The 72,089-nt window shown below is 39.5% G+C and overlaps 1 protein-coding gene and 1 long non-coding RNA gene across 2 annotated transcripts; both read right to left on the reverse strand.

Annotated features, from left to right (window-relative positions):
• Positions 1 to 2,139: 2,139 nt before the first annotated feature.
• Positions 2,140 to 3,976, reverse strand: LOC124858743. The gene is made up of 2 exons (XR_007035917.1): positions 3,863 to 3,976; positions 2,140 to 3,731 (listed from the first exon to the last, which is right to left on the reverse strand). It is a non-coding gene; the product is annotated as an uncharacterized LOC124858743 (long non-coding RNA).
• Positions 3,977 to 5,043: 1,067 nt separating this feature from the next.
• On the reverse strand, positions 5,044 to 45,256 carry LOC124859374 (inhibitory synaptic factor 2A-like). Its single transcript, XM_047352129.1, has 4 exons — positions 44,864 to 45,256; positions 32,886 to 34,050; positions 24,366 to 24,437; positions 5,044 to 5,505 (listed from the first exon to the last, which is right to left on the reverse strand). The coding sequence occupies exons 2-4, from the start codon at positions 34,043 to 34,045 to the stop codon at positions 5,322 to 5,324; spliced, it is 1,416 nt and encodes a 471-aa protein (XP_047208085.1). The 5' UTR covers positions 34,046 to 34,050; positions 44,864 to 45,256; the 3' UTR covers positions 5,044 to 5,321.
• Positions 45,257 to 72,089: the final 26,833 nt, after the last annotated feature.

Genomic DNA, 72,089 nt, shown 5'->3' on the forward strand with positions numbered 1-72,089 from the left:
TATCCTGTCAACTGATTATCTGCACTGAGCTGCTGATCTATGCAGGTCTTCCAGGGTTACGACAGACCTCTTACTTTTCTTGCCCTTCCTATTAGTTGTGTTGGGTTGTGACAAACATGAAATAAGACTTTCTCTCAACCTTTCCACAAAGGCCAGATTTTATGCAGTGCACAGCTTACTTTTGTTTACATTCTCACACCAAACTGAATATGAATATAAATATATATGTTGAACATAAATGTACACAGGCCTTTCAGATTTTTATTTAAAGATTTAGAAAACCATTTGTCATTTTCCTTCTACTTAACACCTGTGCCCTACACATAATAATCATTTAAGTTCCTGTTTGTCATGTGATAAAATGTGAAAACATTCAAAGGAGAATGAAAACTTTTCCAAGGCACTAAGAAATACAGTACAAAGCATTTCAATTATGTGCACCAAAACCCAATTACAATTCTTACAGCCCATCATCATTAGAGGTCAATTAGTGCTATTTCATCAAAGTTTGTGGTGTAAAATATGCACAGCATATACTCTGGTGTCAGTGCCATGATGCACTTTTAATGGCTGCATGGGGCACGTGGAGCAAATGCTGTCATGTAAGCGGACAGAGGCTGCCCATTTAGGACAGCTGGTCATGGCAAGTCACATGACTTTTGTCCTTGTGATGCTCTGAATCCCATGTGTGAGGCCAATGTTTTTCTTTGTCATTTCCACTTACCTTTTTTAGTGAAGATTTGAATGTGTTTACAAGATCACACCTTTCACAAAATACAGTTTAGGCTCAATAATTTGGAAAATCATTAGCTAAAAGAAAGCCAATTTATTACAATGCAAGGCTACAGGAAGAAGTACCAGTATGTTATACATTTGAAATCAGACTGTTATTAATTAGATCTCATGCTTGAAGGTAGTGCATAAATACTAATCCAGAGAACAAGTGAGCTACATGAATATGTCTCTCTGGTAGGCTTTGTTGCTGCTAACAGACTGAGGTGATATTCCCTGCAATGAGACACTTATGTGGTCAATATATCCACAGGCTTTTCTTGAGGCTTGTTCGGAGTCATATTGCTACATGTATACCATTATGTTCAGTTTTGAAGCTGCATGAATTGGCCTTCATGTGTTACTGAAAATGCATTTTGGCTGTTAACAGCTCTCTAAGGGGGCTCTCCTGCGTTTGTTTTACCTTAAACTATCTGCCTTCCTTTTCATTGCTGTCTTAAAGGGAATGCCCCTTGTTTTACAGATGTAAGTGAATTAAGCCTTGACCTGAGAAGTAAGAAGTGCCTTTCTTGCTTCACTAGGCTGATAATCCATTAAAATATTGTGACTGGTCAAATCTGGGTGTATCCTGATAGGGAGTCTATATTTTGTCTGAGAAACCAGTACTGTACATACTTTGAATTCCCTAAGCCAAACATGACTCCCTGGAACTACATCCTGAATCAGAAGGAATCACGACTCTGATTCATGGTAAAGGACAAGCTTGCATTCAGTGGCACACTGCTACACTTTCCAGATTAAATATTTTGCTATTTTGAAACAGTAGAAACATCTATTATATAGCACTTGATCACTAAATTGCACTTTCTCATGGTACAGCTCTTTGCTATAGTGCTGGTTAATCAATGAATGAGCTCTGTGTTGCAGGTAGTAACACACATGGCCACCAGTTGTGTAATCCTGTACTATATTACTTCAATGTCAAATCTTTCTGGAAGGATTCAGGACATACCTGTCTTCAAAATAAAAGCATCAAATGGCTAAACCAAGGCTGTATCAGGGTGAATTATTTTAGTGAAAGTCATTTTTGAAAGATAATTTACAGCCCTATTAAATGAGGTGTGTTAGAAATGTAGAAACTTGACATGACTAGTCGCCATGATGGTAGCTCCTACATAAATGTACCCATTTCCAATTGCAGGGCCCTCCACATTTATTCTTACCTCCAGTACAGAGGTGAAAACAATCTTAGAAATATATATTTTTAATTGCAGCAACATAATCTAACATTGAAAGGTTTAGACAAACCCAGAAGAGTCAGACATACACAACCGTTGTTTTTCTTTACAAAATCAAAATTGCCATAATTGGAGGAACATTTATTAATCGTTATAAAATAAATGTAACTAAAGATTTACTAATTTATTTATTTAACATTTTAAAATGAGCAAGTTTACAGATTGTACAATTAAGTATTACATAAATTCCTGTTTTCTTCTGACATAAATATAAAATGACGCCACTGTCTCTTAACCACTGTTCAAAATGGGAAAAGCAAGAGTACATCATTTAGCAATACAGATGTGTGTTAATCTTCACAAATCAGAAACTAATTTAAAAAGAAACAACTTCTCACCTAGACTTGCCAATATGTGCATTCTTCTGAAAATATGAAAGTTTAACTGGAATCATCTTAAACAAGTCTAGATGAAGACTCAAGTATATTTTGTCTGTACAGACAGTGAGGAGTGCATTTGAAAGTAAGGGAGGTAAAACGAATTCTGCATAACATAGAAAACTGCTGCAACCTTTCGGGGGATATTATGCTACTGCAAAAAAGGTGATTTATTTAAGGCCTTTTGCACATTTTTATCTGGTGTGCAAATAAATGTGGTTGTCTCATGATAGGAGACTTTCTGAAATTTCTTGTACATCTAAAAAACACACTCAGAAGCTACAGTTGCAAAATTAGTGTAAAGCATCACTAAATACCTGCTTTGTAACAAGTTCCGCATCACTGGTACATCATGAGAGTTTCATTTTTTTCATGTATGTGACCAAAGCTGGTGGCTACAAAGTGTTTTACTCATGGATTGCTATTATATTTCTTTAGCTCTGTATATAGCCCTTCTGCTTTTGCTGCAAGTTCAGTGCACAGTTGTATTGGGTGCTTCCTGAATAAGCAGAGATGCTTAATGTGGCTTGCAGCAGAATGACAAGGTAGATCAATGATACAAAACATCTCTGGAAGCATTAAATGGACATTAAACAAGACTTCACCGCAACATGTCAGGTGAAGGTGAGGCAAGGCAAACTCTTAACAGACTCAGAGAAAAATGTCAAAATATTCTTTACTTTGAAATAAAAAGTTTTAAATAAAATAAAACAATTGTTTATTTATTTTTTTTTATAGAAAACACTGCAGAAATAGTAAAACATCATCCATGTTGATAAAAAATCAAATCAAATTGAGAATATTTGTTTTATAGTTTAAAATATTATACCTGCTTTTTCATGAGTATGAGGCTCTAAGATTTCACAGTACTTTGTTATAAAAATGGTAATAGTTTTTAAAAAATATAAATCAGGAATATTTTGAGTCATATTATTAATGACAACAACAATAAGTGAGGCTGGTTGGCTAGTTGGCTGCACATTAAGCTACGGTAGAGGCATTGGAGACACAAAAAAAGATGCATGGACGTAGTTTAGAACATATGAAGGTGTCCATATATTAACTACGTTAAGCAGAGGTTCAGCCAGGGAGAAAAAGTGAGCAGCATATTGACAAATATCGCAGAAAGGGAGAGGATAGTACAAGGTTACAATAACAGTGCTGACATACTTGTGAATATTCTATTGATGCAGTCTTTCATGTTTCTCTTCTTATTCAAATATTTGTGCTTTACTGAAAGTGGAGCTGATGTCCATTCAAATACCACAGCTTCCTTTAAACAAGAACCTCCGCATGGCTCCTCTTTGATGCCAAACAATATGATCTAAGGGGAAAAAGGAAAAGTGCATGGCATAGATTGGAAGATCCAAAAGAAGTATTTCATTAAAACATTTTTTTTTAAGATGAAGAAATTCAATTTTTACAGTAAAGAATGAAAAACGTGTCACTGCTTACCTAGAGTTTGAAGCTGCCAACCCTGTCCAGCCAATGTGCCAAAAAAGGGCCTTGCGAAAGTACTCGGCCCCCTTGAACTGGTCAATCTCTTGCCACATTTCAGGCTTCAGACATAAAGATAAAAAATTCTAATTTCTTTGTAAAGAATCAACAACAAGTGGGACACAATCGTGAAGTGGAATGAAATTTATTGGATGTGTCAAACTTTTTTAACAAATAAAAAACTGAAAAGTGGGGCATGCAATATTATTCAGCCCTTTACTTTCAGTGCAGCAAACTCACTCCAGAAGTTCAGTGAGGATCTCTGAATGATCCAATGTTGTCCCAAAGGACTGATGATGATAAATAGAATCCACCTGTGTGTAATCAAGTCTCCGTATAAATGCACCTGCTCTGTGATAGTCTCAGGGTTCTGTTCAAAGCGCAGAGAGCATCATGAAGACCAAGGAACACACCATGTGGACATGAAGAAGGTGCTCTGGTCAGATGAAACCAAAATTGAACTGTTTGGCCACATTACAAAACGATATGTTTGGCGTAAAAGCAACAAAGCTCATCACCCTGAACACACCATCCCCACTGTCAAAAATGGTGGTGGCAGCATCATGGTTTGGGCCTGCTTTTTGTCAGCAGGGACAGGGAAGATGGTAAAAATTGATGGGAAGATGGATGGGGCCAAATACAGGATCATTCTGGAAGAAAACCTGTTGGAGTCTGCAAGAGACCTGAGACTGGGACAGAAATTTATCTTCCAACAAGACAATGATCCAAAACATGAAGCCAAATCTACAATGGAATGGTTCACAAATAAACGTATCCAGGTGTTGGAATGGCCAAGTCAAAGTCCGGACCTGGATCCAATCGAGAATCTGTGGAAAGAGCTGAAGACTGCTGTTCACGAACGCTCTCCATCCAACCTCACTGAGCTCCAGCTGTTTTGCAAGGAAGAATGGGCAAGAATTTCAGTCTCTTGATGTGCAAAACTGATAGACACACCCCAAGCGACTTGCAGCCATAATTGCAGCAAAGGGTGGCGCTACAAAGTATTAACGCAAGGGGGCCGAATAATATTGCACGCCCCACTTTTCAGTTTTTTATTTGTTAAAAACGTTTGACACATCCAATACATTTCATTCCACTTCACGATTGTGTCCCAGTTGTTGTTGATCCTTCACAAAAAAATTAGAATTTTATAACTTTATGTTTGAAGCCTGAAATGTGGCAAGAGGTTGAAAAGTTCAAGGGGGCCGAATACTTTCGCAAGGCACTGTATGTCTCTGCTGCCCCCCAGCTGACCAAACAGTCTTAGTTCAAAGCCTCATATCAACTGTTGTCCGACAGCATCCATTCAAACTGGTTGTTGGTCCCCCAGCTGCATATTCCTCTAACTGCTCCGAGAATAACTGGGGTTGTTGATGTGCCCAAAAGGATGGCTTTTTTCAAAGGCTTCATGTTTTATTCACAGGAACCAAAGTTTCCACCGAGCGTGCTTCTTGGACTCTGACTTGGACTTGCGTTTTGGGGTGGAGGTGAACACTTCACTGGAATAAGGCAGAGCAGGGCACTGTCGGTTGTCCGTGGGGCAGAGTCTCTTTATCAAGGACTGTAGTTTATCCTCTTGCTGTTTAAAGTCCAGCTCAACACTGCAAAACAAGCATAAGAACTAGAATGTTAAAAATTCAATAATATTTAATTTGTTATTGTTGATTTTGTAACATAAGAAAAGTGAATTTAATGATTTTGAAAGTGAGTTCTTTGGTGCAGGTGAAAGTTTACAATTATAGTTGAAACCAGATCATTAAACAGACCCTAAAGACTCAATTTGTTTTTCTCAATGTCTGGCGTTAAATCAGGCCGAACCATTCCTGTTTTAGGTCAGTTAGGATGATCAAACCAATTTTCCTTTGCAAAATGCCAGAACAATGACATTTTAAAGATTTTTTTTTCTGATATAGAAGTTATAGATAGATGTTTTTTAAGCAGTTTGACTTGGGTCAAATGTTTTGTTTATCCTTCCACAAGCTTCTCACAATAGTTTGCTGGAATTTTGGCCCACTCCTCCTGGTGTAACTGAATCAGGTTTGGAAGCAGTTTTGCTCGCATATACTTTTTCAGCCTGGCCTCAAAATTTTCAGTGGGACTAAAATTAGGGTTTAGTGATGGTAACTACAACATTTTGACTATGTTGTCCTTAAGTCTCAATATAATGATTAGGATAATTGTCCATTCGGTAGACCAATTTGTACCGAAGCTTTAACTTCCTCTGTGATCTCTTGAGATGTTTCAAAGTTTCCACAAAATGTTTTTTATTTATTTATGATGCTATCTATTTTTATTTTAAGTGCAGCAGGACGCTCTCACCCCCATGCTTCACAGTTGGGATGGTGTTCTCAGGCTTGAAAGCTTCCCGTTTTTCCGATGATGGTTGTCATGGCCAAACACTTCAATTCTAATTTCATTAGACCATAGGACATGTCCAACAATTGGGTATCTGTCCCTGATTGCATTTTCAAACAGTAATCTACCTCTTTATGTTGCTTTTGGAGTCATGGCTTCTTCCATCCATCTTCAACCCATGTTGGCACGGGACTCACAAGATTTACTGTGGATAATGACACTCTCTCACCTGTTTTAAGCAGATCCTTCACAGAGACCTTTGATTATGTTCTGGGTTGATACGCATATTTTGCACAGATGTTTATTTCTAAGATACAGAATCCATCTCTTTCCTGAATGGTATAATGGCTGGACATTTCCATTCTGTTTATACATGTTTGAAATGGTGAAAAATTCTGGAAATTGTACAAAAGGACGAACTAAAATTATGGTGATCCACAATTCTCTGGCTGATTCCTAGATCTTTTCATGAAGTCAGACATCAGTGTATTTCAGGTGTGTAAACATCTTACTGAAGAAAGTAATAAAAAAAGTGATAAAAAAATATTCAAATATTATTCTTTGTTATTGTTGTGTTATTTTACAAGTAAAAATTTATTTGTTAATCCTGATTGACCTGAAACAGAAAATGTTTAGATTGATTTTAGGTGATATAAAATCAAAAAGCTTCTGGGGTACTTCTGACTGGATATTTGACCTCTTTTTTTTAGTCAAACTTTGCAAACGTTTTGGTTTCTTGAAATAGACCTAGTTTTTAAACAGTTTTTAAATGGACAATATAGTAGAGTTCAGGGCTGTCCTAATCTATTCCAATTCCAATGTTAGTTTAGATGTGTGTTTGGGATAGCTTTCCTGTTGAAGAACCAAATTTGTCAACCATCTGACACAAACTGCCTCACTCAGATGAAATAATATTGTTAGAATGAACAGGAGGCTTAATATAAACTGCCGTGAACTGGAAACTAATGAAACACCAGAATCACTGTCCAGTGGGAAGTGCATTTCACATCACCAATGAAAAAAGTAGTCTCTGCGCCAAAATTGACACTTTCAAGTAGGACCGAAATTCTGTTCAAACGATTTAATGTCAAAAAAGACAAAGATTTACTTACTTGACCTCAATGACAAGAAGTATGTTAGGGGGAGTAAAAGTGAGGATTTCAAACCTAAGACCCCTGTACCAACCTGCAAGCATGACATTGACAGCATCAGGCCATGGAAGCAATGTTTTGCCAGTGGTATTAATGCATTGCACTAAAGTAAGTGGAATAATGAAAGCAAGGGGCTAACCTATAATTTTTTTATTTCTTATCAAAGCAACAGATGGTTGAAGCTTGGGCATTCCAACAGGACGATTATTTCTAAAACACACAGAAAAACTGGTATTGGAATAGTTCAAGCAGGTTCACATTAGGCGTTTGGAGACCATTGAGCTTCACTACACAGAGATTTGTTGGATATGCTTCAAAACGTTTCTGCAAAAAAAAAAAAAAATTCAAATATACAGCAGAACCCCGTTTATGGCTACAAATAGCATGTGTTCATTGTGCATCTTTTTACCAAATATTGTGGGGTTGTATGTATATATCCATACAACAATGATACAATTTACATTAAATATGCTAATTGTATCATTTTACCTTAAAATAACTACATTAATTCCCATAATGAGTGTATGTAAACCTCTGACTGTCATTGCATGTGGGTTAGGTAACACTAATATTTGAATTATTTTAATGATTTTAATCCAGTCAGTCATTTTCTACCGCTTATTCCATTGTGGGTCACAGGGGAGCTGGTGCCTATCTCCAGCAGTCTATGGGCAAGAGGCAGGGTACACCCTGGACAGGTTGCCAGTCCATCGCAGGACAACACACAAACAACCATGCACACACCTAAGGGCAATTTAGAGTGACCAATTAACCTAACTGGCATGTCTTTGGACTGTGGGAGAACATGCAAACTCCATGCAGAAAGACCCCCAGCCAGGAATTGAACCCAGGACCTTCTTGCTGCAAGGCAACAGTGCTACCAACTGTGCCACCGTGCAGCCCTGGATTTGAATCCACTGATGTCTAAATGGAGGCAAATGGTTCACACAAACTGAGGCACCAGCAGAATATATTGGTTGCAGCCAATATCCACATTTCAGAGATTCTTCCGAAGTAATAGAGTTTCTCTGCATTCTCCAGCGCTGCAGTCAAAGGGCTTTTCCTGCATAGATTATATTTGAATTTCAAAAAAGAGCCAGGATTTTAGTTGCTCCTGACATCAGACCTCCACATCCGCATGTGTAATCCCAGTCAGGTCATCGTCTGAATTTGTTGCCGCGCCGTAGCTGAGCTATCTCTCCTACTTAATCTCTTAGGACTGGGAGAAACATGGGACTTAATCCCATCCAAATGAAACTATTGAGAAGCTGAGCAGTCCCTGATTAACTGGCTATATTTAAGTAAGGGAAAAATGCACCATTGTACTCCATTTCCTCTCTCTTTACTGCCATTGATTTTTTGGTATTTTGTTAGTTTACTTAATTTTGCTACATGCAATTTAAAATGCAATATAGAGAAGATAATGAAGAATTTGCCATCTGCTTTAGGGATCGAAAAAGTGATAACTGTAAATAATGTTTAATCAAATTTGTGCTTGGTGTATTTTAATTTATTGTCATTTTCTTGAATATTTTCCAAAACAAAATTAAGTAGCTATGAGGACCTAAAGAGCTCATCTCTGTCATTCTGAGAATTAAAGGAAGATGAACAAACTGCAGAATCACATATAGAAAAAGAAGACATCTGATAATGCAAGGTCAAACATGTAGTCCCCTTCTCATCTGCAGACAGAAAAATGGACATTAAGGTGCAAAGATTGCCCTGATAGAGCAACCGTTTTGATAGGCTGTGTAATTAGTTTGCTAAAGGATATGCTCGACTGAAAGTGATATAATGAAACTGAAAACTGTCCTCACCCTGACTATAAGTGTCAGTTAAGAGCAGAGCGCTATTAAAGCCTCCAGAGGAGAGACCTTATTAAGGGCTGGATTGGCAGGCTGAAATCTGCTTTATAGCGCGTTAGGAAAAATGAAAAAGTAAGGCAAAAACACATGAAGCACAATTTGTTGCTGCTTTAACCTCAACATCAATGCTGATCCAGATAAAGCATTTTTACGTCATTTGATTTTATCAAAATGAAATCCGTTCTGCTGTAATTTCATGTTCACTTCAAATGAAAACTAATACTTGTAGGTTTTCTGAGAAGTGAGCGCCCAGAAACGAGAAACTTACTTTTCAGAGTACATTCATGCCTTTATCTCGTTCTTTCCTGTAGCATGCCTTGCCTATCTCTATTTAATGCATATAGTATGCCCTGTTCCATATTCTCTTGCATTTGTACCTCGAAATGTTTCCTTTTGTAGTATAAACCGTGCAGATTTATAACAACATTTATATAATAATGACTTGACAGTAAGCAGTTTAGAATAACATCAGCACGGTACAATGCAAAATAAGCTCAACAATTATGGAGCAGTTAATCACTTGGCAAATCAGTGTGCTTGCTCCACACTGAGCACAAACTCCTGGGTGTGACTGGATGGCTCATTTGACATCAGGGAGCAGGTACTGACAAGAACCAAAGGCCCCATATCTAAGATCATCTCTGTGAACAGACAGATTGAAGCAGCTGGAGACTGGAAATGTTTCTAGGGCATTGGGAAAACCATATTAATCATTGCCTTATCTATGCAGTGTGAGTAGCTATTGCTGTGATCAGTGGTGAGCTGTTTGTTTGTCTGTGGTTGTATTGTACTGAGCACCATTCAACAATTGATGCTCCTGGGAGGGACTTTGCTGCTGGGAGTCTTTGTGAAACATCTCGTCAAGTATTTTGTATTCCCACTGCTTTAAATCTAAAGTGGTTTCCCCTCGCATTATCTTGTGCCTTTGCCATTCACAGTTCAAACTCCACATTTGATAAAAAATAAGAGGTTTCTATTAAGTGCACCAATGTAATGGTAGGTTATTTCAAATTAAACCACCAGAAAATGACAGTGATTTCTCTTACAGGTTGGCATATATCGGTTTACACAGTACATTGAATATAAAAACCTCTATTGTGTGTTAGACTGAGAGAAATAAACCTATTCTTATTAATGAGAGAATATCAAATATGCCCTCCCAGCAAACCGAAGTGTTGGGACATAGGGTAGTAGTGCTTATTAAGTCCTGATATGTGCGATGTCAAAAGACATTTACCTCACATTTAAAAGTTATTGCTGCATCCCAACTACATTAATGTATTTTAATGTAACTGCTTGTTCTCAGTCACAGCATAAACTGATCAGAATCCCTTATAATGCCTTGATCTGAGATTGGCTTTAGTGTGATATTTTTGGAGTTGTTTAGTCATAATCATTGGTTGGTCTCATTTAGTTTCTAATTTTGGATGTCTTTGAACAATATGGCAGAATAAAAAAAGAAAGAAACAAGAACACAGATTCTAAATGTCAGTTACTTAATCTAAAATTAATGTTACATCAAGCCCCATAGATAATATGATGCAGAGTTAGCGGCAATGCAACCACTCACTACTTTGTTTTAGGGGTGTATTGATAGATCCAGCTTACAAAAACAAGACACAAGATGACACAAGAACAAGACAGCAATTTAGCAACATTTTGGGAAAACTTAGAATACCTATGTACTGTCATCAGAAATGGACTAAATGTTTCATGAATCACAAGACCTGTTTTAGAGAATCTGTTGCGAATGTGGAAAATTTCAATAAAAGTTTGTTCATTTATGGCTGTTTACCTTGTTCTTTTATTTTAAGAACCCAATGCCAAAAATGCATAGAAAAAGCTCCTTTTTGATCTTTCACCAAAAAGAATAAAGATTTTGTGATGTATCTTGTGTTTTAAGGAATGATTAGCTAATCATGGTATTGTCTCACAGGGCTTATAAGATGGTTTTATCTAGTCTGTCTGTGATTGTTCTAACAAGTGCCCAAAGGTCTACCAGACAAGTAATTTAAAAGTGGTAGAGGAACTTCAACCCCTGAGTATTGAAACAAAAGGAAATTTGGGGTATATTAAATACTGTTCTTCATACAGGTTTTAATGATATACTCTGCTAACAAGATGAGACACTGCATCATATTGGGTTCGAAAGACAAGATTTTAACAATGTTTTCCAGAAAATTAAGAATCACATTTTTTTTTGTCTTCACAAATAAAGGGTTTTATGAATGACTAAACTGTTTGAAAGTATTTGTAATCACTTTACAATATTTTAAGTTTTAATTTTAGCATTGTTAGCAGCTAAAATTAAAACCCAAAATATTGAAAATCAATATCAGTTTTGACCAATCTAAGTACTGAATTTTTGTTTCTTAACTAGAGATAAACAAATACAATTAAGTGTCAATAAAAAAACATTGAAATACCATTTTACTTTAGGAAGCTCGAAGGCATATGCTTATTTAGTGACTAATGCTTAGCCATTTGTGATATTCTCTCTCAAATCATTTCTGTATTGTCTTTCATTTTGTCACAGTTCCTTTCTTACTAAACTTAGTTTTTGCTTCAGAGGTTCATATCTGAGCTAAAACTCTATTTCACCAATAGTTTTTGTGAATATGGACTACATTTTATGAAACGAAGTTCAAAATGTTGACAAAAAAACAATCCATCTAGCAGCTAAAAAGTGCTATAAAGATTATCTATTTACATCATAAGATAGCAGTAATTATGTTTTTAAAAATGGACCTATTCCTCTATTTTACTGAACATTGTCATCATAGTTACCCCAGTAATATATCTCCTATAGACTCATCCTATTTATCCTTATCTCACCTGCCAAATGCATGTCCTATTTGTTGCAGTGATAAATGAGATAGTACTCAATAACAAAGGTGGGCAGAGGCTGTCAGGTGAGAGCTGAAGCCTGGATGACCCAACAATTGACTGCCTTAGCTCTGCAGCTGCTGGATTCCTGAATTTATTGGACATTTTACAGGCACAACTTTTCTAGAATTTAGCACCATCCTCTAAAGGGGCTGACATACTTGATCACAGTAACAATATGCAGTCACTGTTTACTTAGAGCAGTAATTATCAACTTGCAGTTTTTGGCTGGTATTAATATGGCCCAGCTCACTAATAGCCAGTCCTCTTAATCAGTGTCACATAGTAGTTTGTGCAAGGTTTGGTGCCCTGTCAGCAGTTTAACCGAGTCAGTAAAGCAAACTTTAATAACAGGGCCACGGGTGATGGGATCACGCAGAAGCTTTATTAACAACGAAGCAAAGCAGAATAAACATTAGGTCTTTGCAGCTAGGTTATGCAGCACTATCTGCCGGATTTTGATACTCAGTCATTTGGCAGGGACAGATAGAACTGTGATGGATTACAAATCTGCTTGCAATATGCTCCATTTTGTTCAGTGACTGTAAAAGTCATTCAGTTAAACTGTAATAAACAACTATTTAATGATACATGGAACAGACAAAAAGATTGTCTCCTATTTGATCACTAGTCTGCACAGAACATCTGTACTTTTCTTACTATATATATATATATATGGATGTTAGTGCCAGACGGGCTGGTCTGAGTATTTCAGAAACTGCTGATTTACTATGATTTTCACGCACTACCATCTCTAGGGTTTACAGAGAATGGTTCGAAAAAGAGAAAATATCCATAAAATATATGAGCAGCAGTTCTGTGGGAGCAAATGCCTTGTTGATGCTAGAGGTCAGAGGAGAATGGCCAGACTGGTTCGAGCTGATAGAAAGGCAACAGTAACTCAAATAACCACTCATTACAACCAAGGCCTGCAGAAGAGCATCTCTGAGCGCAAAACACATCAAACCTTGAGGCAGATGGGCTACAGCAGCAGAAGACCACACTGGGTGCCACTCCTGTCAGCTCGGAACAGGAAACTGAGACTACAATTTGCACAGGCTCACCAAAATTGGACAATAAAAGATTGGAAAACGTTGTTTGGTCTGATAAGTCTCGATTTCTGCTGTGATATTCGGATGGTAGGGTCAAAATTTGGCGTCAACAACATAAAAGCATGGATCATACTGCCTTGTATCAAAGGTTCAGGGTGGTGGTGGTGATGTAATGGTGTGGGGGGATATTTTCTTGGCACACTTTGAGCCCCTTAGTACCAATTGAGCATCGTGTCAATGCCACAGCCTACCTGAGTATTGTTGCTGACCATGTCCATCCCTTTATGATCACAGTGTACCCATCTTCTGGTTATTTCCAGCAGGATAACGCACCATGTCATAAAGCACGAATGAGTTCACTGTACTCAAATGGCCTCCACAGTCACCAGATCTCAATCCAATAGAGCACCTTTGGGATGTGGTGGAACGAGAGATTTGCATCATGGATGTGCAGCCGACAAATCTGCAGCATCTGTGTTTTGCGATCATGTCAATATGGACCAAACTCTCTGAGGAATGTTTCCAGTACCTTGTTGAATCTATGCCACAAAGGATTAAGGCAGTTCTGAAGGCAAAAGGGGGTCCAACCCAGCAAGGTGTACCTAATAAAGTGGCTGGTGAGTATATATATATATATATATATATATATATATAGTACATACCAAAAGTTTGGAGTTTTCTTTATTTTCATGACTATGAATATTGTAGCTTCACACTGAAGGCATCAAAACTATGAATTAACACATGTGGAATTATATACTGAACAAAGAAGTGTGAAACAACTGAAAACTGTATGACCCCCTCTCTTTTCCAATGGTTATAATCAGTCTGACAGAGGGATATATCCCAATCCTTGTGGTTTTTAGTATAACAATGACCATCAGTGGGACCCTTTGTGGGGTTCCTTGAGACGACATTGTTGTAAATAAGCGCCGCTTAACTAAACAATCTGAACTGAAACTATCTGTGTAGTTATGCTGCTATAGGCTTAGGCTGCTGGGGGACATAAGGACCACTTTCACCCTATTCGCTACATTCTCACTCTACTCTCCAATTTTGCATTATTTGCTGTTCTTTCAGCTTTTAACTATGTTCTCTCTTTTCTCTTCCCGGAAGCTACACCTGGCCTGGCTCTGTGTCTACCTGTGACACCTCTCTGGAGAGGGGCATCGTCCGAGTTTCTGCCTGCAACAACTTAATGCTCATCCTCTACCGATGATCCACATGGCCCTGTCTTTTAGTGTTTAACCCTTTCTCTCTCCTAGACATGGCGATTGACTGAGCTTAACTGGAACTAACTTTATGTTCTCTCTTTCAGATGCTAACCTTGAAAACTGGCTCAGAGTTTATCTGCTCTTTCTTTCTAGGTGTAACGACTAAAGGAGCTACATCCATTAACTTTACTTTTCCTTCCCATAGAACGTACTCCTGGATCAGTGCTTCTTTGTTCTCTTTGTGTCTCTGCTCTGTTCTCTCAAACACCCAGTCGGTCGTGTCAGATGGCCGCTCACACTGAGCCTGGTTCTGCTGGAGGTTTCTTCCTGTTAAAAGGGAGTTTTTCCTCTCCGCTGTCGCAACATGCATGCTCGTATGAGGAATTGCTGCAAAGTCAACGCCAGTGACTGTCCACTGTCTCTACGTGCTCATCTGGGAGGAGTGAATGCTGCAAGTCACTGACTGGATGCAATCTGCTGGGTTTCCTTAGACAGAAAAACGTTTTATCCAATTTGAATAAATAACTAAGTCTGACTGCACTGTTCAATGGTTAGGATTAATTGGAATGTATGTACCTGACTGTTGTGAAGTGCCTTGAGACAACATGTGTTGTGAATTGGCGCTAAAGCTGAATTGAAAATATGTCTTATATTCTAGGTTCTTCAAGGTAGTACCTTTTGCTTTGATTACTGCTATGCACACTCTTGACATTCTGTTGATGAGCTTCAAGAGGTAGTCACCTGAAATGGTTTTCCAACAGTCTTGAAGGAGTTCCCAGAGATTCTTAGCACTTGTTGGCCCTTTTGGCTTCACTCTGCAGTCCAGCTCACCCCAAACCATCTCGATTGGGTTCAGGTCCGGTGACTGTGGAGGCCAGGTCATCTGGCGAAGCACCCCATCACTCTCCTTCTTGGTCAAATAGCCCTTACACAGCCTGGAGGTGTGTTTGGGGTCATTGTCCTGTTGAAAAATAAATGATGGTCCAACTAAACGCAAACCAGATGGAATAGCATGCCGCTGCAAGATGCTGTGGTAGCCATGCTGGTTCAGTACGCCTTCAATTTTGAATAAATCCCCAACAGTGTCACCAGCAAAGCACCCCCACACCATCACACCTCCTCCTCCATGCTTCACAGTGGGAACCAGGCATGTAGAGTCCATCCGTTCACCTTTTCTGCACCGCACAAAGACACGGTGGTTGGAACCAAAGATCTCAAACTTGGACTCATCAGACCAAAGCACAGATTTCCACTGGTCTAATGTCCATTCCTTGTGTTCTTTAGCCCAAACAAGTCTCTTCTGCTTGTTGCCTGTCCTCAGCAGTGTTTTCCTACCAGCTATTTTACCATGAAGGCCTGATTCACACAGTCTCCTCTTAACAGTTGTTCTAGAGATGTGTCTGCTGCTTGAACTCTGTGTGGCATGGACCTGTTCTCTAATCTGAGCTGCTGTTAACCAGCAATTTCTGAGGCTGGTGACTCGGATGAACTTATCGTCCGCAGCAGAGGTGACTCTTGGTCTTCCTTTCCTGGGGCGGTCCTCATTTGAGCCAGTTTCTTTGTAGCGCTTGATGGTTTTTGCGACTGCACTTGGGAACACTTTCAAAGTTTTCCCAATTGTTCGGACTGACTGACCTTCATTTCTAAAAGTAATGATGGCCACTCGTTTTTCTTTACTTAGCTGCTTTTTTCTTGCCATAATACAAATTCTAACAGTCTGTTCAGTAGGACTATCAGCTGTGTACTGTATCCACCTCCTGTACAACACAACTGATGGTCCCAACCCCATTTATAAGGCTTGAAATCCCACTTATTAAACCTGACAGGGCACACCTGTGAAGTGAAAACCATTTCAGGTGACTACCTCTTGAAGCTCATCAACAGAATGCCAAGAGTGTGTGGAGCAGTAATCAAAGCAAAAGGTGGCTACTTTGAAGAACCTAGAATATAAGACATATTTTCAGTTTCACACTTTTTTGTTCAGTATATAATTCCACATGTGTTAATTCATAGTTTTGATGCCTTCAGTGTGAAGCTACAATATTCATAGTCATGAAAATAAAGAAAACTCTTTGAATGAGAAGGTGTGTCCAAACTTTTGGTCTGTACTGTATATATATACTGTATATATGTATAAATGTCAGTTAAACACATTTGCTTCACTGAGAGTAAGCACTGACACACTTTGCTTTATCAGAATATATTATCAGTTAAACAAAAATAGAGAAACTCCAACACCTTACAAAAGACTCCTCTTTGTTGGTGTAACAAATCTCCACTATATGGCATCCACATTCCTTTGGTTATGCCATTTACTTTATCTGTAAAAAGATTCACCTTGTACAATAAAACTAAAAGAAAAATCATATGATACAAAAAATGCACCCTTTTTATCCAGGACTAAATACATTTTTCTGATTGTACTCCCATTGCCAGACTATTTAAATTCTAGTTCCTGAAAGCAACACTAATTGCTAAACTCCTAAAAACAAGTCAATAAAGAGACCTATTCAGTCAATAGGAACTTCTGTGTCACAGTGCACATCTTGATTAACTCTAACTCTGCTTTGCTGCAATAATTATTTGTCATAATTGCACATGTAATTAAATTAATTATATTATTTTATCTGAAAGCCACCAGAGTCAGCTGGAAATAAATCCCCATATTACAATGTTATCCTCCAGGAGAGTACTGATTATTTACCCATCCTTCGTAGTATTTTGTGCACACTCTGCTAGCATTCTGGTGGTATTTAATAAGTTCATAAACCTGAGAGGAGAGAAAACATTTATTACAATCCTACTTACAAACACACATGGATCACTTTGATTGCATTCTAACTTGGTCTTTGCTGTAGCATTTAACCTTCCTTTCACATTTAGAAAAACTGTATGACAGGAAATACCGGCAAGCTCACATTGCAGCAACTCAGTGTACTTAGGCATCTACATGTGGTGAAGACAACTTGTTCAAACTGATCATCAGAATGGGGAAGAAAGGGGATTTAGGTGACTTTAAAACATGCTGTGATTGTTGGTGCCAGGCGGGCTGGTCTGAGTACTTTTAGAAACCGCTAATATAGTGAAATTTCTATTTCCATATATTGTATATAACCATTTAGAGTGGCTCCAAAGTTTCTTTTCAACCTTGATGGTCCCAGAAGTCTACTGCTGACTCTGTGAGTCAGAAAAAGCACAGATGCAATAAGGCCGTTGCCTTGGAGAAGAAGAGGCTTTGTCTGTCATGGAGAAGAAATACCATGACAGACTTTTCTGGTATAACAATTGATTCCGATTTAATTTACTGCTCGAGAGGGAGCCAGCTATAAGGAGCACTATCTCAATTTCCTCTTCTATTTTCTAGCTAACTGAAGTGCTCGTGACTCAGACTAGGGCTTTGGTTTGGCAAAAAGAGGAGGAGGATGTTTGGGAGAATTTGTATTTCCCCCTTTGGAATTGTTGACTTCAACCTGGGAGTTCCGGGGATTGGGCCGCTGAGGTCTCCACCTTCGTTCGCCACCCAATCCTCTTTGCACCGGTGCCTCACGGTTCCCCCTCGCGTCTCTTGTTCGGGCTTGGCCCGGCCGGGTCCCGCGAGGTGCAACCCGGCCACCAGGCACTCTCCGGCGAGTCCCGACCCCAGGCCTGGCTCCAGGGTGGAACCCCGGCTCCGCCGTACCGGGCGACGTCACGTGCATCGATATTTTCCTCCTCATGAGGGATTCTTGAACCGCTCTTTGTCTGACCCATCACCTGGATGGACGAAGCTGCGTCCGTAAGGTCTGCGGTGGCTGTCGCGGCGGCAATCCCAGAACCAGGTGGTGGACATCGACAGTAAGGGATGCTGTCAAGCTGAAGAAGGAGTCCTATCGGCTGTGGTTGGCTTGTGGGACTCCTGAGGCGGCTGACGGGTACCGTGAGGCCAAGCGTGCTGCGGCCCGGGCTGTGGCAGAGGCAAAAACTCGGGCCTGGGAGGAGTTTGGTGAGGCCATGGAGAAGGACTACCGGTTGGCCTCGAAGCGATTCTGGCTAACCCTCCGGCGCCTCATGAGGGGGAAGCAGTGCTTGGCCAACACTGTTTATAGTGGGGGTGGGAGGCTGCTGACCTCGACTGAGGACATTATCGGGCGGTGGAAGGAGTTCTTCGAGGATCTCCTCAATCCTGCCATCACGCATTCCGTAGTGGAAACAGAGGCTGGGGACTTGGGGTTGGACTCTTTCATCACCCAGGCTGAAGTCACCGAGGTGGTTAAAAAGCTCCGCGGTGGCAAGGCTTCGGGGCTGGATGAGATCCGCCCTGAGTACCTCAAATCTCTGGATGTTGTTGGGCTGTCATAGTCGACACCCCTCTTTAACATTGGGTGGCGGTCGGGGACAGTGCCTCTGGACTGGCAGACTGGGGTGGTGGTCTCCCTTCATAAGAAGGGGGATCGGAGGGTGTGTTCGGACTACAGGGGGATCACACTCCTCAGCCTACCTGGTAAGGCCTACGCCAGGGTATTGGACAGGAGAGTCCGGCTGATAGTCGAACCTCAGCTTCAGGAGGAGCAGTGTGGTTTTCGTCCCGGCCATGGAACACTGGACCAGCTCTATACCCTCTACAGGGTGCTCGAGGGTTCATGGGAGTTTGCCCAACCAGTTCACATGTGTTTTGTGGACCTGGGGAAGGCATTAGACTGTGTCCCCCGTGATGCCCTGTGGGGGGTGCTCCAGAAGTATGGAATCGGGGGCCCTTTATTAGGGGCCATCCGGTCCCTGTACGAGCGGAGCAGGAGTTTGGTCCGCATTGCCGGCACTAAGTCGGACCTGTTCCCGGTGCATGTTGGACTCCGACAGGGCTGCCCTTTGTCATCGGTACTGTTCACAACTTTTATGGACAGGATTTCTAGATGCAGCCAAGGGCTGGAGGGGGTCCGGCTTGGGGACCAGTGGATTTCGTTTCTTCTTTTTGCAGATGACGTGGTCCTGCTGGCCCCCTCTAGCCAAGACCTACAGCATGCGCTGTGGCAGTTCGCAGCCGAGTGTGAAGCGGCTGGGATGAAGATCAGCTCTTCCAAGTCCGAGGCCATGGTTCTCGACCGGAAAAGGGTGGCCTGTCCTCTTCAGGTTGGAGGGGAGTTCCTGCCTCAAGTGGAGGAGTTTAAGTATCTCGGGGTGTTGTTCACGAGTGGGGGAAAAATGGAGCGGGAGATCCACTGACGAATCGGTGCGGCTGCCGCAGTAATGGGGGCACTGTGCCGGTCCCACCGGGAGGAGGCCCAGGGGACGGCCCAGGACACGCTGGAGGGACTATGTCTCTCAGCTGGCCTGGGAACGCCTTGGGCTCCCCCCGGAGGAGCTGGAGGAGGTGTCTGGGGAGAGGGACGTCTGGGCGTCTCTGCTGAGCCTGCTGCCCCCGCGACCCGGTCCCGGATAAGCGGAAGACGACGAGTACGACGAGTACGAGAACCTGGGAGTTGCGTGAACAGCTGGATGGATGACCATCTTATTCCAAATGGTGAACCGCTTCCCATTGGCTCTAATTATAGCAAATTCCATCTGTTTAAAAGCTTTATTTAGTTCAACATGTACAATGTCCTGCTGAATAAGCAGATAAGAATATAATGCGTAGTTTTTGTCAGACAAGGCAGAATTTACTCTGGTCATGTGACAGTATTAGTGATGGGAAAATCAGATTTAGATGTAACATGCTGTTCATATCTGATATTTAGGGTCATCCTGATGTAGGGTCATCCTTTCAGTCTCTCTGGGTAGAGGAGAGCGATGCTTTTAGATATAGTGTCAGTGCCTGTTGAACATCATTCTCTTATGATGACTCAGGCTCATTTTTCAGAGCCTTGAGTTGGTTTCAAATTTTTATTGACTATAGTCCAGTAACTCTGTTTAGTACTGACATGGAGGTGTCGCTGTCACTCTGCAGCTCTAAGTCTCTGCTGTATTTTTAAGAGCTATTGACAGAACAGCATTTTGTCTCTTCTTATGCTGCCAACTTCAAACTAAAGCTCCTGCACAGCAGTACAACATAAAATGGTCTTTAGTCATGCATCTTTGTTAAATCATCGTCTCTTATCTGCGCTGGCTCATATCGAGAAGATCTTTGTTAGGATGCAGCTCAGATCAAGGTCTTTTTCATAAAATATATCAACACAGCAAAAATGATTTTATATTTTTACGCTTAATGTTTTTCCACTTAAGAATTGTTTGTGTATGGATGTTCCAACATGCAACCACTGTTCATTTTCAAGTACACTTCCTATATTAAAATTTTAGTATAAGCCAAAGAACAAAAAGCATTACAATAGAGAACCGTAACATTTTGAAGGACTGTGATGAGAGCTCTTGAGATTCAAGGATACACAATACTACATTCATGATGAGGCAACATTGTGGGAGAATAAAGTTTGTTGTTTACACAAATAGAGTAATGGTTTCCCAAATCACAAACTATTTTGTGGACTTTGTAATCAGTATATAATATTTCAGTTCCTGTTTGACTAGGTCTTGTGTTTTATCTTATGCTAATGCCAATAAGGCACTGAAAATGCCCTCTTGTAGTGTTTTGTTATTAAAATAAGGATTACATTATTATTAAACAGTTCACAAAATATTCTCTGTTCAGTTAAGAATGACCCAGTTTAGTTTTAATCAGTGCATGTATTTCAGATTTTGAACAAGACATGATTAAATGCAGTCCAAACTCTTTAAAATGTTGAATAAACTTTTTGTTTGGCACTTATAAGAAGCTGTAAAGCAGAAGCTAACTTAAGCAATGTTAACATCCAACATTTTGCAGTATTCTTACAGTGCTTTAAGTTGTGTTTTGTCTGGTTCTCTGTCTCTGCCGCTTTTACTAGTAAGTACCCGAAATGCTGCCACATGAAGTGGTGGAGACGACTTTAATGCTTACGCAACCAAATGTTGTCGGCCAGCCTGACGTCTTTATTAATCAGCAAAACAGAGCAACCCATGAAATACTTTCTATCATACTTCAAAATAAGAATCTCAAAGTTACATGATGTTAAACTTAAAGTACTCAGCTGCACAATGTATGTGCTAATTTCAAATGAACAATCTATATCTAACTTATTATCTAATTAACAAAACCACAGATTTTTTATGCAATTGTAAATAAATTCAGGCTACACAGGGTTAAACATTTTAATACAAATAAAGTCAGTTATTTAACTTCTTACTTGTTCTTCTGATAAATGTCAGGTATGCTAGACAAGCAAAGCCATAAAAACTTGCATCTCTTCAATCTAAAACAAGAGTTTTAGATTGAATAATATGAATTACCCAATAACTGCAATGTAATCAAGAAGAGCAAAACACAAATGCAGGGAGATGAAAACAAACAATTTTACTTAAAAAAAGGAAATGAAAGAACTTTCAGGAACTAAGGTCCAACGGGGAATCCAGAATAATACATAACGAGAGGAACACAAAGAAATGTGCTGTTTGGAGTAACAAGATGATATGACCAAAAGCAGACCAACTGAGAGATGTTAAAGCTGGAGAAATTATCATAAAACAAGGAGTAGGTGGCTAATTAGAAACAGGGAGCTGCTGTGAGGGAAGGCACGTACCTGAAGTTGAAATGAGGAAATGGGAGAAATGGCTGATACAACACACAGGGAACAAAGGAGCAAAATATGAATACATCAAAAACTTTAAAAATAAAGCAAAACACAAAACTAAAGTTCTAACGATCATGATGATAACATCATCTTTTGTAGAAAGAGATCATCCTCTTTCCTCTTTTAAGATGTATTGGGATTGCAAAAGTTCACTCTTCTAGGTGGACTGTTTGATGGTTTGCTGTGTTTCCCCTACCTTGGGTAAGGATTGGAGTGTGGTTATACGGTATATGGTAATAGCACCTTTTCATTTCTTAAACAATAACCTTGAATAATTTCTAATGTCTGAATGTTGATTTCATTGTTTCAATGTTGGAATTGGTTTGTGTAAGACGTTTTGGAAAAAATAGTACTGTTCTCCAGTGATCAGCTTCTTAGAGGTTTTCTTGTGTGCTCTGTTATTCCCTTTTTACAAGATTATTTTTATAAATAACTGTGATGTTGGTTTTGTATGTACGTAACTGCAAACCCCTTCTAATTAAGATTTTTTTTAACTTGTAAAATCCCAGGCTTGGAATACTGTAACTTTGTACCACTGATTTTTGATGAACTGCACTCTCCCCACAGGACAAATAATTTTTTCAGAAGTAGTGCCTCTGAGAGACTCAGTGATTTGTCATTCCCTTCAGGCCTTTATGAAATAGAGATTTTGCTTTCAGGTTGCACAACGATATTTCACCACAGTCTGTGGTTAGTTTGACATAACTGACTTTTGACAAAATCAAGGTTAACAGTTTGGCAAAATATTTTCAAATTAAAGAGCTGTTATTATTTACAGCAGGTTATCCAAAGGAAGAAGTAGAAAGCAGATAAAAAGGCTTTAAACATTCATAATTAGGGATTAACTTTAAATGTGTTGTTGGAGGTTTTGAGGAAATTATATTCTTTTATTTTTGCTGTTACAAAATTTAACTGTAAATTGAAATTGCTCCTCCTTCTCTGGGCTTGAGAGTCTTTTCCAAAACGGTTTTCTGCTTGAGGTGTGTGTGTATTTTAATATAACTGAGTTTAATAAAACTCACAATGTTATATTAATCATTTTGGATTTTTGTGCAAAATGAAAGAAAGATAATTGATAATTCAAATAGACTTATTCATGTCTACCTTTAAATATTTAAACTGCTTTATAGGATATGATGATTTTTTTTGTTCCTCATGAAACTCTGACTGGGTCACCGAACTTCCTACTTTATCTAAAAACCTTCCCACTTCTGCATAAAATAACTTTTTTGGTCACATTCATTCCCCAGAAACCAATGCTGAAGTCAGTATTTACTTCATCATATATTTCATTCTTCAAATTTGAATATTTCCTGAAATATACAATTGTTTACTTTAGCTACGTAGAACTTTTTTAATTTGCTTTGGTAACTTATTTAACCAGTGTAGGCTAGCCATTTATGTATTTCCCATTTTTTGTTAAAGTATATTTACTGTCTGCTTATCGAACCCTTTCAGTTAATTCAATGTATTTCTTAAAAATTATAAATGGCGAAAAACCTCAATCAAATAATACCTTGTGCATTTATAGTTTACACTAATCTGGTGGATAAAATTCCATCCATCCATCCATCCATCCATCCATCCATCCATCTCCTGCCACAGGGACAGAGGGTACATGTAGCTCATACTGTAAAATGTATTATATTTTGCAAGGATTTTATGTGATAGACCCATACAAAATAGTGCCTAATTTGGAAGTAGAAAAAAGGATATGTGGTAGATACTGAACACTGCCTATCACATACCGTTATGAAACATGGTGGTATCAGTATCATGGCATGGGAATACTTTTGCACAGCAGAGACATGCAAGTTGGTCACAGATGATGAGAAGCTGGATGGGTAGAATATGTATGGCCTGGTAGAAAATCTGTCTCAGTCTAAATTACATGTTAGACTGGGGCATAGTTCACCACCCAGCGGAACAATGACCTAAACATGCAGCCAGAGCTACAAATTAATGGTTTGTGGCAGAATTCATTGTGTTACAAAGTATTGACTCAGGGGTTGGCTCAATACAAACAATCTCATATAGTGTTGGTTTATCAAAAATTCTCCATAAAACATGAGGTTGCAGCTAGCCAAAATGCAAAAAAGTCCAAGGGTAGAAATACTTTCAAAAGCCATTGTACATGGAAAGAGATGTAGCAGTTTGTACAACAAAATCTTTTAAACACAAAAATAGTTTTTAGAATGCTTTTATTCAAGTAAATCCTTTATCCGAAGAGGACAGGTTTGCCGAATGGGAATGGGAAGACCTTAATGCAGAATTAATGTGTGGCTGTGTGAAAGGCCGAACCTGTAAATGATGCAGGCGCTGTTTCGACATGTATCACAGTTGGCTGTGTCTTGTCCTGTTCTGTATGAGAGCCTGTAAAAATAGAAAGAGAAACATAATTGTGATTTACAGTTGGATGTGCAACACCTATGTGCATGAGCCATCAGATTTGTTCTGGGTACATTTTAAATAAAAAAAAACCAAAACAAACAGCAGCTTTAATTCTCTCTGTCTCTTAGATTGAGCTAATTTTTTTGATTTTTTTTTGCACCACTAGAGGCCTTTATTTTTTCATTTTTCTGAGAGTAGGTAGACAGGAAAGATGGCAAAGAGAAAGGGAGACATTCAGCAAAGATTGCCGTGTCCAGGACTGCCGCATTGAGAACTATAGTCTGCACACGGTCACAGTCTTAACCACTACACCAACCAGTGCCGCACCCTTAGATTCAGTTAATTAATGAGTAGATTTGTTAATTTGACACAATGGACTTTGTGTTTGTTTTTATAATTTCTTCAGCACAATGTGCAGAATGGAAATCTTCACCATCTGTGCCACTCCATACATTTCTCTCTTCAAGCAATGCAATTGTGCTAAAAGCCTTCTACAAATCACCAATGGTATTTTAGGTGCATTCCCCTCTAGAAAGAATATCCCTCATATTGTAAGACTGTAATTGCTTTAATGGTCTCTATCTTTCATACTCAGATTATTCATAAACTTTGATATAGATTTACTTAAGCTTGTAAACTCATTGTTACCTGCAACAGCATGTCCCTTAATGCAAGATTGTATGGTGAATTATCCAGCAATGGTCATGTTCGGGCAATACACATTGCTGCATGCTGTCACAGTGGCCCTTCAACTTGATGGATGGCATGTGGAGGAGGTCGACCCCACCTGCTCACGATGGCATGGGAGGTGACCTCATCGGAAGGGGAAACAAATCTGCTTCTGCGCGGATCGAAAATGCTGATGGGAGGTGAAGGGCGACAAGTTCATCCGTACCTGCCCTGTTCTCAAATGAAGTGTTCTCCAACAGCTGTGAGCAAGGACAAGATCTCAGTGCAAAGACAAGAACTGCTCCAGAGATGTGCCGCATGGATTTACCTTTAGATTCTTAACCTTTAAACAGCTTCTCTCTATTACTCACAGCAAATTTATAATCAGTCCATGTATTTAACACAGCTTTTCCCTATTCACAACAGAAGTCCAATCTAGTGACAGTGCATTGTACACACAACGTCACTAACAAAGAATGTTAGCATCTAAAAGCTGCTCTCTGAGCTAACTATTGGGGGCAGATACTGCTGAGGTGTTTGTTCACATCAGTTGTCCTGGGACACAGCTTGCCAACATTTTAGCTTCACTGTCCACACCCCCTGCCTATGTACCTGCTGCTCTGCCTGCCTGAGCACTGCATAATGTGAGAACAAGGGTCACTGTCTTAAGTGGCCCTTCATGTTTCATTTATAGTGCAGTGCAGTGTACACCGTTTTGTAGACTGAGTAGAATTGTACAAAATTTCCCTTTTATCAACTATGTTAAAAAAGGCCATGTTTTTGTTCAGTCATAAGTGTTTGCACAATATTTGATAATGGTATTTGAAGTAATATAGCAGCTATGAAACCTCATTTAGTTTTCCCCTTCACATTTTTCTCACATAAAATGTCGAGTGTAAATGACATAGTTTTGCTAAATTTCCAAGAAAATCCTAAAAACAATCCCAAAAGAAGTGAAATGTGTAATGAATAAACAGATTGTTTGTACTTGCTTTTTTTTGGGACGTCACAAACACATCTCAACCCGAAAGTGTGACTTAATTACATTTAAGGATGTGAAAAGTATAATAAGCACAAGCAAGTTCCCTGACCAAAGTTTTTTGGACTTTCATACACTTTTTTTTTTTTAAGTAAAAAAAAAATTTAAAAGAAAAAAAACCAAAACCTGTCTCTAACTCACTGACCATGTGATGGAGTGTGTGTAAATTCCAGTAATACAAAAAAACCTTATTAGCATTAAGTGCTGTGGGGATGCTGTTGGTTAGGTGTTACCAGAACAATGTCAGTTAGCTGTGCCGTGGAATTTACAAGGCTAAGCAATATCAGACATATTAGTCCAGTCTATGGTGAATACTAGAGTTTATTATTTAAGTAATCTCTGTCCTCATCAATCAAATCAGTGACATCTATGGTTGCAGTGGCTTCAAAAGTATTCATAACTCCTATAATGTTTCACATTTTGAAATGTTACCACATCAAACATCAGCGTATTTTACCTGGATTATATTCGATAAACCCACTTAAAGTAGTGCATAATTGTGAAGTGGGAGGAAATAATGCATGGTTTTCAACAATTTTTACAAATAAAAGTGTGGGAGCATTTGTATTTACTGTGATACTCCAAAGTAAAATTCTATGCAAGTATTTGCCAAGGTCATTTAAGTAGTAAGAGTAATATCAATGCAGCTGTGAATTTCTCAGTAGTTTGACAGAGAACATTAGTAACCAAGCACCATCATGAAGATCAAGGAACACAGCAACTTTGTCAGAGACAAAGTTGTTGAGACCTTTAACATGCGGAGCATCTGGTCAAATAGGACCAAAATTAAACTTGACCGACATGCAGAAACACTATGTGTGTCAGAAAATGAACATGGCACATCACCCTGAACACACCATGGTGCTGTCAGAATGGGGTTCTGCAGCAGCGACAAGGAAGCTGGTCGGATTTCATGGACATATGCATGGAGTGAAACACATTACATTCCTTGAAAAGTCTACGTTTTAAGAGGCTGCAGAAGACTTCAGACGAAGATGGCAGGACAGCGACACTAAGAGCCAGAGCTACATTGGAACAGTTTACATCAAAGCACATTTATTTGTTAGAATGGCTCAGTCAAATTCCTGCTGTAAATCAAATTGAGATAATTGTTGTTAAGAAACCATCTACATCTGACTGAGCTTGAAATACTGTGCAGATGAAGAATTGGCGAAAATGTCAGTGTACAAAGCTAGGAAACACATACGCCAAAAGACTGGCAGCTAGCAGTAAAAGGTGTAAAAGTAATGATTCTGTGGAGCTAAAACATTTGCACATCCACCTTTTCAAACTTGTATTTGTAAACAGTTTTTAAATCAATGTATAATTTTCTTTTGAGTCCACAAATATTCACTCCCAATTTGTGTTGGTCTGCCACATAAAAACCCATTAGAATAAATTGCAGTTTGTGGTTCTAACTTGACAAAATGTGAAAAAGTAGTGAATTCATCTTGTAATCCTGGAGGAGAGCACTTCAATCATTGCACTGTAAAATTGAAATCTCACTTTATGGTCGGGATCAAGGGCCTATAATGTTATCTGGTTTGCAACAAGCATTTATCAGCATCTCAGTCAATGGTTGCTTTATACAGTGCAACTCTTTAAAAAGATCTACTTTCCTGTAGGTATTTATGGGTCAAATTTACCAACAGTTACATTCTATCTGCCATTGCCTTTCATAGTCATCTGAGAAGGGTCAACCTTTTGTTTTTAAGATATATTGCTAACTGTAAAGGCATCAAGGTAATCAAATCAGTTTTCTACAACATTTTGTCAACTCTTTTTATCTTCCAAACATACATGTTTGAAAAATAATAAGATAATTATTTAGTACTAAAAGTAGAGTTGAATTGATAACTAAATCATATTTTCAATTAGGACACAATTTCAACTGTTTCATCTTTGCCAAACACATTTTTTTTTTGCAAATTCAGTGCCCCACATTTGATTCAATGATGAGCTAAACATAATTTGTCAGGACTTTGGATCAATTCTCCACCTAAAGTTCTGTGCCAACAGCTGGGCCTCTCCTCACCCCGACTCCAACAGGGACTGCAGTCTGTGAACAATCACAGTTGTCTTTGTGACATGGCTTAGCAGTCAAACGTTTTGTTGCATTAAAACTGTGAGAACCTTAATTTCCTTTAGATACTTCTCATCAACTCAAAGCCCCCTGCATGGGTTTGCAGAACAAGCCACACAGTAAAGCTAAGACAGACTCAGAGTTTTTAGGGAGCAGCTGTGATAAGGAATGACTCACTGGCTTTTTAAAACACACAATGCATCTTTTCCTTTTTCTTAATTTTCTTCAACTCTAGACCAAGTGTCTTTGCCAGCTTTGTATATCTTTAAACTTTGACCAGGCCATTCTAACACAAGAATATGCTTTGAAATAAATCATACAAGTGTAGCTCTGGCTGTATGTTTCGAGTCATTGTCCTGCTGGAAGGTGATTCTCCACCCCATTCTTAAGTTTGCATTAATATTGCCCTACGTGTAGCTCCTTCCGTCTTCCTACTAACTCTAACCACCTTCCGTGTTCCTGCTGAAGAAAAACATTCCCAAAGCAAGACACTGCCACTACAATGGTTCACCATGGGGATGATGTATTCAGTGTAATGTGTAGTATTAATTTCCACTACACAGTGGTGTGTGTTTGATTTGGGGTCTTATCTGACCAGAGGACCTTCTTTCATATTTACTGTGTCTCCTATATGGCTTATGGCAAACAATAAACTGGATTGTTGTGGCTTTCCTTATGCCACTCTTTCACAGAGGCCAGTTTTGTAGAATGCACAACTAACAGTTGTTCTGTCCATAGTATTTCAAGCTGAGCTGTGAAACACTGAGGCTCCTCCACAGTTACCCTGGAAACTGTTCTTTCTTTAATGCTTTTCTTACCTGGTCCATCCTGTTAAGTGAATGACTTTATCATGGCAAGTTCTCTGTGGTGCCACATTCATATAATTTTCAGAATATGGAGTGATTAGTGTTTCATGGGATGTGAAAAGCTTGGGATAATCTTTTATGACCCTGTCCTAACTTCTCAGTTTTTCCTTCAATCTATCTGCTGTGTTTTTTGGTCTTCATAATACTGTCTGTTCACTAATGTTCTCTAACTAACCTCCGAGCATTCATAGAACAGCTGTATTCATACAGAGAATAAGTTACATAGGTGGATTCTGTTTACTAATTACTTGCCTTCTGAGCAGTGCATTGTCTAATTGTCTGTGCTGGACTTTATTCAAGGGTATCAGATAAACTGCTCCCTCTCCTGGATCAGCTTAGGCTCCCCCATCAAATCTTCTCTCCGCCAACTCCCTGCCAGTGGCTGATGTCTGCCCATTGGTGTATTGGTGGCTCTCGGTGTCCAGGGTGTTTTGATGTGCACTAGCTCACTCCCCCTGGCTGCTTGCCAGGGCCTCAGGCCCATGGCTCTGTTGGGCCTCTATTGCATATTTTTATGGAGAAACCTTATATACACAAGCGAGCTCACACTTACACCCACAGGTGTTTGGATTCAGGTGTTAACACATACACAGATGTTCTATATTAAGCCCAGATACCACTAAACACATTTTGCATTCTTTAGTACTGTGCACTTTTCTGTAACATTAGTATTGTTATAAATGTGTTTCTGCAGGTGTAGAAGCAGTCTTCTAAGGTATCTTGTATTCTCTCATCCTTCTTTCTCTCTTTTCTACTTTTCTCCCTTTTCCTTTTTGCCTCACCTCTCTCTCTTTCTTGCTTCTTTTTTTGCCTTTTCGTTCCATCTTCGCGTCCATTGCAAATGTAATAATCCCAAAGCATTTTCTAATAAAGTTTTTTTTTTTATATACATCAAGCAGAACATTATAGCGTTAGCCATAATTCTCCACTTGTGAAAGTAAATCTATTGGGGTTCTTCTTGGCACTCAGACAACAATTCTGAGTGCTACTCTGCTGGACAGGACACGGTTAAAAAATAAGGGTATCAGATAAAAAGGGGCTGAATACATAACCACAATTTTCAAAAAAATAGGAAAACCACATATCTTTTCGATTTGCTTGACAGTTATGCATTGCTTTGTGTTGTCTATCACATACAATTCCAACAAAGTACGAAGAACCTGATGTTGTAATGTGACAAATTGTAAAAAAAAAAATAACAGGTGTGCATACCTTTGCAAGGCACTGTATTCAAGGCCGTCCAAGAGTTGTTTTAACATACACCCATAAAATCACTATATCAGCATAAGAACAATAAGGTTAAAAACTGCATTTTTTCTAAAAAGGGGTTAATTCTGTTCTTGTGTGATAATTTATTTTGCTGGATAGGGTGTATTAACATTGCATTAAAACTGAGCCATTATGTATGTAATGATGCTGCCTATATAAAGATTACCTATTTCTCAACTCGAAGTACAGCAGACTGTCCAGCTATGCCAGAGCAAAAAATACTGTTTGTGAATACACCAGAAAAGGTACTCTAACAACACTGGCTCACAATGCTAAAACACAGCACAGTGCAGGCACTATAAGTAGGCACAGTTTGTCAGAGATGAAAGGCAAGTGTTATGAGACCGCACTAATTGTGCCTTTAAAACCAAGTCTCAGTGGCACCAGGATGCCTTGTTCTGAAGTGGGTATGGATAAAATTTGCCCTGGAATGCTTTGGTTTTAACAATGATGTTTTTTTGCTGCTTTAAGAGCCAGGCGAACAAAGGAATTTGTAGGAATTTAGTTAACCAATATAAATGTGCCCTTTTAATGTCTCTTAATATCTAGGACACATTATTGTTGGATTACAGCGGATTATTACAGTGGTATTACAATCAGGTGTGTTTGTTGTATACCAGGAATCATGGATCAATTTAGCTACATCTAAATACTTAAAAAAGTCATGCTTACTTATGCTGAAGAGGAAATGACTTTGAAAGTCGAGTTTCAACAATAAGCAAACAACCTGTTGGTTCCAGACCAACAAGATTAATGATATAGAGTGGTCAGGCCAATTCCTGGGACTTTAATTCAAAAGAAAACCTGTGGGCAGATATCAAACATGCTGTTTCTGAGCCAAAATCAAGAATGGCAGAGGAACTGAGAAATGTACTCCAATCGTCCTTGGCCTGAATGCATGTTCACAATCCCAGAAGGTGATTGACTCGCTGAAACACAGATGATGAGCAGATCTCAGAATGTATGGTTATGAAACTAAATATTAGCTCAGTAATTCACAGAAAAACAACATATTTAAATATTTTTACACTGTAAGCCAACACAGCCTTTCCCTCACTTTCTGTAGAGGTGTAACAAGTTTTATAGATTCTTTTTTATGTTTTGATTTGGAATAAAATGTGCACTGAATACATTCACAAGTATGGAGCCAAAAGCTATCATTTAAACACACCATTTTAATTTTGAACACAACCCAACCAACTCATCCAGAATTTCTTCAGAGCTGAAAGGTTCATATCAGTTTGAGCTTTCTGACCTTTGCCTTTATGCACTGAGACCAACTCAGCCTCCCCTATTCACGTTCTAAATCACTAAATAAAGTTTAATTTTTTTGCACAATTGGTGCAGCGACAATATACAGATTCCTTCTAAAAAAATCATAACGTCATTGCAGTCTTGCAATTTGATTCAGTTTTGAAATGATCTCTGCCTCTATGAGGAAAAAACAGGAGTGATTAAAAAAAATGAACTTAAAAAATAATCAGAACTCCAGAAGCAGGCAGTGGTGATGTACAATATCAAAAATAAATTCTGACAAAAGGTCCTCCAAAAGCAGGATCAACTAAATGAGGAATAATAACAATACCTCAGACAAGAAGAAAGTAATTTAGGCACAAGCCATTACAACATGGATTTGACAAATGGACAATGAAAAACCGGGACTATACAGGGAGAGGTACAATGAACATAAGAAATAGAAAAACTAAGTGGAATTAAACAAAACAATAGCAAGGAACCAACAAAAATCTAATCTTAACAGATAATCAAATTAACAAGTTATTTTTGTGACAACATAAATCCCAGGAAACAAAACACCAAAGAAAATGCCCATTTCTGAAACCCTTACTTATCACCAGTTAATTGGAGCGGAGTACAATTTCTTTTATCCAGCCTTACCAGGTATCCCTGCATGGAAGGTACAAACATATCTTTTGACTGTTACTGTACGCTGTAGGATTTGAAACCGACTACAGATGGGGGATCCTTTTCTAATACAAAGGTTTTTCTAATACAAAGTAGTTTTTTAGGTAGATCACAATATTTTAATATATCCACCAAAGTTAGCAGAGTGATATTAATTTAGTAACACCGTTTGAATCCAGCTACAGGTTTACAATTTAGTAAAAGCCTACTGTAAAATTCTATCAGTGACATGTTTCTTTTATTTTTTATACATGTTTTTGAAATGGATGTTAATTTTGTCAGTTTCTAAAGTAAGAAGAGACTTGATGATAAAATGGTGAGTCTCTTACAAGCTGCCTGCTTGCATTTCATGCCCTTGTCAAAGTCTTGATTGATGCTTTTCTGTTTCTTGATGCCAGAAATGACTTTGGGCAACCATTTGCATTGGCAGTGATGTCCAACAAAAATAAGTAAAGACTGAAGTTGTTATAAATTAGTATGACCCTGCATCAAAGCTTCTCTGTGCATTGCATAGAATTTGCATACATATAATTTAGTATTTAGCTGCATTTGTATAATATTCTGCTATGTACTGTACTTACCCTTCCCTCTGTGCTTCCCCTTTCTCCAGCTCCTGAATAACTCCAAGAAGAACCTTGATGGTCTCTTGGCTTGAGCTGATGAGATTCTCCATGGCCTGCAGCTGTGCTTTCATATCCTTGTCTCCAGATAAGGGTATTATCTGCTGGCTGCTCCCCAAGCCTGGAGCTTGTGTGCCTCCTGGTGGAAAGCTCTCATCCCCCTCAGCAGTTCGTTGCAGTTTAGAGGAGGCTGACGCATGCCTTGTCCGACACTGCCCTTGTGACTGCACAGAGCATTTAACACTATGTGGAAAAGTCTGAGACAGCTGCTCGTTTAGCTGTGTACCCTTTTTCCGTTTACAATTCACAGATGAGCTCACTATGGACTCCACTTGTGTCAAAGAGTTCCAAGCCATAGGGCCTGTGCCCTTTGGCTTGTCTTCTGAGAACTCAGAGTTCCCGAGCTGGCGCTTTGAGGAAGAAACAGTGTCAGTGTCTCCTTTGGGTAATCCTTTGTGTTTATTCCAGTTCCCATACATTTGGTACTCTGATTCAGTTTTAGAAGACTGTTCACTCGAATGTCCCTCTTCTGCAAAATGTGAGGAGTCTGGATACGGAGGTCCATCCACACAGTTGGTACTTGACAGCAAATCCTCTGTATCGCTGCTGTAGTCTGTGTGATGAAGCAGGGCTTTTGTCTGTCCTACAATCTTACCCTTACACTTTGAATGCTCTTCAAATGTTTGCCCATCTTCTCCCCCTGTCTTTATATCACTCAAAAACCCATTGTTTTGGCGTCTGTAATCTTCTACCAAAGCTGTATGTTTAAACGTGTGTCCTTTTTTCCTCTCAAAAGGAAACGTTTTGTATCTCTTAGTGAGGTCCGGTGAGGTCTGGACACCAGTGCTCCTGGTTACGTTTGGAATAGAGCGCCTGGCAGGCATGGTCATGTACTTTCTATGTGTTACCTTGCAAGAAATGGACCTCAAATGTCTTACTCGCTGCTCTTTCTGAGCTTCACAGATATCCTTGAAACGCACTTGTAAGGCTTTGTTTCTCTTTTTTACCTCTTGTCTGCTTGATTCTGGTCCAGAGAGTGATGTGTGTGAAGGTCCTTCCTCTGAATCTGATTCATCTGAATTTGACAGAACAATGCATGTGGCGTCCTCTTTGCTCACCATATTTCCTGAAATTAGAAAAAAAAGAGCTTGACTGGTATGTTGTTACCTCATAAGCAGCAACTTCTCTTTTAGGGGATTGAGTTCTTGTAGAATGGAATGAATCTTTGTTAATACTATTAGTCACACTGATAAAAACGTATCCCCTAATCATTGCGCAGCCACCAAAGGTTTACATCACGGCCCACCCCAACTGCAGAGATGACTTTTTGTGTCTTCCTTTCAGCAATTCAACAATTGCCACTATTCTATGCAAAGCAGATTTATGGAGTGCACAATTACTAGCTGCCCTGTCAACATATTCTCCCACCTGAGCTGTAGATCCCTGCAGCTCATCCAGAGTAACCATAGGCCTTTGGATTGAGTTCTTTATGAGTTGTTAAAAATTTGGGGTTTTCACCTATACCATTCCCGGCTTTAAACTTCTCCACATTAACACCCTTGCCCTTTTTGGTGTGTTCCTTAGTCTTCATGATGGTGTTTGCTTACTTTTGCTAACAAACCCATGAGCTGTATTGTAATGAGCCCAAATTGCACAGAGCTAAACTCTAGTTATTAATTAAGCCAATTGCCTCTGCTGGATTTTTTTCAGGGACACCATGGTAAAGACAGCTGAATACTTATGTATGCCAAACTTTTCAAATGTTAATTTGTAAAGCATTTTAAAAACCATGTATCATTTTTTTCTTCTACTCCACAGTTATGCCCTGCAATTTGTGATGGACTATCACAGAAAGTTGCTTGTGGAAATAAAGCAGTCTGACCGAGAATTTAAAACCTAATTCAGCTGAGCTGTTACATATTCTTTTGTTTCCACCACTTTTTTAAAGGAACAAAAAACAGACAAAACAGCTTTCTTTTTATCGCCATCATTGTTGTTTTGTTCAACAACTCCACAAACACTTAAAGCCTTTCCCCATGCAGTGGCATCTCACAATGCAGCTTTCTTGTGAACTGTTTGATGATTTGCTTCGAAAGACCTTTCAGGAGTAATAATTGCCTCCATACTGCCATCCTCAGTGGTTCGGCCATTATTTGAAAACTGTTTATAGACTCCCATGCACAATTCAGGTTAGAAGCTATTGCTGTTAACCCTAATACTGCTAAATCCTGTAGCCATTAAGATGACATCCAATGTGAGCAGGTACAAATATATTTGCTTCGGTATGTAATTAATTTATAGTATTGCCAAAGTGGATAACTTTTCTTTTGAATGCAATTACACTTTGACACATTCATTTCACCTATGAATGCTGTAGTAGTCAAACAGCAGCGTATATGTTGCACATTAGCTTTAATGATTTAATGTGACATTGACTTTTGAAGGATATCTCTTGCTTCACATAAAATTTACTTAGGGATAACATTACGTTCAGACTCAAATCTGTGAGCTTATAAAACTTTGCTTTGCTGTTCTTTATATCTTAGCCATATGCATTTAATTTATCACCGCTGTGCTACAATACAATCAGCCACATAGCCTTTTGCTAACCTTATTTTCTTGAATTCATAGCAACCTTCATAGCATGTTTATGCTTTGTTAGCTGCTGTGTTGAGATTTTTAATGGTATATTTGCCACAGTTGTTGAAGATGTTATGCCAAGAAATGGCTGGAGGGTGCTTGGTGCTAAGGCTCCTAGCAAAAGGTGTTTACTATATAATATATTCCTCTTGTGGTTTGAGGTAAACAGCAGCAGAAGAAATGGCCTTGGAGCAGCTGTGGCCCACACATACTATGCTCTACAATAATAACTGGTGTTGAGCTCCTCCATCTGTATCCACCTGTAGGCACGGAAAGTCCCTGGGGGAAAATTTATTATCATCACTCCCTGGTTCTCAGCTGTGCCAAGTGGAGTAGTGATGTCAAAAACTAAACAAAAAATATGAACAGTGCATGCTCAGTGATCACATTTTATAGTAAGTCGGTTGAGTAAACTGACCTTAAACTGTAAAAAAAGGGAAGACTGTGAAAATATACAAATCAATTAGATGGATTTGGAAACAGCTTAAAAATATTTTTCTCAAAACATTTTCAGAAAATGTTAGATAAAACTGCCATCATCTAAGACTTTTCTAATGCATTTTAACAGTGAAATTAAAAACTGTTGGTTAATGCAGTATGATAAAGAGCTAAAACCCCTGTGAATCTCCTGAAACACAAATGTTTTCTAATTTATATAAATCCTCAATCGTTGATATCTAGGAATACATTTGAAGTTGTCGGTGTTAAAATCCATCCTTAAGATCCATAAAAAATAACAACAAAGCTTGATCTATATAATCTATTCTAAAAGTCCAGACCCTAATCCAGATTCAAACTACAACGAGAACTGATTCCAAGGTTGCGGTCAGCTGAGGCTTATCAGACAGGAATGTGGGAAAGACCCGAAGACAGAGCTACAAACTAAGTTGTAAATGGACATTACATTACCTTTACAGCAAAGCACTTAGTTTATGAAACCAGAAAAAAAAAAAACCTTGTGTAAGTTCTGTCTGCACACGATTATTGAATCGTGAAGAAAACATGTTACCTGAATTATCAAGAAATCATGTCAAAACAAAGCAGTAGCAGGCTCAGAAAAGATCCTCAAAAGACCGACATGAATGTTTAGTGAAGACCTTACGTAGCCAAATATGCAGAGTCAGAAAGTCCCTCAGAAGTAAATGATAATGCTATACATGGTGGGTGTTGTAATGTTTGAGTATCACTGAAGCTTTCTGAATGGTTTTGGATGGAGGACAAGGACAAGTGTCCAAAAACTCCAGGATGGCAAAATATTGGTCACCATCAAAGAGAAAACATCCTGAACATAAACACTTTTAAGTAAACAGTGCACAATCACAAAACTATTGAAAATCATGTAATATTGATAAGCAGTGACTTGGAGTCAGGGTAGGCTATTTGCAAAAAAATATTGTCAATATTAAAGCAGGTCGACTTATATTATTTCTTATTAAACTGATTCATTAAATCAGTTTAAGGCACCATGGAAACCCCAGCGATAAGCAGTGGCTATGGTAAAATGCTGTCTGGATGGCCTGCAGTTGCTTTGCAGATGAACTTGAATTCCCTGGTCATGACTGATAGCAATGAGATTAACATATAGGTTAAAGTAAAAAAATAGAGTAGCTTTTGGGACACAAATATACACTTGAAGGTGTGAATAGCCATTTCTATTGCTTTTAAATTTGGAGCAAATTTAATAAATAGTTTTTCTGGACCTTTAACCTTATTTAGAAATCTGATTTGAACCTTTGAATATGAAGTTTGAGAACCCCTGATCTATACTAACGAACTATTAGCACATGTGCTATCATAAAATGGCTAAAAAGCCACAAATAGACAATTACAAAACTGTTCATGTTTTTGCTGTGATCGAAAACGTGAGAAAAAATATCAAATTTTCTGACTCAGCTGTTATGAAACATTTCAGTGTATGAAATATATCAAGCAGTACGAGGAAATTAAATGATGTCTGATACAGTTGAAAGGAAACACCCGAAAGAGCTGGTTAATCATTTTCATATGACAAGACAGCACACGATAAATAAAGTCCAATGAATCATTTATAACCACACAAAAGCAAGCTATTCATGGTGTTGCAGCTCCTCCAAAAGTAATTATGTTCTATCATCCAGCGACATTGTAAATCCATCAATGTGATTGTTCTAATGGGACATTTACACTAAAGAGATGCTTTCCTTACTGTCCATTTTCCCATCTCTGTGAAAGTTCTAAAAAGATGGACAGATGTTAATTTTTAATGAGACAGTTACAAGGAACATGTTTAGTCAGGAAAATTTTAAAAGGATGTCAATTGTTTGATGTTGTCCAAGATGACTTCGTTCTTTGTGACTCTGCATTGCTTTTGTATTAATGTGTGTATTTTTTTCTGCTTCTTCTCATATGGGAGGTCTGACTACGAGAGAAGAAATGAAAGGGAAGTGAGCAAGTGTTGGTGTGTGTGGGCCTTGTAGTCACCATTTCAAAGAGACGCCTTTGCCAGCATCTTAAGGAGCGCACACTCACAGGGACATAAACACACACAAAAGCACACAGGAGCACATAACAAAAAGCAGGGTGTTGTACTGTTTGCAAGACTCCTGCCATGTGGATCACCTTGCAGTCTGTCCATGCCAGCCTAACTCTTAGCTCTGACTGTTGAAGTACCCGGATATACAGTGCCTTGCAAGAACATTTATGTCCCTCAAACATTTTTACATTTTGTCATTTAACAATCACAAACTTTATTACAATACAATACTGTGCATAACTGTGAAGGGAAGGAAAAGTGATACATGTTTTTCACAATGTTTTATAAATAATAATCTCAAAAGTATTGTTGTGATTATAACTATTATGTCATATTTAATTAAATAAGAATTTGGTCTGTTGAGTGTTGTCCTGTGAATACCAGCCCAATAAGGCGGTGGCATTAGGACAATAGAGAAAAGGGTGAGTCAAGCTGTGGCATTACTGAACAGCAAAACTGCACACACATGAAATAAAATAAATAAAATATAAGAATGTATTTACCTAAATAATTGAACTCAAAGTTAAAGATGCTTCAATTAATTAACTCTTTACTATACTAGAACATTCAAATGAAACTACCAAGCAAAATGAAAGAATAGGAAAAACTAATTAACTATATACAAATAGGGAACAAGGGAATTAAAGATGGTTCAAAACCAAGACCAATATAATGATGCAACATTACTATTTAATGTTATTTAAAGTCACATGTGCACTTGTAAAATACATTAACAAATTGATCAAAATGCATAAGCGTTGTCGGCACGTTATGGCCGATCTGTGTTTAAAAACCTTCCTTTAAATGAAGTTTGTCTTAACATAACACAAGCTGCGTTTCCATTGACCATCAAATTCCTCAAATTGCATTATTACAATGTTTGGGTTTCTAGTGTATGTAAATATCTGGTTTAAACTCTTTTTGTCCTGCTATTGTAATGGACTTCAAGAAGTAAACTGGCAAAATTTGAAAATCTAGAAAAGTATCGCTCCAACGCCTCAATAAGACACCAACGTCTCCTCTGATGGCTGATGATGAGCACTAGTGCTGTGGCTGAAATATGAATGCAACTCACATAAGTACAGGAGTTGGACAATGAAACTGAAACACCTGTCATTTTAGTGTGGGAGGTTTCATGGCTAAATTGGACCAGCCTGGTAGCCAGTCTTCATTGATTGCACATTGCACCAGTAAGAGCAGAGTGTGAAGGTTCAATTAGCAGGGTAAGAGCACAGTTTTGCTCAAAATATTGAAATGCACACAACATTATGGGTGACATACCAGAGTTCAAAAGAGGAAAAACTGTTGGTGCACGTCTTGCTGGCATATCTGTGACCAAGACAGCAAGTCTTTGTCATGTATCAAGAGCCACGGTATCCAGGGTAATGTTAGCATACCACCAAGAAGGACGAACCACATCCAACAGGATTAACTGTGGACGCAAGAGGAAGCTGTCTGAAAGGGATGTTCGGGTGCTAACCCGGATTGTATCCAAAAAACATAAAACCACAGCTGCCCAAATCATGGCAGAATTAAATGTGCACCTCAACTCTCCTGTTTCCACCAGAACTGTCCGTCGGGAGCTCCACAGGGTCAATATACACGGCCGGGCTGCTATAGCCAAACCTTTGGTCACTCATGCCACTGCCAAACGTCGGTTTCAACGGTGCAAGAAGCGCAAATCTTGGACTGTGGACAATGTGAAACATGTATTGTTCTCTGATGAGTCCACCTTTACTGTTTTCCCCACATCAGGGAGACTTACAGTGTGGAGAAGCCCCAAAGAAGCGTACCACCCAGACTATCGCATACCAAGAGTGAAGCATGGGGGTGGATCAGTAATGGTTTGGGCTGCCATATCAAGGCATTCCGTTGGCCCAATACGTGTGCTAGATGGGCGCGTCACTGCCAAGGACTACCAAACCATTCTTGAGGACTATGTGCATCCAGTGGTTCAAACATTGTATCCTGAAGGCGGTGCCATGTATCAGGATGACAATGCACCAATACACACAGCAAGACTGGTGAAAGATTGGTTTGATGAACATGAAAGTGAAGTTGAACATCTCCCATGGCCTGCACAGTCACCAGATCTAAATATTATTGAGCCACTTTGGAGTGTTTTGGAGGAGCAAGTCAGGAAACGTTTTCCTCCACCAGTATCATGTAGTGACCTGGCCACTATCCTGCAAGAAGAATGGCTTAAAATCCCTCTAACCACTGTGCAGGACTTGTATATGTCATTCCCAAGACAAATTGACCCTGTATTGGCCGCAAAAGGAGGCCCAACACCAAACTAATAAATTATTGTGGTCTAAAACCAGGTGTTTCAGTTTCATTGTCCAACCCCTGTACATCTGTCGCCGTTTTTATTAGCTCAATAAATTGTCATTCACATTAGCTGAGCAGCAAGTCTGCTAGCACTTAGCTAGCTAGCTACTTTAGATAGTTTCTCAACACAAACAAAAACCAAACTTCATGAAATAAACATTATTCATTATTATTATTTTATCCTAAGCTAATTTCTCTGGCCAAAACACCAGCTCTTAACCGTTCTGAAAAAAGTTCCAAAGGGCGCTGGTTTTGGTAAGGGAAGTTGGGGGTCGCTCTCACTATCTGGACATGCACACAGGAAGGCGTGCGATGCTGCGTTTTGATGCCTTCTGCTCCAGGCTGTTGGGAAAACCACTTCAATTAGAGCTGCTGGGGCTTTCTGGTTGTGGCTGTGGGCCTCAGAAAGAGATGTCAAGCTTGTCTTAATTGCCTCCTTTTTATGAATGAATGCTGGGAACTCAAACAGCAGATCATTACTTAACTTTGTTGCAGAGGATCGGCGGGGACTTAGCTGCCTGATCATTGTCACTTTTGGATCCAAGGATTTTCTGAAGGTAGAAGTCTTCTACTCGCCCGCAAGTTTAAAGGCCTTCAGCTAACGCGTGGTTCTCTCTGTTGGCTGCGGCTGCAGCCAAATTGAGGTCGAACGGAAGGGGGGACGTGTTTTGTGTTTGAGATTGCAGGTCTGACTGCTCTTCCTGGGCTCAGCTGGAAGTAGTTTAATGTGATTTATTTTATAAGTTCCAGAAATGGTTATATCGGACTTTACTGTTGTAACCAATGGCCGGGGTCCCAACAGTTGGATATGCATATGTATTTAGGCCCTGAACATTTAACAAAGCACACTTCAATCATCTATAAATGGAAAGACTTTGGCACAACTGCAACCTTAAAATGTAAGACTGTCCACCCTTAACTAGCAGTCCAGCAAAGAGAGCATTATTCAGAGAAGCAGCCAAAAGACACATGGTTATGCTGGGGCAGTTATTAGTTGTGTAAAATCTGGCCTTTATAGAAGATTGTTAATTGTTAAATTGTTGAAAGGCAGTGAAGAATTCCCCTCTGCAGTTTGCTACAAAAAGGTAGGGGACGCATTAAACATTTGGAACAAAGAGCTCTGGTTAGTTTCAAAAGACGCCGTACGGCTGAAAAGGAGCCCTGCATATCACCCTAAACACACCACCCTCACCATGAAACATGGTGATAGGAGCATCATTCCATGGGGAGGCTTTTCTTACAGACTGGAAGGCTGGTTGGTTGTTGGGAAGGTCAATGGAGCTAAATACAGAGCAGTTCTCAAAAAAACCTGTTAGAGCCGGCAGAAGACCTGAGACAGATTTAGAGGTTTACCTTCCATCGGAATAACAACACTAAATATACAGTCAGAGGAACAATAGAATGGTTCAAAGCATATTAAGGTGTTAGGGAGGCCCAGTTAGACCTAAATCGAAATGATAATTAGTGGTTCAAATTACCAACTACTTATTACTTTACAATTTATGTTTACAGACACTTTTTATCCAATCTGACTAAGCCTAGGGTATTTTGCAAATAAGAATTGGCAAAAAATCTTCTCTAGATGTGTAAAGTTCAGCCAAACTTTAAAAGACCTGCAGTAAAATGTGGATCTACAAAGTATTGATTTAATGCGGCAATTTGTGAAATTGTGCACAATTTTATGTTGATCTATGACCAAACATCCCAATAAATACATAACATTTTATGGTTCTTAACAGAATGAGAAAAGAATGAGAAAAGGTTTAAGGGACATGAATACGTTTGCAATACATTGTATTTAAAGACAACTGTTAGTCCCAGCTGCGTATTGCACTTACTTCAGTAACTGCAATGCTTTAAGAATAAAAGTACAAAAACAAAAGAGACTAGCTTATTCTCACTATGCAAAAACAATATGGTGTGCCGTATTGTAAATTTACATACAGTGGTTTTGGAATATGGAGCAGACTAATTTTGTTGGAGGACGGTATGGTTTCTTGCCATACACCGTCAACTTGTTTGTTGAAGTGGTTACACAGATTACAAAAAAAGAATTTGTTCAAGGCTGATTCACATGAGATCATAGTATTTCACACTCCCAAACCCCAATCTCACACCTCTGAAAAGGTAATCACATTTGCAGGAAGTCTTCATTGAGTGTATGCGATTTCCTTATGCACTCATGTAACGCATGTAAGGCAGCTAAACGGCAATTCAACAAAACAAAAAAGAAAACCAAAAAAGGTTCTTTAATGACTTATTATTGATGGAAGTCAGATACAGAGAGAGTGAGAGCTGAGTTAGAGAGAGACTGTTATAATACGTGCAAATATGCAGAGACCTCCTTTTTTCATATCAGATGCCTTCATTTCTCCTCCTCCTCACAGCAAGCGATCTCTGCTAATGACCTGAGGTCCTTCCCTGATTTGGCCTCAGCTATCCAAAGGATTATGAATAATGCATTGAGTCTAAAATTGCAAAAGTAATCCTCTGAAATCTCCTTATGTACCCTGACAGACCACGTTGTCTGCTCCAATTGCCCCTCAGTTCTTCAAACTGCAATGCTGCATGTGTGTGTGTGTGTGTGTGTGTGTGTGCGTGTGTGTATGTGGAGGGGATAAAGTATCTTTAGCTACAGCAACATCATCCATTATCATAACGAGAATGCTGTAGAAACATATCTGTTTATGAGGACATTTACTGTTGGCTTGGATCAATTTGCAATGCAATAGCAGGCCTCCAACAGTGCTGACTCATGATTTCTCCCTCATCACGAACCACAGAAAACTGATGCAGCGTTGCTGGGGTAAGCTTGTATCCCTGTCTGGCTCCATCAACATTATAAATACTGTTCATCAGTAGAATATTTAAATATAATAATACTGTCTAGCCACTATTATTAATGGTTAAGTAACGATGGTGGCCAAACACTTCTTAATATTCTCACAGCATAGTGAATGCTTCACTATGCTGAGGTCTTGAGTGTTTCAGTTCATTGTCTTAGTAAAATGTTATAAAACATCTGTTTATTCAAAGGCACAATGCCTCTTCTTTATACCAGCTTGTGTAAATCATCCAATATGCATTCTGCTGTGCCATGACTTGTTTTTGTGGAAGGAATCTTTAGCTCATTTTTTGCATTAATTACAGTGTGACATTGCACCAAACATGCATCCAGAGGCACATTTCAAGGAATGGGAAGAAACAGTGCATCATAGTGCCTTTTTCCTTGTACACAATGATTAGCATGTTATTTTGTATAACTGCTCCAATGAGGTGTTTGTGCAGGAATTAGTTTGTGTCCCTGTTGCAGTAATGTATTTTTCCTCTATACTGTTTGAAAGCAGTGCCAGCCAGCTTTAAGAGAAAACATGCACATCATCTTTATTTTAGCTGCCGCACAGAGCTACTTGTATCTATCCTGGCCGCAGGCTACACCTATGAAAGTTTGCTTTGTGACTTTATTAGCTTTAAACATTTATCACTGAGTTTCATTAACCGTTATGGGGAACTGGGACTTAAGAAGCTTCAATATTTGTTCTCTTAAATGAGAGCAAGCACTGTGAAATTGATCCTTTAGGAGATTAGGCTTAAAATGTAGATATAAAAATGATTTGTTTTCCTATAGAGCACCACCTTTTAAGAGTTTATAGATAAATAGGGGATTGAGCTATTGTCTGAGCTAAGCACAAAATCCGAATAGTTTTTTTTTTGTGTGATATTAGGTAGTAAATGAATGACCTGCAGAGAAGAGAGGGGTTTGGGTGGAGGCAACAGTTAAGACCAAATACAAGTGCAACCTTGTATGTGATGCAGTACCCTAGAACCCTCCAGATCAAACATATTGACCATGATAAGTCTGAAACTAGCTTCTGTCAAATTGTAGCTCAAGAAACACAGATGATTTGTGTACTTCATAGAACTTGAAGTGTGTGTGGGGGGTGGGGGGTGGGGGGGGGTGGAATCGTCCGTCTGCTACAGTTGAATACACGAATACACAATAGTCTATTAGTGAGCTCTCATCAATATTCTTCTGCAATCCACAAGTAGACTGTAGCAATCTCAATAATCAGCCTTTGCCTCACTAGGTAGACAAATCTGTCAGCGGCTACAAAGACATACATCATGTTAAGAAGAAAGCAATCAAAGTCAAATGAAACCACTTCTCATTTTTCTTATTCGGCTGTGAAGGAAAACCAAAACCTGTTTTCTTTCTGAGTATTTGTTTCATATTTAAATGTCTTCCTGCAAGCATGCCTCTTCTCTATTTTGATAAGATTTAATGCAAACATGGATCATATGCAATGAACACCAAGAGTTTAAGAGGAATCTGCTGAATTATTATGAATGCTACTTAGTTACACTTTCATTTTGTTATGATTTTAGAAGTCAGATCAAATGCCTTACTGCAATGCGTGCGACTCCAATAATGCATGAAAGCAAGTAACTGTCTTACCTTGGAAAACAGATCATAGATAAAAAGGACCAGAAAGCTCAGATCCCCTGTTGATCCGTTGTTCATCCATGTATTCACCGGGTGCCAGGTTGCTGTCCAGCCACTGGAGCAGTTCTCAAAGGGTAAGGGAGTATTGAGGAAGAGGAAGCCAGTGCAGTGACAGCTGGAGTAGTTGGAGCACATTCGGCAAAGATTCAGGTTATCGAGATGTAGAGGGGAAAAAGCAGACAGACATCGTCTCCAAACCCTTTTTACTCCAATCCTCCCCTCTTCCCCCCCGGTCTCCCTCAAACATCTTATTCAAGCATCACTCACACTCATCCGCTCTCACCAGGAACAGGCACTCACACACGCAGCGGAGATCTCCATCTCACAATGCTGCTGTTGCTGCAATCCTTGTGCATTCAAGATTCAGTGCATGTATATGTGTGTGGGAAAAGCAGAGAGAGGGGTGGGCTTGTGGGTGGGTGGAAGGGGATGGAGGAGGTGGAGCAGGGAGGGATGGTACGCAAGCTGCTGGGAAAAGTCCAGAGTTGGTAAGCCTGCATCGTTGGAAAAGACACCCTCAACTTGTCCTCCAAAGGCTGGATCTCTTGACACTGAGCTGTTATATAATCTGAAGGGCTTCAGGAAATGTCAGAGAAGGGGAGCTGGGAAATAATAATGCATTGTGTTTTTAATTGGATGTCTTCTTCCCTCCTGTTACTTTAGTACATTTGACACATTGTTTATTAGACGTGGTGAAGGGGAGGGGGATGAACTGAGCAAAGGAAAAGAGTGGTGGCTATGCTTGTTCATAAAGGGATGAAACAGAGGAGACAAAGAGCCATCAGGGCAGGAGTGTTAATGAGAATACGAGACAATAAAATGAGTTTGAATAAAGGGAATGGTAAAACAGAGGAAAAGACAAAGAGAGAAATATGGAAACAGAAAAATCTTTATTTGGCTCATTTAGTTTATCTTTAAATTTGAAATTGTCAATTCAATGTTATTTATATAGCCCATCATAGACTTATTATGCTTTAAAAACAAGTGTTAAAATGAGAAAAACAACAAAGGACTTTTTTTTTTTTTTTTATAATTTGGGAAAAGGAGCATTACGGTAATCCAGACCTTTAGAACCAAAAGCATAAATAAGTCAGGTTGCGTTAAGAAGGATCTAAATTTGCTTATGTTTCTAATGTGTTCAAATACAGTCAGTGATATATTACATATGTGTTAATAAGGTCATAACCCAAAGCCCTGCCTTGGTTTACGATATGCTCACAGGGTTGATTCAACTAAGGCTAAATAAGATAGTTCATCTCCAAAAGAAAGAATAATTTTCATTTTTTCTTCATTTTATTACATAACATTGTTGAACAACCAATGTTTGGCATTGGTAAAACTGTCATCAAAGTGCTTACAAGGTTATTTTGTTAGCTGAAACAGAAACTGTGCATGATCAGCATATAATTGAGCAAAGTGGGAGCATATAAGATAAACAGAAGACCAAAAATTGATCCTTGCAGAATTCCAGTGGTGATTTGATCAGATTTGAAAATTCAGACAGAAGATTAAAGTGTTCTACCAGTAAACTATGAAGCTAGCTAATTGAGAATAGTACCTTTTAAACCAAAATATTGTTTAAGACACTTGATGTCAAGGAGAACAAGATAAGAAGGCTTATGGTTGTCTAGGTAGAATGTGTGTCCAACTCTGACAAGGGCTGCTCCTGTATGGTAGTTCATTTGAACCCATAGTGGTTAGTACAGCTTTGAGATAAATATATATGCGGTTGATGCACAATCTTTTTAAATATTTGGCACAAACTTTGCAGATTAAAATAAATATTAGTTTGTACAAGAATAAACATTAAGTATTAAGTAAGATTTTATTTTGGACAACACATTAAAGGTTTTCATAATGTCATAATATTTAATTTCAAAGCGTACAAAGCGAAGGCGGAACAAACACATTGTGTTCAGATCAAAAGTAAGTGGGGCTGTGTGACATGATGACAAATAGCTTTAACAGGACATAGAGATATTTGTTTTGAAATACTTAAAAATACAACTAAAATACCTTACACATAAAAGTGATGCTGTGCTGCTAAAGCCTGTGAGTGGTCAGATACATCTGCCCTCACCAAGAGCAGGTCAAACTTATCAGTTGTCTTTAGTTAGTGTGCATCAGTAGTAGGACATGATTAGAAGCATATTGTTGTGGAAAACTAAAGATAAAGAGGCTGGACAATTATACTTATAAATGATTAAGCAAAGGTTTTTCCTCCTCCAAATTACTACACATCCAGTGATATTTTTACAACAAACATACATTCCAAATATCATGGTTGTTGTACATTTTACATTTAAAGGGCTTTCAGTGTTGTTTATCATAATAGTAATGGACCTTTTCATATTCAAAGTAGAAATACTTAAAAAATAACATGCACACTGTCGAAAGTTGCAAAAGAGTGACGCCGCCACAGCAGTGACTCCAGATTTGTAAATCAATGCATAACATGATCGTCACCCAAAAGAAAACTACTATAGTTACAGTAGTATCCACCTTACATGTGGTGTCATAAGACTAGCGGTAATTTATCCTGTCTGAGATAAAGTAGGGAGGGCATAAAAGAGGTGTTACCTTGTACACCTAACAGATTGACATCCAGTCTTTTGATTTTAAAAGCTCCTTTTGGCAAGCCTGGTCTTCTGGTAATTTGTTTCAGTGGCATGTGACCACATTTCTTTTTCCAAACATAACAATTCTGGCAACATTCAGTTAATTGTTGTAATTTATACTCTGTCCAAACAAAGTGGAGAAATTTATTTTTGTCCATGTCACCAGGATACTTGGATTAGCAAGCTGTTCAGTCACTGTGTAAAACAAGACAGCAGTGAATGGAAACAGCTGAAAGTCCCATCTTTTGACACATTTTGTTTTTACAGTTTTTTTGTTTAAGAATTTTTCTTTCACTAAAATAGCTATCAAATCATTATCATGTTACTGTGCAAATGTGTTTACGGCAAATTTCCTTAAAACATTTAAAAAAAAATTTTCAATTTTTGGTAGCAGTTGCCTTAAAGCAAGAAAGTCCTGGGTTCAACTCCTGGCCAGGGGTCTTTCTCCATTGAGTTTGCATGTTCTCTCCGTACATGAGTGGGTTCTTTCCGGGTACTCCGGCTTCCTCCCAAAGTTCAATAACATGACTGTTAATTGGTTAATTGATCTCTCCACATTGCCCTTAGATGTGACTGAGTGTGTGCATGGTAGTTTGTCCTGTGTGTCTGCGTTGCCCTGCGATGAACTGGCGACCTGTCCAGAGTGTATCCTGCCTCCTGCCCATAGATTGCTGGAGATAGGCACCAGCTTCCCCGCAACCCACTATGGAAGAAGCGCTAGAAAATGACTGTCTGATTGAGACATTTTCAAATTAATGTCTCTTTAGGCTAACGAATGATGAATTAATAGGTGATGGATAAATTGTGGCCTAATAAATTACAAAATATCTTTTCCATTCTATATTTTCTTTTTCCATACTTATCCAGGAAAGTACTTGTCAGACTCTATAGGAAACCAGCTTGACACAATAAGTCATGTTTGTGGAACAAACTGTATCACAATATATAAGGCCTTCTATTTAAGGCTGCAATCCTTCTCCAGTTCTCTCTATGCTTTTGAGCAGTTTAGAATAAACACAGAGGTTTTCTTTCATTTATTGTAAGCAACTTGAGTAGTAAAAATGCATTGTTTTTCATTTCAAAAAGGGGATGAGAACCACAGCCAGAATAGATATCTGCTGACTGTTGCCTTATTGATTTGATTGTTTGTTTTCCTCCCAGCTCTGCCTGTTCATAGACCAATGACAGTTTCTCACTGCTCCCACAGCATGCACTAAAATCCAACCTGCCAAAAAATGCACCCCCCACCCTTCTCAGTCACAACACCAGCTTAATCTCTATGTGCTTAATAAGTAGAACAACACTGATTTGACAAGTACAAAAATCCTCCCTCTTTCCATCACTTTCCACAATCCTTTCTCTACTACGCTCTTTATTGACCTGCCAAAGGCTGTGAGGGGAGTGTCCAGATTTATGCAAAAAAAAGTCCTTCTACCTCCCAATGACTGTCAGCTTAGTCGTTCATTACAGTTGGATCCCTGAGGACAGCAGGAAAACCAAGAAAACAGCAGATGCTGCATATAAAAGACTCAAGGAAAATGTTGGGTTTTAGAAACAAACACTGCTCCCTTTCTTTGTGGTAATACAGGTCCTTCTCAAAATATTAGCATATTGTGATAAAGTTTATTATTTTCCATAATGTAATGATGAAAATTTAACATTCATATATTTTAGATTCATTGCACACTAACTGAAATATTTCAGGTCTTTTATTGTCTTAATACGGATGATTGTGGCATACAGCTCATGAAAACCCAAAATTCCTATCTCACAAAATTAGCATATCATTAAAAGGGTCTCTAAACGAGCTATGAACCTAATCATCTGAATCAACGAATTAACTCTAAACACCTGCAAAAGATTCCTGAGGCCTTTAAAACTCCCAGCCTGGTTCATCACTCAAAACCCCAATCATGGGTAAGACTGCCGACCTGACTGCTGTCCAGAAGGCCACTATTGACACCCTCAAGCTCATCAGCACCTTTAGCTCATCCAGAGTGTTGGATCTTGAGTCTCTCAACGTTCTCTTCACAATATCCCACAGATTCTCTATGGGGTTCAGGTCAGGAGAGTTGGCAAGCCAATTGAGCACATTAATACCATGGTCAGTAAACCATTTACCAGTGGTTTTGGCACTGTGAGCAGGTGCCAGGTCGTGCTGAAAAATGAAATCTTCATCTCCATAAAGCTTTTCAGCAGATGGAAGCATGAAGTGCTCCAAAATCTCCTGATAGCTAGCTGCATTGACCCTGCCCTTGATAAAACACAATGGACCAACACCAGCAGCTGACACGGCACCCCAGACCATCACTGACTGTGGGTACTTGACACTGGACTTCTGGCATTTTGGCATTTCCTTCTCCCCAGTCTTCCTCCAGACTCTGGCACCTTGATTTCCGAATGACATGCAGAATTTGCTTTCATCTGAAAAAAGCACTTTGGACCACTGAGCAACAGTCCAGTGCTGCTTCTCTGTAGCCCAGGTCAGGGGCTTCTGCCGCTGTTTCTGGTTCAAAAGTGGCTTGACCTGGGGAATGCGGCACCTGTAGCCCATTTCCTGCACACGCCTGTGCACGGTGGCTCTGGATGTTTCTACTCCAGACTCAGTCCATTGCTTCCGCAGGACCCCCAAGGTCTGGAATCGGCCCTTCTCCACAATCTTCCTCAGGGTCTGGTCACCTCTTCTCGTTGTGCAGCGTTTTCTGCCACACTTTTTCCTTCCCACAGACTTCCCATTGAGGTGCCTTGATACAGTACTCTGGGAACAGCCTATTCGTTCAGAAATTTATTTCTGTGTCTTACCCTCTTGCTTGAGGGTGTCAATAGTGGCCTTCTGGACAGCAGTCAGGTCAGCAGTCTTACCCATGATTGGGGTTTTGAGTGATGAACCAGGCTGGGAGTTTCAGGAATCTTTTGCAGGTGTTTAGAGTTAACTCGTTGATTCAGATGATTAGGTTCATAGCTCGTTTAGAGACCCTTTTAATGATATGCTAATTTTGTGAGAATTTTGGGTTTTCATGAGCTGTATGCCAAAATCATCCATATTAAGACAATAAAAGACCTGAAATATTTCAGTTAGTGTGCAATGAATCTAAAATATATGAATGTTAAATTTTCATCATTACATTATGGAAAATAATGAACTTTACAACAATATGCTAATATTTTGAGAAGGACCTGTATTTTGGGTCTCCAATGAACTCCTGTAAGTCTCAAAGGTAAGAAAAGTGTGCTCTGTCAAATACTTCTCTCAGATCCAAACATGATCCCAAGGTAAAAAAAAACTCTTTGCATTAGCATATGAAACACCCAAAGCTGTAAACATACGTTTTTATCTTTTATCTAAATTATTCATGAAGAGTTTCCCACTGTATGCAGCTAACACATAGGGAACAGAGCGGGTACAATAGCTAGATTTAGCCACAAACATGAATAAACAAGGACTTTATCCCATTCCCACTGCTCCTGCTGGAAAAAGCCAAAAACTTTCAGGTGAATAATGTGCAGAGACTGCAAGAAGTGGAACTGTCTAAACATACAATTTTGCTTCAAAGATGTGGAACATACTGATTGTATCTGATGACATTACAGCAGATGGCAGTTTTTAGTCATGCTACTGGGGTAGCCAATGGGATATCCATATCACAGTTGGTCCACCACTTCACTGCAGACGGCAATATCTTTGCAACTGTTGAATAAATTGCCATGACACTTTGTAAAGATGTGCCCTTAGGATAAAGCCTATTGACTCAAGCAACTCTCTTCATTTCAACATAGCACTGGAGGCAGATTGACATTTTTATTTTAGAAAAGTATTTGAAGTTGATGATGTGGAACAGCTATTCAAGGTTTCCAATTTTTCACAACACTGTTTTGTGAATCGTGAAAATGTCTGCTGGATGGAAAATTGCATGGTTAACAGATTATGACCCTCAATAACTTCCAATGGAACCACATGAGATGCATTTGCACTTATGTGAGGAAATATTATAATGAGTATTGAATGGACTGTCACTGGGTATAGACATCCCCATTGCATCAGCATCTTATTGTGTAAGACTACCCACATATTGCCATTTGAACCATTTTGAACCAACTTACTTCAATTTTGTACCTACATTCCTAACTAATTTGTACCTATATTCCTAACTATTTTTTTTAGTTACTTAGTTACCACTAAGTATTCTGGTATATTAGAGATAATTATAAAAATCCTACACTGTCAAGTTTCTTCAAATAATGTATACTATTTTCTGAAAATGTGTATTAATCCTTATTTTCACTGATTGTGGTTTCAAACCTTTTGGTGCCAGTCAACTAGTATATGACCCCTGATCCAACCAAAGTAAATATGTGTAACCACAGGATATACTGGAGTAGGATAAACCAACTTATTTTTACAGTAGAGCAAAAATATGGTAATACATTTTTAGGAGAAATACACTCTTTCTAACAGACTTAAAAAGAAGAGTGAAAATATGATCTACAGTCATATTCAATAAATTAGAACACGTGTTCCTATAAGGCTTGTTTGTCAGTTTAAAGTACCTTTTGAAAATAATAACTTCTAAGCAGGTATTAAACATACTTTTAAATCTACATTTCTGTTTTGAAATGTTTTTTATTGATCTGATGCAGGGGTTCTCAAACTTCAGCCTGTGACCACCAACATAACAGTGCCAGAGACTGCAAATACAGTGCATATAACTTTTACACTCTATATTTATTTATGAAATATAGTGTGAAATAATTACATGTATTTTTAAATGAATTTAGTTTAAAAAAATGACATTTGATTACTTTCATCATATATTATTTAATTTCATGTTACATTTATTTATTTTGTGATAAATTTATTTATGTACTGTAGCTTGTCCCATTTTGCACTTCAGCGGTCTTGTCACGATGATTCTGAAAATAATCTTATGACACCTCACTTGGTGTCTCGTGACCCCCTGGGGGTTCTGACCCCACTTGGCAAACCCCTGGTCTAAAGTAATATTCTAATCTTAAATTTCCCTTAGCTGTGAGTGGAAAATCATCACAATTAACAGAAATAAATGGTTGAAAACACCAGTCTGGGTGTAATAACTCTGAATCATGTATTTCATCTAGAATGTAATTGCTTCTTTTTAAAACAGAAAAGCAACACAATTCTTCCTACTAATAAAATAATAAATTGTTTATTACAGCTATAATAATGTTATGTAGTAGTTTTCAAGTGCTTATTGCACCTAATATTATCCCATTTGGCCATTCCGCTCTTTACAATGTAACAATAGTGTGATAAGATCTTGTTAGCTAGGTAATCAGGTTTTTTGCTCGACAGCCACCCTGAATTTAGTTGTTTAACAGACAACCTGCTTGAGGTTTATTTTTTGTGAGTGGAAATACACTACAGTGCATAAAATATTCACTCAGCCATTTATAGGTATTATTGAATTCAGATGTTCCAATCACTTCCATAGTGAATAAACTACAGCATGCAGACTGTACCTACAGTTCTCAGCTCAGTGAAGTCCATTCTGGTTCTGTGATAGGACCCCACCAATTGTGAAATTTTAAGTGGTATTAAAAGCTACAGATCATCAGACTTCAAGGGGCATTCATATTAGCTAAAGACGACTACATAAAGAGCTTCATAATATAGGTTTCCATGGTTGAGCAGCTGCATCCAAATCTTACATCACCAGGTGCAATGGAAAGCATCAGTTGCAGCAACTCTAGGGCAGTAAAGACTTGTTTTTTGGAGTGACAAATCAAACGTGTCTGTCTGGCAATCCAGTGGATGAGTTTGAGAGTGGCAGTTGCGAAGAGAATGGGACTTGCTTGACTGTACTGTGTCAAGTTTAAAGTTTGATGTACAGAAGATTATGGAGGAGGGGTGTTTTTTGAGGAATTAGGGTTGACCCCTTAGTTCCACTGAAAAGGAAATCTAATGTGTTCAGCACACTGAAGCATTTCGCACAATGTAATCCTCCCCAACTTTTTGGGAACATTCTGGGGATGGTCCCTTCCTGTTCCAACTTGACTGTGAACCAGTGCGCAAAGCATAGTCCATAAAGGCCTCGACAAGCAAGTTTGATGTGGAAACATACTCCTAAACCTGTAGCCCTTCTGAAAGAGTTAAAACTGTCATAACCGTTAAGGCTGGCCAACATTTATTAAACCCTATGGATTAAGAAGAGGATGTCTTTATTTATTGTGTGTGTAAAGGCAAATGACCCAATGCTTTTGGCAATATAGTGTATTTTCAAACTTTCAGATTCGTCTTTCTTTTAAGTGAGAGAAATGATAGAGCCTTCAGCCAGCTCACCGGCTACATGCAGTAACAGGTGAGGAGGGATAGTGCTGCATCATTATGCTCAATCCAGTCACTTCAGCAGTTCTCTTGTCTTCCATTGAAGACTTTAAATATAAGTAATAGAAGTAAAAGTCTGACTGAACTTTTTAGGTGTTTTGAAACCTGAGTACCTGGATAGAAGTCACCTACCTATCTCAAAGCAGCTGATAATAGAAATATTCCCAACCAGCACTTTTGTTTCTGACAAGGTTTGTGTTAATACAAGAAAAGAATTTAAAGAGGTGACAATAGTAGTTCTACACACATATTCTGAATTACGCACCTCATTGAACATGGATGGCAGTCATTCTCCTTCTATAAGGCAAAATTATAATGTCCTTCCTAAGGTGATAACAAGTCTTTAATGCATCTTTCCACCCAACTGCCCTCATTTGTATCCCACAAATAGCTTTAATAACACAGTATCATTAATCAACATTAATGTCTCTGGAAAATTGGCTTAACAATCTGTAAAAACTCCCACTGAGAAGCCCACCACAATGTCATTTAACTTGTTTTCATTTAGCGACGGCAGGTTGAAAACAAATATTCCATGCCGTATTGAAACATTACATAACCCATAATTTATCTGTTTGCTGTAGATGATTATTGGGCAGCTATTTATCATGGTGTGTAAACACACTAAAAAATCAGTAGCTTCAGTGTCTCCTTTGCCTATATCAGTAACCCAACCCTTTCATGTTCTAACAGCAAAGCAAGGAATCGATGTCTACATGTGTTCTTAGGCTTGATCTTTACATCATTTGACAACGGTTTATAAGATCTAACTCCCACCCCACAGGGGAATGGCTGGGTCCCCAAAGATGAACTGTGCTGAATGTGACGTTGTCTAACAGGAAGACTGTGAGCCACATTTGCCCTGTTCCAAACAAGCATATGAACTAAAACTTTATAATTAAAATGTCTTTACACTGTGACTCTGGCTCTTTGGGTCTCTGTTCTCTGTGTCTTTTCCTTCCAGCTGTGACAGGTCTCTCCTTTGCCGTCCCCTTTTGTTTGAAGGGTTTACATTTTAATTGGTAGCCTATAAATCTACTTGCATATGCACTGTGTGTCCGGCCCTCCTGAGATCAACTTTAAACTGCTCAGCTGGCACTGGGAAAGAGCAGCCAGTTTAATGGATCACTGAACAGTAGAGGAGGAAAAAAATTATTATTTAATGCAGATTTTTTCCCTTACATTTTCACATTTTAAAGATTTTGTTATAATTTACTCTAAAAACCATGTAATTGTTTCCACATCCTTAAAACTCCATTAATTTTAAAATATCCTTACTCTGTTTCTTATCCTGTAAGGTGACGTATCTAAATGTCTAGAACTGAAGCACATTTAGTGAAGCACCAAGTACATAAATAAAGAATGTCTACTGTTAACTATGAAGCTGAGTACCTAATAGTGCATATGTATTGGAATCAAGAGTGTAAAATATACCTTTTTGCTTTGACATCACTGTTTTTTTTTTTCCCCCTAATTAATAGCCTGAGCATCTAATACATTCTTTGGAGTCTAGGTGTTCCTAGTGGTGAGATAATTATTAGGTGAAACAATCAGAATCTAGGGCCAGGTTCCATGCTATGTCGGCCATAACAAGCATTTGGCTTGCTTAGGTCAACAAACTTTCATCAGAGCGTCTCAATACTGCAGTGTGAGATTAGGTTGTAAAATCATGGGGTTGTTGTTGCAAGATTAGTTTGGTACTCACTTGAGTTTTATAGCAATATCGAAATGTATGTGGTGTCACTTTGATTTGCTATTAAATTCTTTATCATGTCCAATTAGCTGAAAAAAAAAAAGACTTTTAGTTGATAAAGAATCATTTATAAGGTCACCTTGTTTTTGCTCCAGATTTAACTCTTTTCTAATTTTACAGTGTACAAGATGTGTCTCCACCATTGTTTATTGTATTATTTGTAAAATGTACAAGAAAATCTACATACATTTCATTTATTAATTCTTTATGGTACATCTTGCACAAAGTGTCAGAAACATTCCTCAGAGATCTTGGTCCACACTGAATTGACAGCATCACAGAGTTGCTGTGTTTCGTGATACCTAAATGCGTTGATTGCACTTATGTGATTGGCCGATTGGACTATAGACTTTGTTCTGCTATGCTTAGTTCCAAATGTTTAATCCCTGAAAGAACTGCAGTACGTGTTTAGTAAAATCAAACTTCGCTTCATGAGGCATGACGTAGCATTAATCTTTGGCATGTTACTTTAAAAAAGTAATTAGTTATAGTTACTAGTTACTTCTCTCAAAAAGTAACTCAATTAGTAACTGAGTTACTCCACTATAAAAGTAACTAGTTAACAGGGAATATGTCTTTGAATTTAGATTTCACCTTTCAAAGGTTTCACAAGCCAGTTATATAAAGTGGAATTACATAGACAAGTACTTACACTGAATATTTAATATTTACTTCACATAAAAATTCTTGCCTTTCATCTCAAGGAGAATAAGGTAGTGTCTGTACTTCTACTTTGAAAACGCAGTCCTTCTCTCGAGATGTATGCACCCTGCTTTCACCTTTACAGCTTTCCAAGTCAAAATCTATGCACATGCCCTTTATGGTTGGTAAATGAGTCTGTGCTATTCTGTGTATTTTTAAAAGATCCAATATATTTTAGAACATGAGTACTTCGGCACAAATTATTTTCAGTGGGGCTAAGAAACCAAATATAGGAACAACAATGAAAGAACAGACCCTACAAACTTCTTCACTTTAGTGATTATTTTCAGTCACAATGCAGAACAACTTCTATGATATTTTCCCATTAACAGTAAGATCATATCTGGTTTCATTTAAGTCCATTTTTCCTGCTAAGAACCAGATAAGTAACACTTGTGATCTGCTGGGAATTACTTCCATCATTTAATGAATAATGGCCCGAATTTTGTTTGCTCCCAGTCTGTGTCAACACTGCAGGTAGCAGTCAGAGCACACATCAAAGTGAGAAATGATCTCTGAGCTGCAGCGATGCTGAATGGGCTGGGTTCCATCCACACCCTCAAACTGTCAGAGGTTTCAAGGACAGCCTGTATTACAACATTTACAGAACCATCTTACATTTTATGAATCCTGCAATGAGCACAAAAGAACACAGCATGTTCCTGAAATTAGTTTTTACCTTTTCTGCTCAGCTAACAAAAAATGCTTCGCACATTAAGAAATCAGCTATCTAAGGAAAATAATAATCACACATTCCATTGAAATTTTGATTAATTTTGGCAGAAATTAACATTTAAGGAAAACACTTTGCATCTCTCGCTGATCAGATAGTTTGCAGTTTCCTCATGTGTGAGAATATCATCAAAGCTTATCTAAATTAAATCAGTTTTATTCATGAACATCACCCATTTTCTGTACCCTTTTAAGCTTGTTCAGGGTCGAGAGGTGGGGTTCTGGAGCAGCCAATGCCCAGGAGAAGAGGCTGGGTACACCTTGATGCCATTCCATGGTAATTGACAGCTTCAAATTAAACCAATGTGCATGTGTTTCAACAGTGGGAGGAAGCCACTGTATTCAGAGAAAACCAACCTCTGCATGGAGGACATACACAAACTCCACACAAAGAACCCTCTTTGAAACTGGCAACCCGGCAGAACTAAACAAATAGGCAATGCTCTATGTTGCTGGTACATAATTTCTGAGCTTGCAGTGGACTGCAGTAAATCATTAATATCATATTATATTATGTTAAAACTCAAATATTAAAGCTCCTCAAACTTTTTCCTCAGAGTAAAGTCTCATGAAGCACGATATAGTCACTGTTTTCATACAAGTTGTTATCATGGGCCTTGCATATGGAGATTAGCGCTTTAGGCTTGACACCATGTATTTATGTTTGAGAGACATGAAACAGCTGTACAGTTTTTTTCCAGATCAGATGGCTATTAAAGTTTGCATGTGAGGTAGCTTACAGCTATTTTGTAATGTGTTGTAAGCAACAAATTTAATACGATTGAATTTTTGCTTAAAACAGTAAAGTTTATCAGTTTGAACATTGAATGTCTTGTCTTTGTAGTGTATTCAATTGGATATGGGTTGAACAGGATTTGCAAATCAATGTTTTCTGTTTGTATTTACGTTTTGCAAAACGTTACAACTTTCTTGGAATTGAGGTTGTAAACTATAATCCATCATTACTGCAATATCACAGCTAAGATCATGTACCTTACACGTTTTGTTTATGCAAAATATCTCATCCAATAAGCAGGATGTATTGTCACACCCTATGTGAGTTTCAACAATATTTTATAATTAACTTCCCCTTGGTGTTTAAAGAACTTAGACATGGGTCTTCATAATCGGACATTTGCTTTACATTTTATTTTTTAACAACTGATGATTGTTTACTGTTTGCATCTGTTGAGTTTTTTGTTGTTGTTGTTTTTTCTCCACTTTATTTGTATTGTTAAAAACAATGTCACATTTAACCCTATTTGTTTCAGGTGAAACAGCAAATACGACTTGATGTTCTTTGCCATTCATCATGAACCTGCAGGCTACTGATACAGAGCTGTCTGCACATAAAATATGGTGGCACTCTTTCAAGCATGATGTATTTGTTTGATGACAGTTTATAAGAACTTGTTAAAAATGTACAGTATCACTCCACCTAACAAGTGACAGTTGTTTAATTTGGAATATCGTGCCTTCAGACAAATTATGTTTCATTCTTTATTGTGACATGAAAAGGAATTGCAGTAAGGGTTGAGTATTGGAATAAGTAGTTGAGTTGTTAAATTATGTGTGGTCTGTCGTGTCTTTTTGAAGCAGGATAATGTATTAGGCTCTTGGCAAAAATATGGCATTAAGTTTAAAGAAGCAATATCATGGTTGTACAACATCTCCTGAACAGTTGTGTTCAGCCTTTTAGTGTTTGACAGTTCTATTCATTTTTATGCCTAGGATTGAGGAAATAAAAAAAAATTAAATTGTGACAGAGAAAAGCAAGCATCAGGGAGCCAAGACACAGCCGCAGGTTATAGGTAATTAATGATGTTATGTATGAAGCACCAAACATGGGCATAAATGCATACCACAGTGGCCATCCAAGACAGAAAGGATTTGCATAGAGATTTATCCAGTTTGAAGAAGAAAGTTAGAACTATTGTCTCATTGCAGTAGTTTGGAGACTTAATAAACTGATACCCTATGGAGGGAATTAAAAATACACTGTGGTGAGCTTAGTCAATTTGTTATTTATCACAGTGGCGAATGGCTACTTGTGACAAAACATCATCATTATTTGAAATACAGAAATTCTGGCACCATCCAGTTCTAACTGGCATCGTTACTTTGATGCCATACAGTAATTGTGCAAGTCTTAATATTCTACACATAGTCTGCATTTTGCTCACAAGGCTGTAACTGCACTACAGTATTTTAGCTGTCAAAACATTCTTCATTGTAATGTTTTAATGTTGGTCATGCCACTGACATGTAGGTTTCCCAAAGCAACATGTAATTTAGAACTAAAAACTTAACTTAAAGGTGACCTATTATACTTCCTTTTAAACATTTGGGATAGGTCTATGGGCTCTACAAAACATATTATTTAAATTTTTCGCACAAAATCATTCTCAGATAATAAAATGTCACCTCCTCAGTTTCCCTTTTTTTGAGCTCTTTTCAGAATGAGCTGTTGTAGGGCTCTGTCACCGCAATTTAGCTGTTTCTGACTGCCCAGCACTTCATACACCTTAAAACAAAACCGAAACTTATAAGATCTGACAATAAATACATTTCTGTTATCTGCAGATTTGCCATGAACAGTAAGGACTGAAATTTTTATGCAAATCCTGACGTGTACTGATGTGGGTTCTCAAATCAGTCTATGGTGAATTGATTCGCACAAACTAGTACTGTCTTAGGCAATGTGACTGGAACATTTCCCTCAAAAAAAAAAATGAAATGAGAATGTGCATGGACCCATGTGGGTCTTTGCAGCCAACAACAGAACATCTGCCTTTGAGACTAGCCATTGTAAAGCGTGTGCAAGGTAAAACCAGCTAGGGAGACGTGACCCACTACTGAAAATCAAGTGGGTGGAGCTCCGCTTCAGTTGCTAGTCAGGGGCGGGACTCGGGTAACGTTGCGAGGTGCCAGTGTAATTGTGACATCACAATTGCACAGCTTTTGAAACTACTTATATCTCGAAAAAATAAAACATTCAATTATACCCAAAAAATGGCTGAATGTTCTTTTGTTTTTGCTTTTGGACTGTTTGTAGAAGCATTAGACACCCAAATGGAAGTGCAAAAACGATCAAAAAGGGAATTTTTCTTATAGGTCCCCTTTAAGCTAATGTTATCCATATAATCAATGAAAACAAAGAAAAGAAAACAATACTCAGACAGTATGTACTGTCATATACAAACATTTCTAGCTCTAATATACATTACCGGTCAAAAGTGTTAGAACGCTTTTCTCATTTAATGGTTTTCTTTATGTTTACGGAGGTCTCAAAATAGTGAATGAACACATAATGAAACAATTGAAAAATAACTTTAAATATGTTTTATATTATTGATTCCTTAAAGTAGCCACCCTTTGCTGTAATGAGTGAAATATAAAATTTTGGCTGTCTCTCAATGAACTTCCGGAAAGTTATTTCAAGTCTCTTTGGAAATCTATTTCAGGTGACACCTCATGAAGCTCAGGGAGAGAATGAGTAGTGAGCAAAGCAGTAATCAAAGCAAAGGGTGCCTATTTCACACATTTTGTATACTACATAATCCATATGGCTTGCTTTCATCATGTTGGAGAACTCACCAGTTGGATTGTGAATTTAGGCTGTCACAATTTCTGCCATCTCTTCATGCAGTCCCAGACTAATAAGATCAAGGGGACAGACCATCTGTTTATCTTCTTGTATTTGCTGAAGGCAGTTTTTTATGACAGCAGGTAGCACATTTACAGCATGTTCAGGATGTTGGCATCTGGGAAGAAGTTATGTAATGGTAATGGATAATGAATGTATTGCATGATAGATAATGGATGGATAACATCTGTGTGCTTAAAACCTTTTCACATTATTCTAATTTGATTGAAAGAGAGAAAAGGGCAGCACTGTCCTGCCCCATAATATTCCTGCTATTAGATTCCAATATGGCTGACCACAAAATGGGAAAACCTCTTCTGGACAAGAACAACATATTCACCAGAATCATTTGCCAAGGACGTCGTTAAAAACTCTTACTAAAGAAGATTCTGTGCTTTGGTTTTAAAACCACATTGAAAAACGTCCAAGACATTATGCCCATGTAAAAAGGGTTTAACCTGAGAAAGGACGATTTTCTCTAAGAAATAAGAAATAAAATGAAGCTTGAAGAGGGGCCTAAAATTTGCCAACACAGTTTGGTCGAGGCCAGGTTCCTTAAGTAGAGGCTGCACCACAGCAAGCTTACAACTGACAGGGACAACACCTGACAATTAGCTGTTGTTTACAATGGAGAGGATCATATGCCCAATGCTGGGGAAAACCTCCTTAAGAACAAAACATAATCAAAGGGTTGTGAGTTTGATATTGGCTTATTTCACTCCTTTTTTTTTTTTGTTTCACTGCTCATTCTCAGCTAAAGAAATTCCACATTTAGACGTCTAATAAACTTCTAAAATCAATTCAAGACTTAAAAACAAAATTAAACTTTTAAACAATTATCTACAAAATTTTGCCTAGACATCTATGAACGTTTTAGAGATTGTTTAGGCATATTTTTAACAAAAGAAATGCTCAATGGCTACATTTAATCATGAACGAATTCATCAAGCAATGGATTTCTCAAGTTCCTCACGAATTAGTTTTTACGGGACCAACAACCTTGTGAGGCTTTTTGGTTTTCGGTTTAAGTTCTTAAAAATTATTAATCAGAATGAAATGTAACATAGAATTCTAGATGGTAATTTAAATGTTTAAGAAGCCAGCACATCATCCCTGCACATTATATATGGTATTTTTGGCTGTAGAATACAATTTTGACACTGGTAGAACAGTTAGTGCACTGAATTGTTGAGAAAAAAAAAATAACATAGCTGAACAAAAAACAAAGGTTGCTGAAGTCTGATGAAGCAGGCCGAGAGGCAAAACAGCCAACTGGCTTGCTGTAATTGCAGCCTAAGAGTTGTACAGAAATGTCAACCTGGAAACTCACAAGAGAAGACAGGGATGCAATTAGAAAAGTTTATTAGTGAATGTTTATATCTTTGGCGCTCGGACCCCATTGGAAGATGTGAATGCTGAGAATGACATGGGCTTGAATTAACATCTTAGGGTTAGATTTAAAGATGTCTTCCCCCCTGGGATCCGATCCTGGTGGTGGAGTGGAGGCCTGAGGAGATTTGGAAAGAGTTTGGAAGCCAAATGGTGGAGATGGAGTGGAGGAGGGTCAAAGTCCAGCTGCAGAACGGAGGGTTCCATGGATAAAGATCTTTTAAAGTGGAGCCTTGAAGGATGATTGGCCGGAGAGAAATGCAGACTTGACGCTGATTGGTGGAGCAGAGCTGCATGGAGGAGTAATTAGATGAAGCTGGAGGAAATGGTGAGTTTTCCATGTTGAATTTTCGTTTAAACTCCATTTCAACCTGGAAACTCACGAGAGAAGACAGGGATGAAATTAGAAAAGTTTATTAGTGAATGTTTATATCTTTGGTGCTCAAACCCCAATGGAAGATGTGAATGCTGAGAATGACATGGGCTTGAATGAACATCTTAGGGTTAGATTTAAAGATGTCTTTTCCCCCCCAAAAAAAGAGGCCGAGGCTGGGGCCGAGGCTGGAAATGAGAAAGGAAGGGAAGTTTTTGAGTTTTATAAGGATTAAGTTAGTGTGCCTGACAAGGCAACGATGTGGCAGTGCCTGACAAGGCGTTGACGGGGCACTGCCTGACAAGGTGTAGATGGGGCTGTAGATAAAAAAAAAAGAAAGAAAAATAATTAATTAACGTTCTGAGCCTAGAGAAGAAATAAGTTAGTGTGCCTGACAAGGCGTAGATGGGACTGTGCCTGACAAGGCATAGATGGGACTGTGCCTGACAAGGCGTAGATGGGACTGTGCCTGACAAGGCATAGATGGGACTGTGCCTGACAATGCGTAGATGGGACTGTGCCTGACAAGGCGTAGATGGGGCAGTGGCCTGACGAGGCATTGACAGAGCAGAGCCTGACAAAGCGTCGATGGAGCTGAAGATCTAAAAAGAAAGAAAAGAATGAATTAACATTCTGAGCCTAGAGAAGGAATAAGTTAGTGTGCCTGATAAGGACTAGATAGGAGTGTGCCTGATAAGGCGTAGATGGGGCAGTGCCTGACAAGGCGTTGACGGGGTAGTGCCTGTCAAGGCGTCAACGGGGCTGAAGATCAAAAAGAAAGGAAATAATTAATTAACGTTCTGAGCCTAAAGAAGGAATAAGTCAGTGTGCCTGACAAGGAGTAGATAGGAGTGTGCCTGATAAGGCGTAGATGGGAGTGTGCCTGACAAGGCATTAACGGGGCAGTGCCTGTCAAGGCGTCAACGTGGCTGACGATCAAAAAGAAAGGAAATAATTAATTAACGTTCTGAGCCTAAAGAAGGAATAAGTTAGTGTGCCTGACAAGGAGTAGATAGGAGTGTGCATGACAAGGCATAGACGGGAGCGTGCCTGACAGGGCGTCAACGGGACAGTGCCTGTCAAGGCGTCAACGGGCTGAAGATCAAAAAGAAAAGAAATAATTAATTATCGTTCTGAGCCTAAAGAAGGAATAAGTTAGTGTGCCTGACACGACGTATATGGGGCTGTGCCTGACAAGGCGTAGATGGGGCTGTGCCTGACAAGGCATAGATGGCGCTGTGCCTGACAAGGCGTAGATGGCGCTGTGCCTGACAAGGCGTTGATGGGGCTGTGCCTGACAAGGCGTTGATGGGGCTGTGCCTGACAAGGTGTAGATGGGGCAGAGCCTAACAAGGCGTAGATGGGGCAGAGCCTGACAAGGCGTAGATGGGGTAGAGCCTGACAAGGCGTAGATGGGGCAGTGCCTGACAAGGCGCAGATGGGAATGAAGATCTAAAAGAGAAAATAATTAATTAACGATGATGCCTGTAGAGGAGAAAAATGAGACAGAGACTGAGAAGAATAGGCGTGAAGATAGAACGAATGTGCAGCTAAAGGATGTTGGGGGATGAGGATCTAGGAGGATTAAAAAGGTTAAATCAGCAAACTGATTAGAGAGAAGAGACAGACCTGAAAGGCCAAGCACCACCAGTTAGTGCAGGAAGCTCCTACCTAAGAGCTGGGAGATCGTTGAACAGCTAGCACGGAGTGGAAGTCTGGAGACCGAGGCTGAAGAAGATCAAGGGCCGAGTTGACGGAGGGAAGCTGAATAAATGCTTGGTTCCTGCTGTATAGCCGCTCCAATTCTAAGTAAGTGACCTGAGACCTGACTAGGAGGCGGGTTGTACTAGTCTAAAGATGCCTCAAAACTTAAAGAACCAGGAGGCAGACATGGGGCTCCTTCTAGAGTGAGAAAGAAGGGCATGCTGGGCGAGCCAAGTTTGTAATGTTTTAAGAGTGGATTTAAGCATGCTTGAGATGGGCAGAACGGGCCATTGAGGCGAACAATAGGGATTGAAACATGGGCTTTTCCCTTTGGTATGTTAAGGTTGAGTTTGAAATGATCAGGATACAACTTGAGGTCTGAGAAGGCAAAATTTCTAGAAGGAACTAAGAAATTGATAGGGGAAGTAAATTTACCTAACCTGAGAAGCCTGTAAAAGGCTTGAACATCACACGGTTAAGATTAGATATGTCTTCCCCCCCCAAAAAAAGCAGAGCAAGACTGAGCTGAAAATATATGAATGAAGGGGAAGAAGGGAGGCGAGAAGAGTGGATGAAGTGATCCTGACAGGCGTAGAAGAGGAAGGATGAGAAACTGGCTAAGGGACGAGGGAAAAGGAAACATAACAAGAAGATGAGTGTATAGCTAAGCAGAGCCTAACGCGTGGAGGAGAATGGATGAAGCCGGCTGAACTTGGAGACGGAATGGTACAACCTGATTGGCGTGAAGAATGTGGAATCAGCTGAGCCTGACGAGAGGAACAGAGAGTGAGACCTGTCAAGCCTGGCAAGGCGTGGAGGGGATATGAGATGAACCTGACTAAGTATAGAGGGTGCGGACCTGAGCAAGCCTGACACGGAGTAGAATAAAAAAATGAAAGCCTACTAGGTAAGAGGATGAGAACCTACAGGACGAGGCGAGCAGAGATGAGACTGGATGAGCCTGACAAAGCGTGCAGGGGAAATGATGTCATCCTGATAAGGCGTGGAGGCCTGACTATAACTGACAAGGTAGTCAGTGAGGGATCGGCTTGAATGAAGGACCGCGAGAAGGAAAATAAATAGCTGCGCCTGACATACAATGAAAGATTTTAATTAAAGGTGCTGAGTTGTACTTGTTCTCTTACCTTATAAGAATTTCATGAAAAGTATTGTGTCTTCCATACCTCTGACTCTGAGGGGCTCACCGAGGGGCAGATGCACAACGCTGTTAGCAGCTGCTAAATGAGCAAAACTAATTTTGCAAGTGCCACCATTCTAAAAGACACAAATATAGGTCTGCTCTACGAGCAAATATGGCTTCCTACAATGTTGCAGATTCCCAACATAAATGAGATGTTAAAGTTAAAACCTGCCAATGATATAAATATGAATGAGGAATCAGCCAGACAGAATAACTAATCAATCTCAAATCAGTTTGTCTTATGCGGATTGATTGGAGAAAAATAATATTTGCAAAAGCTGACGGTTATATCTTCACACTACTAAAGCCTTGCATTATAAGTGACTCTTCAGTCACACTAAGAGCTTTGTGTGGAGATCAAACCTGAGGAACTCTGAAAGCTGTATTAACCAAAGTCCAAACTGGTTTGCTGTGAGAGCCAACAATGAGTGAACCCTTAAGTTAGACACTCTCTTGTCCAGTTCCTTAGATTTGACTGAGAAACTGACTGTCCAAGTGGTCCTAAAACTTAAATATTTACAACTGTTGTTGGAGTAGAACCACAAAATATAAACATGAAGCCCTTCTTAAAACTTATGAGAGAGCAGCAAACTTCAATGAGTGTTAAACATTTAATCAGCTTGTTGACAATGTGAACGGTGATTTCTTATTCTGGAGACTAAATCAATGCTCCTCCCCAGCAGAAACTAGGAACAGGACCTAAGTGGGACGTAGAATGTGTGGAAGCATAGAATCTGCCTGAGCGAAAAAGAGAAGTGAGAAACACTGAAGGCCTGAATGTACCTGAAGGTTGAGAAAGGGATGGAAAACAAAAATGGAGTGATGTATCTATCTCGTTCTTGGTTTGAATTGGACCAAAGTGCAGATAAGAGCTTGGCAGCCGCATGATGAGAGAAAAGGCTTCTCTTTAATTAAGGTCTCCAAAACGTAACTTAATCCAACATGAACAAACATGAGTCGAGCCAAAAACTTACATCTGTTCACATTTCTGTAACGTAGCAAAACTGAGCATAAACAGGGGTAGTGAACGAGGAATAGTGACGGAGGAACCAGCGGGGAACAAAGAACCAACTACTATACAAGGAGAAAACAAAGGCAGGTAATCACAGGAACTAAGAACAGGTGTGACAAGCTGGCAGGGAGGCAGAGGGAGCACGTGGAACTGAAACACAAGGAAACAGAACTAAACAAAAGGTAACACAAAACACAAACCAAGTGTCATATCATGACAGTATCTCATCTAGAGACAAGCTAGGCCGGGCGTTAGAGAGGTGAACGCCTGATGGGAGGGGCCGCTGGGCGCCGGTAGAGTGGAGCGAGGAAGCTGACGAAGCCAAGTTGGAGGCGAACTCCGGAGATGTTGAGTGAGATGAATGGAGCGCTGGAGAGAATCCATGGACGATATGCATGAAGCAGAGAAAATTAAGGGATGACTGGAGTAGAAGAAGACGTCGAAGCTTGAGATGCGGGAGGATCTCGACGACGCTGGCAGGAGGATTTTAGGGCGCTTCCGGATGAGGTGGAAGGTGGAAGGAGAGAATCATGCTGCAGCAGGAGCGCGGAGAGCTGAACGAGTGGTTCTGCGAACTAGAAAGGAGGAAGGAGGGCGAAGATCCGTTGCGAACAACGCGAGGAGCGGCCAGATCGTCAGACTGAAGTCGAACATGACGTGACTGAACGTCAAAGTCCAGCTGCAGAACGGAGGGTTCCATGGATGAAGATCTTTTAAAGCGGAGCCTTGAAGGATGATTGGCTGGGGAGAAATGCAGACTTGACGCTGATTGGTGGAGCAGAGCTGCATGGAGGAGTAATTAGACGAAGCTGGAGGTAATGGTGAGTTTTCCATGTTGAATTTTGGTTTAAACTCCATTTCACAGTTTAAAACCATGAGCTACAAATGTCACATTCCTTATGTCAAGCAGCACCCGAACCAGAGAGGCTTTTTGGTTTTTGCCTTGGTACGTACACCTTGGAAGAGCTTGTTTTTGTTATTTTTTTGCAAAAAAAACAGACACCCAGTATTTTCTGTGTGGTGTCATGAAAATATTCTGTTACACAAACATTTTCCATTAAACTTTGTTAACTTAGATATTTTTTTCTTTGGAGTTGTGGTGAACAACTTGCTTTTTGAATAAAGCTTAATTGTCCTGGCCTTGACTTTCTTTTATCTAGTCAAAGTCTTGTCTACTCTCAACTTCTCTAGCATTGCACCCTCTCCACCATGACTTATTACATATCTAACTATCTTGCTTTTTCTAAATCTGCTTTTGATTTTTCTCTTAAATCATTGTTTTGCATGTGGTGAGTTTTATCATGCACCTTGCAGAATGGTATGCAGACAATGGTATGTTTTTTAGCATGTCTAAAACATAGAAATAAAAAAACACAGATCAAATAAGCTTCATCCAATTGTTGCATTGAGGATTTTATAATGACAGCAGAATTGCTCCCCAAATAATCTGTCTCAGTTCATACACCCCTGAGATCAAGCTTTGACTTTGTATTAGTAAAGAGAAGCTGTCAGGTCTGTCATGAGTAATACTGAAAGGGCTTACTCGTCACTTGGTTTTCACACTGTGCTCTTGGGCACACACTGCTGATCCCCCAGACTGGACAGATACTGCTTGTTGAATGTTTTAGAGTTCTACTGAGTTATATTGGACTTCTTTTTGCCAAAGTAGACCATTTAAGATGTATAATATTTATTTATTATATTGGTTGTAGACACATAAAAGGAGCTACAGCCTTGGTGTCCAGATAACTGACAAAATGAAAAATGAATGGCCAATTTATACATTTTCCTACCATTCCAGACAGTAAAGACATCAACATTTCTCTACCAGCTGATGCGATTGGGATGAAATCCCAGTTTAGAGTTATTTTTAGGTTGGAGCGATGAACTGTAATTTTGGTGCAAGTCAAAATTTCCATCAAAGGAATGTCTTTTAAAGTAAACTCACAGTACTGGGTGTAGGCTGTGCTAAAGATCTGTGTTTAATTGAATGAAGGTTATTGTAGCTGTGTAACACAGGTCACCAAAAAATTGGCTGTTGAATAAAGCTTAATTTGGATAAACTAAAGCATTAATTCCAATTGATAACTAAATGAAAAGATATTCAATTCAAATTCAAAAATACTTCAATCAATCTCAAAGTGAAATTAAATGTTGTTATAGCTCTAAATATCCAGGTTTCTTCAAAGTGCCGTTGTAGATGCTGATGGCTGTGGGCAGGAAGGATCTGCTGTAGCGGTCTGTCTTACAGCAGATCTGAAGAAGCCTCTGACTGAAGACAGTCTGTTGTTGTACGACAGTCTCACGAAGAGGATGCTCAGGGTTCTCCATAATGTGTTATGATTTGTGGGTGTTTTGGGGTTTTTGTTGGTCTTATTTCACAGTTGAAGTTTTGAATCATGTTTCTGTTATTTTTCTGGATCATGCTCATGTCTGGGTTTTTGGATCATGCCCTGCCTGTCTTGCCTGCTCGTTTATAGCTTTGTTCCTGCCTCTTCTGTAGTGAGTTTTTTGTTAATTAAATCATTTTTTACTTACTGTCATGTTGCCTGCTAGTCTGCATTCTGGGTTCCTCCATTGCACAGAGCCTAACAGAATGTTTCCGCCAACGATGGACCTCGCGGATGAGCATCAGGCTAGCTCCATGTATCTCTTTACGTCGGTTTTTGACGGATCCAGGTTGGCGATTCCATGACCGGGGACAGGTCCCCTTCGTCGCCGTTCTTCTTCTCCTCCCCTTCATACAGCAGTGAACCCCACGTCCTCCTCCCACCGCAAGAAACGCCGGCGTGGAGCATCTTCCTATGTTTCAGCCGGCGAGGAGGAATCTCCCACGGCTGCTGCTGCCACGCCTGGAGCGATAACTTCTTTGCTCGCTTGTGGGAGGTTTGCAGCAACTATTCCCGCATCTTCGTCTGCCACCGCACAGTCTCCCAGGCTCGCTGCAGCTCTGCCCATGCCGTCTTCGCGCGCTCCAGCCCGGTGTTCTGAGGCAACACCTGATGAGCTGGAGCAGGTTTAAGGTTTTATGCACGCCAGATAAAGAGCTTCAGAAGGATCTCTCTCCTGTATTTCTCTCCTGAGCTTAGGGAGAGAATCAGGCAGATGGCAGAGGATTATGAGATGGCAGTAAGCCAGTCTTACTGCCATCTACCTTCACCCACGCCAAGCCACCAGAGCACTGCAGCTGAGCCATCTAAGCCAGGTCTTCAGAGCGCTGCTGCAGTCCAGCCCACGTCAGGTCTTCAGAGCGCTGCTGCAGTCCAGCCCACGTCAGTACTTCAGAGCACTGCTGAAGCTCAGTCCACGTCTTGTCTCCAGAACGGTGCTGTTGCAGTCCAGCCCACATCATGTCTCCAGAGTGCTGCTGCTGCTGCAGAGCAGCCCACACCAGGTCTCCATGGTGCTCCTGCTGCAGCTGCTGTTGAGCTGTTCACACCAGGTCTACAGCCTGCTGCAGAGTTTCCAGTAGGGTCCAAGGCCTCTATTACCTGTTCCTGAGGGGTCCGAGGACAGACCGCCTCTATTACCTGTTCCAGAGGGGTCAGAGGATGGACCGCCTCTATTTCCTGTTCCAGAGGGGTCCGAGGACAGACCGCCTCTATTACCGGTTCCTGAGGGGTCTGAGGGTGGACTACCTCTGATTCTGGCTCCGGGACCCACTGACTATGTTCCAGTGCCCACTGACCGTGTTCCAGACTGAACCGACGCATCGTCTGACTCCAAACCTGACCCTAAGTCTGCTTCAACCTCCTCCACACGCTGCAGAGGATGTCGTAAGAGGGATGCCTCGGCTCAAGTCATCAGGGGTCCTGGCGACACCTCGGCTCAAGTCATCGGGGGTCCTGGTGACGCCTCGGCTCACGCCAATGGGGGACCCGGCAATGCCTCGGCTCACACCACTGAGGGTCTTGGCGACGCCTCTGCCTACGCCACTGAGGGTCTTGGCGACGCCTCAGCCTCTGCCTACGCCACTGAGGGTCTCGGCAACGCCTTAGCTCCTGCTCATGCCACTGAAGGTCTCGGCAATGCCTCAGCTCCTGCTCACACCACTGAGGGTCTCGGCGACGCCTCAGCTCCTGCTCACGGCACTGAGGGTCCGGGCGACGCCTCACCTCCTGCTCACGTCATTGAGGGTCTGGCCTCTGCCTCAGCCCCTGCTCCTGGTCTCAAGGTCTTCCAGGGGTTCTCTGAGAGTCTGGTCCTTGTCCTGGTTCCTGAATCCCCCGATGAATGGTTCGAGAAAGAACCGCCCCCGGACCCTGTTCCTGAGGGCTTCAAGGAGCAGCTTGCCCTCGTTCTGGCCTTTGAACCCATAGACGAGGGTTTCAAGAAGGAAGCACCACCGGATCCTGTTAGGTTTAAACACCAAACACTTTCACAATTCTGCACAAAGAAAGACACAGAGAAGTTAGTTCATTTTAACCTGCAGGTGAGAGTGTTTCAGAGGCTGCTCAGTTACAATCCTCCACCACACTCTGAGACAGCCCCTGCTCTCTCTGCCTTTTATTGATAAGAGAAGAGGCCCTGGTTACAAAATATTCCAAGCACAAAAGGGAGGAATGCACACTCATAAGATTAGAAACAGCTGCACCGACAGAATGTTCCAGAACATCCTGTCTCTATCTTGCAGCTCTTGTACATATAAGATATAATCACTCTGAACAGCAAGCTTCACTTCTATTAAAGTTAAAACATATATAATCATTAATTAACCCTAACATTTTCCTCCTCTTTATAAATGTTTTAAACACTTGATACATCAATCATTAACCTTTTCTTCTCAGATTTTCAGTTAAGACATCATGGTGTGTTTTATCTGTACATGTCATTAAAAAAGTAGCAGGAGGTCTTTAAGTTTACTGTATACAACTAATTGTCGTCAGGGTCAGGATACAGATCAGGGAAATGCAGAGAAGTCTCTTCTTCTTCCTGGTCATCATCATCATCATCACTGGCTCCTTCTGTCTCCTCAGGTCTCAGGAGGGCATACATCTCTGACATTTCTGTTTTGACTGGCTGAATAGCAGAGGTTATTATGCGAGTGCACAAAGCTCTTATACACGGAATACAGCAACATCCACACAATGTGAGAATAGCTGCAAAGACTGCTATTGACATAAGGATAGACAACACTAATTGTTTATATTTACCAAACATTTCTCCAAACCCATCCCACATTGTGGTGTCAACTCCAGAATGATCTTTCATTTTGCTGTTAAGTGACCTAAGGCCCTCCAGGGCCTTGGTGAGGCTCCCATCAGCTGCGGTGTTATTTGGAATAAATGTACAACATTGATGCCCAAATATTGAACATACTCCACCTTTTTCAGCTAAGAGCATATCGACAGCAATTCTATTTTGGAAAGCCATTAAAGAGGTAGCTGACAATTGTTCATGGATGGCTGAGAATCCTTCTTCAGTTTTATTTCCTAGTCGTTGCACATTGTAATGGATGTAATTTATTCTGTCAACATTTTTATTTATTGTGCACCACCAGCATATGGTGGATTCAAAACCTGCTGCTACTTGATCTGCTAATTTATATTCATCAGGAACTCCTCTTGGTATTCCTATGCTATCTATATAAGTAGGGTCATCTTTACTCCATCCTGATCTTTTTACTCTACTTTTCCAGGTATGTGGAAATATACTGGCTACTGTTCCCAACAACTCTGCCACTGAGA

The sequence above is a fragment of the Girardinichthys multiradiatus genome, chromosome 22 (genome assembly GCF_021462225.1).
Source record: "Girardinichthys multiradiatus isolate DD_20200921_A chromosome 22, DD_fGirMul_XY1, whole genome shotgun sequence".
Taxonomy (NCBI): domain Eukaryota; kingdom Metazoa; phylum Chordata; class Actinopteri; order Cyprinodontiformes; family Goodeidae; genus Girardinichthys; species Girardinichthys multiradiatus.

What these genes read in the sequence shown, in the direction of transcription:
- LOC124859374 (XM_047352129.1), bottom strand. Translation starts at nt 34,045, where the DNA reads ATGGTGAGCAAAGAGGACGCCACATGCATTGTTCTGTCAAATTCAGAT. An exon ending in GGGGAAGCACAGAGGGAAGG is followed by an intron (nt 24,438 to 32,885) that starts GTAAGTACAGTA and finishes CTATTTTTACAG; the next exon opens with GCTCTCATACAGAACAGGAC. An exon ending in AGCGCCTGCATCATTTACAG is followed by an intron (nt 5,506 to 24,365) that starts GTTCGGCCTTTC and finishes CTTGTTTTGCAG; the next exon opens with TGTTGAGCTGGACTTTAAAC.